The following is a 72,089-nucleotide window of genomic DNA, read 5'->3' as shown; positions in this document are numbered from 1 at the left end:
CACCAGATTTGTATATGGTGTTAAAGAGTATAGTTATTGCACTTGAATTGTCTTCGTCTATAAGTTTAATCAGCTCGATATAAACTTCATCTGGCCCAGGGGTTCTGCCAGATTTTGAGTTGTTTATAGCATGTTGGACTTCAGATTTTAATATTATTGGAGCTTCCTCGTTATTAGTTTGTGTTGGTTCCGTTCTTATGTCCATGAAAAGATCTTCAATATATTTAGTCCATACTTGTTTTATTTCAATTGGGTTCAATTTATGTAAATTATAATGATCATGCTTTTTTTGCAATACTTCCACTTCGATGCATGTTTCCATCATCCACTTTTCCTTAGCCTCTTTTATTTTGTTCTTTGATTTTGCTTCACATTATGTTCACATTCACAAGCTATTTATGCTAAATATTTATTTTAAGCGTTATACAAAGGTTCCCATTTATTCCTGGCAACTTTCTTTATGAGTAGCAAGAAAAAATTATTCCTTTAAATCGTTGCTTCTATTCGAGTGTCAGAAGCACTTTTGGCTGCCATATCTACTTCTTCATTGCTAGTAATACCTGCATGCCCTTTAACCCAAACAAATTTAATATTTTTTTTGTTTCTGCATTAAAGACCATAGTTTAGATTTAATTTTTAGTATTATATCGTTTTTAAACTGTTTAATTGGAGATTCAATGAGTGCTTGAACCATCCAATGAGTGCAAAATCTATTTGGAATCAGAATTACAGTTCTCTTTATTGGATTTTTTTCACACCAATTAAGTAATTAATTTACTGCTAAAGCTTCTGCTACAATGCTACAAAAATTGTATATTTATATATTTGCAAATGCAAAATGCAAAACCTACACTTTTTTCACATTTAGAGCCATCTGTGTAAATGTACACATCACTGCTAGCGCATTCCCTTGAGATGGACTTTACAATAATATTATTTATACATTGATGATTAGATTAGATAGAAAATATAACAATGCGGTTTATATAGCATTGCGTTAAGCCCATACTGATAGAATGGGTATTTTTTACATTGTATAATATAAATTGGTATCAATAAAGGCATCGACCAATGGGAGACAATTCTTTTTTTTAATAATGATTTATTAGGTTCGCGAGATTAATCATTGCTTTTCCGTTTAACATAAATGCATTATATATCCTGTATTTTATTATTTATATGTAATTAAATATATTATTTTATTAAGAAGGTATGGGCAGGTTATATGGAAAAATACTGAAAGAAAAACTGGAAAAATCTATCTCAAATAAAATCGGAGAAGATCAGGCGGGATTCACGACAGGAAGATCTTGCATAGACCACATATATACACTCCAACAATTAATTGAAAAAAAAATGGCAAAAAATAGACCAGTACACATGGCATTCATAGATTTAAAAAAGGCGTATGACACGGTCCCCAGAAAACAACTATGGAACGCGATGAAGGAACTCGGAATAACTCAGAGGTTAATAGAAGCCGTAAAAAACCTTTACAACAACAACAAGGTAAGAGTTAAAACCGGCAATAAATACTCCAACGAATTTAAGACCACAAAAGGCTTATTGCAGGGATGCTCTACATCTCCGACACTGTTCAAGATATTCCTCGAACAAATATTAAAACCATGGAAAAGGAAATGTGAAGGGATGGGAATATCAATCCGGGACAACTATCTGTAAACATTAAGCTAAAAATGAACTGGAAATAAATCTAGAAAAGATCGAATATTTAACAACAGAGCAAGAACCAGTGAGAAACTTGGAAATGGACGTTACTAGGGAAATCAATGGCAGTGACAAATTCAAATATTTAGGATTCATACTCTCAAAAAATGGAACCACCGAGCAAGAGATAACCAGCAGATTATCACAGACAAGAACATGTATTAAACAAATGAACGGGGTACTGTGGGATAGACAGATTACCATAAATACAAAAAAGAGAATTTATAACACCTTGGTACGCAATATACTGACCTATGGAGCAGAGAATTGGGTAATAAATAAACGAAACAGGTCCAAAATCACAGCAACTTAAATGGAGTTCATAAGAAAAAGCTGCAGAGTGACAAAAATGGATCGCATCAGAAATGAGGAGATAAAACGAAGAATGGCAGCAGAACAAGACATACTTAGCTACATCGAAGAAAAACATTTAATTCGGTATGGACATGTGAGAAGAACAGATCATACAAGGTGGATAGCAAAGATTTCGGATTGGAGCCCAATAGGAAGGAGGAAAAGAGGTGGACCCCGAAGATCATGGAGGGATGAAGTGGACGAGGCCATGGAAATACGAGACCTCAGAGATGGAGAATGGCAGAACAGAAAGGACTGGAGACGTTGGCTGCAAGAAGGAAGACGGCGACAGCTGTAAAAATCCTTATAAAGATAGAGATTTTATCAACCTTTTATTTGCTAAATATTGTTTTCATACAGATAAATGCTCTTGTGCTTCGGTCAAAATTGCATGATTTGGTGATGATTTCATTGCCCCTAAACATATTTTGATATATTTAAGTTGTATTCTGTCTAGCTTACATAAGTTACTCTTAGAGGATGAACCCTCTATTGTACACTCATAATCTATTAAAGAGCGAATATAAACTTTGTAAAACAAAAGCGAGGTGTTTACGTCAGATCCCCATTTTTGTTTAGATATAACTTTAGGTGCGTTCACCCCTTTCTCACATCTTTTTTGTAGGTAGTGGGTATATACCCACCATTGGTAATATTATCAGGTGAGCTTAATCTGTGTCTAGTAAAACACAGGGTAGCTAATTTTTCTGGTGCTACACTTAAGCCTAAGTCGACCAACCAAAGTTTAATACAGTACATAATCCATCATAATTCTTTTAAGCATTTTTCAAATGACTTCGGTTAGATAAAAACAAATATGATTAGCATATTGAATAACATAAAGCCGGAGATACACATGTCTGTTACTAGCACAATGGCATACCAGTACCTAGCAAGCACCAGCTACTGTCCCCAAACTGGCAAGTGTGCACGTTAACTAGTATGCTAGTTCCTAGCAGAGAATTGTCAGATTTGTTGTGTTGCTGATTAAAATTAATCGTCTTATTTTTAAACTTGTTAATTTAAAAAATGTTTCGTTGGCCTGATGACAAAACCATCAAAATTATTGCTATACCTATTATATATAATTGGAGTGTCTTTTGAATTCTAAATCATGTCTATATAAAAATAAAATACCCGTAACAATGCAAGAGGAAATAGGTGAAGGTACTACTATAAAGGAGATAAAGGCCAAAATAAAAAAATGCTCCAAGATTTTCTCGCCTACCAATCCAATTTTTCACCCAAATTTTTTTCTTTTTTGAGTTCAACTTCAGATTCATTATTAAATTTCTAACAATATCTGTGGTCATCAGGAATATTTGCTTGTTGAATTCATTCCGAATACCTTCCATGGATCCCCTTTTTTTATTGAAAACTCAAAACCTTTTAATTACAAAGCAAGTACTTTAGTTTCAGATAAAAACCACTCGATTGTTTACTAGTACTGGCATGTGTAAAAATCTACCCCGCTTTTTCGCCTTGCCAGTATAGGCAAGCGAGCTACTGGCATTACTAGCCAATGTGTTTTGTGCTTGCCAGTTACTGGCCTATGCCAGCAACTGGCATGCCAGCTATTCTCCCAATTTACTGGCATGTGTGTACCCGGCTTTAAGTTTGTTTCAGCAGTGATTTGCTTACCGTTTGTAAACTATGCACTCTGCGCAAATATGAAATTAGACTGTTTTCTGATTGTAGTCAAAATTTATGCTGTACGAACGATTTGATGATTATCAAAATGAAATTAATGCCGCAATAAAACTTAGAAAACCGTCACTGGATGGTACCTAACTCACGTTAATTGACTTACAGACTATTTATTTATTACTCTGTGTATAGAGTAGATAGTAAACGTGCAATGTAACAATAAAAAAAATAATCTAACCTAACCTAACATTTTTGGTTAATATCGAGATTCATAATTTTTTAATCAAATATACATATTTTTAATCTGGAAGGTAAGTATTACTTACTGTTCTTCAAAACAATACCTTCGTCTAAAGTGAAAGTTTAACAAAATAATAATGAAACACATTTGTCTTAACCGCATTTAAAGGTTACATTTGTTTCAGATTTACAGAAGTTTATAATTGTAAACCAAAGTCCGTCGACAAGTGTTTCAGTCAGTATATCTTGGACCCACAACCAGACACTCTCATTGATAGATTTTTGTAAAAAATACTAAGATAGGGTAGGGAGTTTCCAAATGAAATCCATGAAAATATTGTGGGCAAAGGTAGCAAAACAATTTAATGACTTACATAATGGTAATTTGAATGCATGTCACTGCGAAAATAGATGGCGAATAATTAAAAGGAATTATAAGAAATATATAGATGGGAGTAAAAAAACAGGAAGAGGCTTCAAAACATTTAAATATAGTAATGAACTGAATGAGATATTTGGGCAAAAAAGAAATGTCAATCCTGAATTTCTGTTATCTAATGAAAGAGTTGCACATCAGATAGATGAAACATTTGCAGATGTAGCAACAGGTAAAGCCAATGTTTTTAGTTCTACATCATAACCATTTAAAAGAAAAAGAGAGAAACTGATGAAAGAAAAAAACAAAACAAAGAAGCTATTTGAAGCAGAAAGACTTTTAGAAATAAGAAAACAAAATAAACTGAGAGAGAAGACAAAATACTTAGCAAATATTTAGTATCAAAAGAATCTTTACCTACTGAAATACTTTAATTTTTAGCAAAATAAATTTAAGGTATTAAAGCATGAATTCCCAGATCTTTGGTCTAAAGCAATTATCATTCCCATTATTAAGCCTAACAAACCAAAAGACAACCCTACCTCTTACCGACCCATCTCTCTTACATGTTGCATGTGCAAAATCCTAGAAAAAATTTTAAACCTCCGCCTTATATGGTACTTAGAAAATAATAACTTTCTTACTCCCTTTCAAAGTGGTTTTCGAACCACATTAGATAATCACGTTGCATTACAGACTTCAATTAATGAAGCTTTTGCAAATAACCAAAAACTAATAGCAATATTTTTCGATATAACCCAAGCTTACGATAGAGCATGGAGACACTGTATTCTACAAACATTGAAAGATACTGGCATTCAAGGTAACATACTTGCATTTATAAATATTTTTTTTAAAATCGCTCGATCCAAGTTAGAATAAATGGTGTTAAAAGCTCATCTAAGATACTAGATAATGGAATTCCTCAAGGTTCGATTCTTAGTCCAACTTTATTCTTAATCGCTTTTAATAGTATTATGGATGTAATTAAAGCACCCATTAAAGCTAGTCTTTACGCAGATGACATTGTTATTTATACTAAATTGAATAATGTAATGACAGCAACTAAAATTATACAGAGTTTCCTAAATCAGCTTTGTAATTGGACGATAAAAACGGGATTTGTTTTTCTACTGAAAAGACACGATACATTATTTCTAATAAAAATAAAACCCACCTCACAACTAGTCTAACATTAAATAATTTACCTTAAAAACAGTCAAAAGAAATAAACTTTCTAGGTCTAACTTTTGAAAGAACTTTAAATTGGAATTCGCACATAAATAAACTACAGCTTTCCTGTCAAAAAAGATTAAATATACTCAAAATATTATCCATCAAAATTTGGGGTGCTTATCATAAAATATTAATTAGGCTTTACAAATCGCTAATTAGAACTAAAATCGACAATGGTTGCATATGTTACGATGCTGCATGTAAAACCACTCTAAAAAAACTAAACAATATTCAATCTACAGCTTTGAGATTAGCACTGGGAGCTTTTAAAACTAGTCCGGTTAGTAGTATGCAAGTTCTAACTGGAGAACCCCCCTTACACATAAGACGACAGCAACTATCCTTGAACTACATTGCAAAGATATCATCCCAGAAACAGCATCCTGTATTTTTCCACATCTGCAACCCTGGACTTCCTCCTAACCAAAAACTCTACACCCCTCATAGAAAAAATAAAGCTCACAACTTTGGATATGAATCATCTCAATGTATCGCTAAATATAAATGCAAACTATCCCCCATGGACAAGCCACCCATTAACTATTGACGTAACACTTACCAAGTATCCCAAATCAACTACAAATTCCACAATAATTAAATCTCTATTCATGGAAATTCTAGACCACTATCCTAATTATTTGCAAATCTTTACCGATGCCTCGAAAACTCCAAATGGTCACGCTGCTGCCTACTACTGTAAAGAAAATTCTTATAGCATATCGATACCAACCAACTGCAGTATACTAACAGGTGAGGCTACTGCTATTTTGGAAGCCCTAATCTTCTTCGAAAAGAGTAGAACGATGAAGTGCATTATCGTAACAGACTTATTAAATGCATTACTAGAACTGAAACAAATATATACCAACAACCCTATTATACAGAGTATAAAAAACTAACTAGAAAAATTTCGATCATTAGGAAAGGAAGCGGCTTTTATTTGGGTACCTTCACATATAGGTATTTACGGAAATGAAAAAGCAGACCAACTGGCTAACAAAAGTCGAATGAACTCAAAACATCCTGCAAAATTGAAGACATATCCGTACACCGATCTAAAAAACCTGGTTAAAATCCACTGTATTAATTTTTGACAAAATTATTGGGAAAAATTAGGTACTAAATTAAATGTAATTTGCCCAAAAATAACTGATATCCTGGAGACTCCTTTAAGCAGAAGAAACCAAGTCATTATTAATCGTTTAAGAATTGGCCATACTGCCGTAACACACAAATACCTAATAACAAAAGAACCACTACCTATCTGCTCCAGCTGCTCTAACCCACTGACTGTGAAACACATCCTGCTTGATTGTCCTTAATTCAAGGAAAAAAGAAGACCCCACGGATTTACAGATGATGATCTCAAGACAGTTCTTACCAAAAAAATTTCGACAGTGTTAAGCTATTTAAAAGACATCAAGTTATTCAATTTTATTTAATGTCATGTATTTGTTATATCCACTAATAACCCTGCGCGGTTGATGTGGTTTTGTGTTTCAATAAAAAAAAAATTTAAGGTTAAGTTTGTAATAGGCTTTTTTAATAAAAAAGTTCTATCAGTTATATTTTTATTTCCTACAAATTGAATGTATACCTAACAAATAAAATTAATATATTAACTTTAATACTTAAAAATATGTTTTAAATACAACACACTTTAAGTAATACATGTTTTACGATCTTTAGCCAAGATCTCTTCAGAAAATATAAAAAAATTTAAAAAAATTGTAATAGTGAATGTAATTTTTTGTGAACTTGTTATACAGATATTATATTACAATTTAAAAATTTGAATACCTACCATCAAACGTTTAGGGTGTATAATTTAATTTACTCTTAATCTTTACAAACCATCTTAAAATAGATATTGATTGAGACGTCCAAAAAATACAGATTATTCCAAAATATAGCAGAAGTATTATTTTACAAATCCATATCCAATTTTCATTGATAACGCTATAGATGTCGATAAAGTCAAATAAATTTCACAAAGCCAACATCTGTGGGCATATAAAAAGAAATTGAAAAGGGTTTTAAAATTGGTGGATTTATTTTTAAGGCATAAACCCTAGCTCTGGGGTGCTGTTTCCATAGGATAGAAAATAAGTGGAAACTCCTTTTTCAGTGGCGTAACATATAAGGTTTTTAACATAACAATATTGATATACTACATAAATACGTTTAATTTATTTTTGTATAGATGTTTGGTTACAAAAATGCACTCAGGACCAGAGAAGTTCTATTTGCGCTGATTGTCCTGTTGCAAAAGTGTCGTCAAGAAGGAAAGATGTTTTTGCGTGCTTCGTACATTTAAAAAAGGCATTTGACATAGTCCAACGTGTAGAATACCTACATATCTCCAATGTGTGGAGATACCTTCTAATAAATATAGAAATGGATAAATATATTCGCAATATTAAAATATTGCGCCAGAAATAAACCACTTAAGTAGAAATTGAAAAAAGTATAATTGACAAAATATTTATAAAACGAGGTTAAGAATAAGTTACACAGACTTATTATTTACATTAAGGTGCATGTAATATCTATAACATAAAAACATTTTGGCCAAATTATTAGGCCAAACCTTACAAATTTGCATTTTAAAATTAATAATTTTTATCAACAGGAATATTATAATTTTTTTGCAACATTAAATATAGTATGGTAACATAATTGTACTATTTTAACGTTGGCAACACCGTCCTGTCCGCCATTTCTAGACAGCATTGCGTCCTGTCAACCAGTGTGCATTTTATAACCTCAAATACTGTCTGTGAACATTTAAATTCTAAACGGTTTTGACCTGAAATTTTATTGCAGAGTTGAGTGATTTATCCTTTTTATAAATTATTTTTTAGATTATAAACATATGCAGTGAAGTTATTGGTATAATTACGGGTATTATACATTTTTAGATGGAGAAAAACGCTGATCTGTCACCAAAACGAGTAGGCCAGGTATTTGGACTCCTAAAAGCTGGACAGATGTCTCAAAATAAAATAGCAGCAATGGTAGGAGTATCAAGAAGTTGTTTAAGGAATATAAAACAGAAACTTGCGTCTGGAGTCAGTTTGGATCCAAAGCGTAAGAGTCACAGCGGAAGACATCGTGTGACTACTCCTAGGACTGATCACAAAATAAGAGATATTTGCATAGTAAACAGAAAGAAACCACTGCGAATGCTTACCCAGGAGACAAGAGATGAAGGAATTTGTGTTTTAGAAAGAACAGTTCGTCGGAAACTTATCGAAAACAAACTGGTAGCTAGGAGACCAGCTCGAAAGCCAAGGCTTACTCCGGCTATGATAAAGAAACGTTTCGAATGAATACAAAAATACAAAAACTGGACAGTGGAAGACTGGAAAAAGGTATATTTGTGAATATCAATATTTGCTTCTCGGACGAATCCGTTTTTTAAGTTGTGACATAAAAAACGAAGTTTGTTTGGAGACCTCTCAACGAGAAATACAAGCCCTACTGCATTGTGCCCACTATCAAACATCTACGGTCGCTCATGGTCTGGCCTGTGGTATCCGGCAAAGGTACAGGCCGTCTCTAGGTGGTGGAAAACACGATGAGACAAGACCAGTACCGGAAAGTACTCGAGACGAGACTTTTATCACAGCTGCAGGAATGATTTCCTGAAGAAGAGGAACCCATATTTATGCACGACGGTGCTCCTTGCCACAAGGCTAAGAGAAATTAAAAAAAAAACAAATTAAACTTCTTGACTGGCCAGACAGCTCGCCTGATATAAACGTTATTGAGAATGGGTGAAAACTACTGAAAAGGGAGATTGCAAAAAAACATTACTAATAAAAAAGAGTTCCTTGAAGCGTTCATATATGAGTGGAATTATAATCCTCACCTCCAGGAAACTATTTTTTAAGCCTGTATCGATAGAATGCCCCGACGTCTTCGAGCTCTTTTAGCAGACATACAAAATATTAAATTTCTCCCTACTTTGTAAAAATAATACTTTCTTAATAAATAAAAGTTTCTTGTTAACTTTTTTAGTACAGTTTAATAACCTAAGAGTTAATATTTACAAAAAAGAACAAAACAGTAGTTTTTTAAATATATTCATGATCATAAGAGAAATAACTTCATACAGTAAATTTTTTCTTGCTTGGACTAATAATTTGGCCAGGTACTAAATTTTTTAACAGTTGATTTTTCTCGAGGAATTTGATGGGATTTTTCATTTGGCCTTTGATCTTTTTAAAAATTTTGAATACAGATCTAATACCAAGCTATTGGCGTATTGTGTCTGATTTGAAGAGTACTATTAGAGTACTGACATTTTGGTTTTGAGATGATATTACCAGATAGCCATTTGTTAGACGGGTATGGCCTATACGCAATTTGCCATATTTTTCGGAAATAAACTAGTACAGCTAAATAGGTTCATTGAGGGTTTAACTTCATGCAGCGCTGAAGTAACATTTTAGATCGTTGCAGATTTGAATATTAATAATGACGTCCATGTATAAGTCAATTATTCACCCAGTTGTTACATATGGAAGCAAAACATGGACTCTACATGGAAGTAAATAAGCTGCTAGTATTTGAAAGGAAGGTTCTTAGAATGATATTTGGACCCCAAAGAGATGAATTGACAAGAGAGTATAGAAGACGCCGCAATTGTTATGTTTAAGTTTTTCGTTTTATGTCTGAAAAAGTTGGTAAAAATGGGAAATTTCTTTATTATCTAATAATTTCTTGAAAAAAAAAAAATTATTCTTCATTAAAGGTTATGCATCACATAGAAATCATTAATCAATAATCTAATAAAATATTAAGTGGTAGATAGGGAAAATCAAAATTATTAATTAATATTGAAGAGGAAAGTGATTTTAAATTTAGATTCATGGCCTTCTAATAATTAAATAATACATTTAAAGTAAAAAGTAAATTAAAAAATATTTTTGCATTTGTTAATTTTGTATATTGAATAAGGTAAATTAGAAATGAAATTAAAAATTTAAACAAATGAAACAAATTAATTAAACAAATTAAAATGGTATTTTGTTCTGTACCTAAATTTAAAAGCACTTCACTTTTAAGTATAAATCAATATTTTAGATTTTCGCTGTATACCACTTAAACTTTTATAAATTTGATTATTGATTTCTATGTAATGCAGAAATTTTTATGAAGAGTAGTTTTTTCATGAAATTAATAATAAAGACATTTCCCATTTGTTGCCAACTTTTTCAGACCTACTTTATACCTTACTAACAATTGAAAAACTTCTTCACTTACATGGAATATAAAATATAATGATATTCAGCTATATGTATATGTATATACCTACATTAATTCATTTTAATTTTAACTTCACTATTTTATTATTTTACTTGCAACATAACAAAAATTGTTTATTACTTTCAAAATTTGGATATATTTAATAAAGAATCGACACAGAAAAATATAATAATTAGTTAAATAAAATATAAAATTCGTTAAGCCGTCTCTTTGTACTATTTACCTGAAGAGGCAAATCCCTTTATGGCTTCGACTTTATCAGCGGGATAATTCTGCAGGTCAGTTCTTATAATTGTGAATAAACTTTACTCAAATCTCTGTTTGTATAAATTGATATATTTTATATTTTATACTTTTTACCTTTATAGTGAATTTCTTAATGGTTGACAGCACAGTACTTTCATTATATTTTCAAAAGAGTGATCCTCGTAATTTTATAAGTGATTACTAAAATTATAATCCCAAAACAAAGAGATGACGATACTTCCCTGTCTGAGGTAATAAAGTAATACAATAAGGTAATAAAGTTTAGATACTGTTTAAAATGATTAGGTACTAAAACATAAATGTGAACGGCTAAATTATGGAATATTATCATTATTTCGAGAACCGTCGAGTTTTGAGGGAAATCCCGAAACAGGTCGATTTTTGTTATAAAATACCCATGTTATAACGTACATGGAGTAGGGATGATGTCACCGATGTAGGTGTAGTGACGTAACCGTTAATTTTTTTAAATAGAAGTCGGTATAATGCGACACCTCATTTAAACGAGAATTTAATTCTCTATTTGACATTTACTTATAAGTAAAACACAGTTCGGTTTTAGATGCGGTTTTGGAACTCGAGAGCCGCTCTATGCAATACAAGTCTTGATTCAAAAATGTCTGGATCAACAGAAAGATGTTTACGCCTGTTTTATCGACTATGAGAAAGCATTCGATACTATCAAACATGACAAACTCATAGAACTATTACATCTTACAGGACTTGACACTAAGGACATCTAGACTATAAAAAATCTATATTGGAATCAAACAGCCCACATGAAGAATGGACATATGGTGAGTGAAAATGTAACCATTTCGAGAGGGGTTAGACAGGGCTGTATTCTTTCGCCACTGCTTTTCAACCTGTACACGGAACAAATATTTCTAGAGGCACTGGAAGAGTACAACGAGGGCATCAAGATTAATGGCGTACCAATAAGTAATTTTCGATATGGAGATGATACTGTTATACTGGCCGATAACATCGAAGATTTACGGATGATGCTAAATAGAGTAAATACAACTGGCAACCAATTTGGACTGCAGATCAATAGAAACAAAACTAAATTTATGGTGATCAGTAAAAAGAACATTCAACATATCGACCTGAATATTGAAGCGGAACGTATTAAAAGAGTACACCAATTTAAATATCTGGGATATACAGTAAATGATAAGTGGGACATAGACGTAGAGATTAAGATCCGAATTGAAATAGCAAGATCCAAATTCATGAAAATGAGAAAGCTCTTAAGCAACCGCCACCTAAGCGTTAACCTCCGATGGCGCGCCACGAAATGCTACGTACTTTCTACGCTACTTTACGGACTTGAAGGGTGGACGTTAACAGCAGAAACTATAAAGAAGTTAGCGGCACTAGAAATGTGGCTGTATCGACGCATACTGAGAATACCTTGGACAGACAGAGTGACCAACACAGAGGTATTAAGACGAATGGGTAAAGAGGTGGAATTGTTAACAACTGTTAAAAGGAGGAAAGCGTCATACCTGGGACATGTGTTCTGTAATGATAAGTACAGTCTGCTACAGCTTATCGTGGAAGGCAAGATTGAAGGTAGAAGAGGTTTGGGCAGAAAGAAGAAATCCTGGCTGAGAAACTTGAGAGAATGGTTTCAAATACCAGAAGCTGCGAACATAATACATGCGGCACAAAACAGAGAAACCTTTCGTTTGATGGTCGCCAACCTTCGATAGAAGACGGCACATAAAGAAGATTTGACGACATTACATTTTTAACTAAAATATTTTTTTATAAATAATAGTCTCCCGTTTTATACCGCGTTCGCGGCTTTGGGAGTATAGCAGGGTAGTCTGCTATATCTAGGGCCTACGGTATACAAGGAAGGTAACATGGCCAGTGCTACGCTTCAACCGCCTATTATTACCCCTGGTTTTACCCAAGGTACTCATTTTATTCAGGCTGAGTCGACCTGGGGCCTATAGACATTTTTAAAAATGTCTAGTTATTCTTGCCGGCGGTAGGATTCGAACTCCGGACCACCGGCATGCGAGGCAAGCATCCTACCGCTTGCGCTACGCAGGCCCTGATATGGTCATATGCAGGCCAAAATATTTTTTTAAGGGTACAAAAACAATTATTTTTAAATTTAAATTCAACTAAATTACAACTAATGATTTAATTAATAATGTACTTTAAAATAATGCATAATAATTATTTTAAATTAAATAGTCGAAATGCCATCCATCGGTTTCTTGACAATATGCGAATCTACGGACACATTCATCAAGTACATTGCGGATGACTTCTGGAGTAATTAGACTCATTTCATGCCTAATTCTATCTTTCAAGTCCTGTAAGTTTTGGGGTCTATTGACATAAACTTTTGATTTTATGTAACCCCACAGGAAAAAGAGGTGTTAGATCTGGCGACCTTGCTGGCACCTCTATAAAACCTTGTCTTCCGATCCACCTCCTGGAAAAGTAATGATTTAAAAATTGGCGTACTTCACGTGCGTAATGCTATGGGGCTCCATCTTGTTGAAACCAGGTATTTTCACTAGGTAAAATTGGATTATTGGCATTTGGATACATGTTAGCAAAGACAGGTATAAGTTGATTTCTCAAAAAAGTTAAATAACGGTTTCCTGTTAAATTTTCTTCAAAGAAAAAAGGGCCAATGATTGTGTCATTAATGATCTATCTATATTTACTTTCTGAAGATATTGCGTGTGTGACTCAGTCATCCAATGTGGGTTTTCTTGACTTCAATATCTGTAATTTTGACGAATCACGGTACAATGTATAAAAAATGTGGCTTCATCGGAAAAAATGATTTGATTGATGAAATGTGGATTGCGGATACATAAATCCTGCATAATTTCAGAAAATTTAAGCCGGCGATCGGGATCGTCGTATTTAAAAAAATTAAAGGTTATGTCACTACATTTACACCGGTGACATCATCCCTACTCCATGTACGTTATAAGATGCGAATTTTATAACAAAAATCGACCTGTTTCGGGATTTTCCTCAAAACTCGACGGTTCTCAAAATAATGATAATATTCCATAATTTAGCCGTTCACTATATATAATAAGTCAACTTACATGTTTATAGGAAACAGAAAATTCAGTACAAAGCATCATCTTCTTCGCTGGAATAACATAGGTCATCAGAAGAGTCTAGTGATATCACTATTGGTTCTATAGTCTCGTGAATGAGGTTGTCTAAAACCCACATCTTTTCTTCTTCTGCTTTAGGTACCATCTCCTCTAAGGAGGTTGGTAATCATCACACCTTTTTTTACTTTTGAGATTGCAGCTGTGAACAAGTCGACGGAACTGCAATTATACCACTTTCTCAGATTGTTGAGCCAGGAGATTCGTCTTCTTCCAATACTTCGTTCCCCCTGTATTTTTCCCTGCATTATGGTTTGTAGCAACACATATTTATCCCCTCTCATAACGTGGCCGAGATATTGTAACTTTCTTATCTTAATCGTATTCATGATTTCCATATCCTTTGTCATCTCTCTGAGGACCTCAACATTTGTTATTCGGTCTACCCAACTTATTTTTAATAGTCTTCGGTAGGTCCACATCTCGAATGCTTCAAGTCGATCGCTCACCTCTTTTTTTAAGGTCTAGGCCTCCACCCCATATAGCAGCACCGAAAACACCGAAAACCACATTTTTTGCTCTTCCTTAATTATGTACGTGATTAACAAAATTTGTTTATTTTGACCGGTTATTGTTGTGAATGATTGCTTTATAAGTTAACAAACATTGTTAATTTTAATTGTTTTATTATTTCCAGCAACATAACTCATAATCTATTTAACTTTAACTCTCTGCTGTACAATTCTTGGTTTCCTGCTTTTATCATAAAGTTTTTTATTGTTTGTTATAATGATTGTGTATTTCTTGCACAAGAAATTTTGGCTTTCTATGATACACAAGTTTTCTATTATTATTAAAACAAAATTAAATTAAAAACAATTGATGCCAATGGATCAACCTGTCTTACACTCGTTTAATGTCTGTATATACATATTTTTGACATTTTTATTATTTAGTTTTACATGATTCTAATTAGGTATGTATAAATAATAATATTCAGGAAATTTGTTATAAACTAAACTTTTTGCTCACTATAAGCGACGTCAATGTTTATCCGAGAAAAAAAGGAAGATAGCCGATTGAAAATAATTGTCACCCGTGTTTTGTTTTGGCTTCTGTTGTTTCAAATATACACAATCGCTCCCGGGTCGATCGTTTTGGAGATGCTTTCAATTTATACGGTTCGGTTTTGCACAAGCTGTGTTTTGGGAGGAATAAAATAAGGAACGATTTTGGTTTCGTTAGTTTTAAAAAGAAAGTTCCGTTTGGGGCTATGGAATGAAATATTATCACCGGAAGGATATTGTCTATTATGACAAAATAATATTGTGTTGCTGAATTTGTGACAAACATATTTTTTTCATTATTGTGTTGTTATTTTATATTTAGTTTTTTTATTTTTTTGTTATTTTGTTTATCCTATCTATACTCTCTCAAAATCTATTGCAAGACAGGAAAATAATATTCATAAAATGAAAAACAGATTCCATTAATATCAGTCTAGACACTTAGAAACATATGGATGTCTACTTCTTCTCTAAGTGACCTATCCCCTAAGACGATCGTCTGTCATAATAATAATTGCCTAATTTGCCTCTCGAGCCTGATGTTTAAATCATTTGAATGTCTCCAAACGACATTTTTCTTAGGCTTCTCAACCAAGACACCTTTTTTCTCTTAATTGGGTACGTTCTAGGAAACGTCCTTGTATAATCACAGCAATTGTTATTTATTTGTACTTGTACCAAATACTGTATTAAATGTCCAAAACACTGTAGTTTTCTTCTTCTTAAAGTGCCTATCCGTTCCGGATGTTGGCGATCATCACGGCTATCTTTACTTTATTTATTGCAGCGCGGAACAGTTCAGTGGTAGTCGTGTTATACCACTTTCGTAAATTTTGAAGCCAGGAAATGCGTCTTTTTCCCGGTCCTCTCTTACCATTTACTTTCCCCTGGAGAATCAGCTGGAGAAGGCCGTAACGTTCTTGATTTCTCATTACATGTCCTAGATATTCCAACTTTTTAGTTTTGACGGTCATGAGAATTTCACATTCTTTCCCCATTCTACGCAGGACCTCCACATTAGTACCTCTGTCAACCCAGGATATACGTAAGATGCGCCTATAACACCACATTTCGAAAGCTGTAGTTTTAACATTTTTATTGTTAATGTTAGTCCTATTTGTTTGTTCATCCTTTGAACTACTTTCTTATTATGCGGACAACCTGGTCATCTCGGCACATGGCAAATTTAATGACAGTCGGCGATATAATTTATTTTAAATAGGTTGCTAAATGTAAGGTCCCAGAGGTCCAGAATCATACATTTCATCAAAAGGAATTCAGTTTGAAAAACTCTAGCAGCAAGAAATCTGGTTATCCATTACTACAATAAAATATATTGGGTATACAGTATTTTTCTAGTAATCGATCCCTGACACAAATTGGAAGCTTTTCATTGAATCCTTGAAACAAGAAACAGAGACAAAACACAGAAAATTATATAAAAAATATGAAAAAAAGAGCCTCACTATAGAAGCAAAAACGAAGTTGGACCTTCTTCTTGGTCCTCTAGTGACGAGGACTGTCTCAAAATTTCGTTACTGTATACGAAAAGGGTGCAGCCTGACGACGAACTCGATCGATATCTAGCAGAAAAACGAGAAGACAGAAGCATGGACATCTTATTTTGAATTAAAGACAACCAGAATAAATTTCCTACCTTAGACCATTAAAACTTACCGAATCGTTGAAGCAAACACCTTCTGCACAAGTGACGTCACAATATGGCAAGAACTCTAATGTTAGATTGGATTTTTCGAAAAGCCCTAATAAAATTACCTTATTTTAAGATGAATTTTAATAAAACTGCAATATTTTGTAAAAGATATGGAAGACAAACCATTTAGTAAAGGAATTAATGAATATTTTTGAATTAAAGTAATTTTGTAAAAATAAATGTTTTATTTGAAAGTGTACCTACCTCTTCTTGTTTGATAATGAAAAATAAATTTAAAGGATAGAAATTTTACTTGTGGATGGAAGTTTCATTCATTTTAAAAAATTATGTATATAAATATATTTATTGACCACAAAATAAAATAGATTTGTTAACTTACTTTTAAGTTTATTGACATTATTATTGAAGTTCTATTTTATGGTAGTAAATTCACTCGTTGTTATATTTATATTTTCACTTTTAGAACCTGTTGTTTTGTCTGAGACAGTTTCTTTTTTTACTGAAAATTTTCTAGTTTTAACTTGCTTAATTAAACGGTTTGGAAAATGGAAAAGGCTGGGTACAGCATCTTTTTTGAGTTGTTTTTTTGAACTCCATCCGCGAATCTGCCGTGAAATGCTTGGAGATCAACAGAAATTTTCAGCACATAAAGAGGGAGAAACCTAATAACTTCTACAATTTTTTATCAAAATAAACTAATTCGACAAGATAGAGTAAGCATGTTTTATGTAAATTTGCAGTGTATTTCAAATAAAGTCGATATGATCAATGCTTTTCTTGCGGATCAAAATTTATATGACGTCATATGTTTTTCGGAGCACTGGCTAAGTGAATAAAATTTAAAATTAATTAGCCTCTCCGGCTTTTCATTAGATAATTTCTTTTGTATGGTAAAAAAGTAACAAGATGGAGTTGCAACTAATGTAAAAGAAAATCCTATATATTCTTCTCTTAATCTAAATGAATATAATGTAGAGCAAAATTCAGAGTTTTGTGCAATGTTTGTACCTTCAATAAATATCAATATTTTAACTGTATACAGATCAGGTTAGGGTGATTTCAACTTGTTTTTGGTGAATTTTGAGAATAACATAACGTCCTTGTTTAGTAAAGCAGACAAACTGATCATACTTGGTGATTTTATTATAAATTTTAAAATTAAATCTGAACCTTCTTTTGATATTCAAAATCTATTAATATCTTTTGGTCTAAAAGTAACTATAAACGATATTACTAAAATCACATCCCAGTCCAGTAGTTGCATCCACAACATTATGACAATTTTTTCTGAAAATATCTACAGAGTGGGCTTATTCGAACCTTGTTTTTCTGACCATCGAGATCAATTTTTATTTATTGACTCTAAGCATAAAGTTGTTGACACTAATCAAACATCTTCAATCAGTTTTTTTTACCGAAACTTATAACAACTTAATATTAAACCATTTTTACCAAAAACACTACGACAAACTGCTGAAAAAACACCCGTGCAATGGTTTAATAATAAATTAAGGTTTTACAGGCCACTAAGGACCCCCTTAGGATAAAGTAAAAAGTCAGCTTACTGTGATTTTATGACTAATTCCAATAATGAACCTAGAGACTGCTGGAGAAAAGTAAATTTCGAAAGAAATAATACAAGATCCAGTTCGGTATAACCTGATCTATCTCCAGACGAAATAAATCAATTTTTTATTACAATTGCAAAGAATACAATTACTTCTCTTCCCAGTATTAATATCGATGTCCTCTTCAATTACAGAAATTATCCTTCTTCGAGCAAGTCCTTTTTTTCATCCCGTTGTGGAAGAAGAGGTCTCTTAAATAATAAAGTCTCTTAGTAATTATAATTGTAGGGACGTTCACGAATTTAAAAGAAAACTTACCAAATAGTTTTAACAAATTTCAATTACCTTATTAATTTAATTCTATCAACTGGAGTACTAAAATACTCAAAACTACTACCTATCTACAAAAAAGGTGATTGCTCAAAAACTGAGAATTACACGGTCATAAGCATTGTTTCTACTTTTGGAAAAGTGATTGAAAACGTTATTTAACAACAATTTTATTCCTATTGTAAGTCCAATAATTACTATAGTAAATGAAAATATGGATTCAGAAGTGCTCGTTCTACTACGAACGCGGTATACAGAGTGTTTCAAAAAGGTATGTCAAAAATTAAATCACGCATTTCGGGGACAAAAATAAATTGATTGAATCTAACTTACCTTAGTACAAAAGTGTACACAAAAAAAGTTACAGCCCTTTGAAGTTACAAAATAAAAATTGTCTTTTTTTATTATCTCCTAAACTACTTGACATTTTGTAATAAAAATGACTACGTTACTTTCTTGTTAAATAAAAAAGAAACAACAAAATCTAAGCGCACAGAAAAAGTTTAAGGGGTGTGTGCAGCCCTAAATCCTCCCAAACTTTTGAGTACGTTCAAATCAAATAAATTTTTTGGCATCATTAGTTTAACACATTATTTTTAAAAAAAATTTTGCCTCCTATCACTTTTTCAAAAAACTAGTTCTTTCCTAGTTGGCCATAAAATTACAATTAGTTTCTACGGATACAATAATTACAAACAGGTCTATCAATAATAGTCAATAATTTGAAGCAATCATTTATTGTGTGAATAAGATTAATATTAAAAATTTTGATATTACAATGGCCTAAACATTTCAGGAAATGGCAGATATGCATTTAACTTTGGATAAGTTGGATCAGATTAAATTATGATTTCAATAAACTATAGGGAATATCGTACGTGAATGTCAAGGAAATAGTGCAGCAGCCGCAAGGCGTTATGCAGTAAAATACACCAATCGAAATACACCCGATAAACGATTATTTCTGATCATTGATCGTCGTTTACGGGAAACAGGTACATTCCAACCGCAAGTTACTGGCAATAGCGGTCGTCCAATAATGGATGTAATTGATGAAGACATTTTAGAAATCATTGAAGAAGTCCCTGGAACAAGTACAAGGGTAATAGCTGCTCAACTAAATGTTCCTCACGTAAGGGTTTGGAGGCGTTTGAAGGATCAGCTGCTTAAACCTTATCACTTAACAACGGTTCAAGAGTTATTGGTTGAAGATTATTATCCTAGAAGGATTGGATTTTGCGATTGGTTGTTAATGGAAAACACTCGAAATGTTAATTTTATTAGAAATATTTTGTTTACGAGGCTACCTTCAGTAGAAATTGAATAACAAACCATCATAACGAGCACATTTGGACCGACGAAAATCCTCACACCAAAAAAACGACAACTCACCAAAGGACTTTAAAAGTTAATGTTTGGGCAGGAATTGTGGATAACAATCTAATAGGCCCAGTATTTCTTGCCAACAATTTAAATGGTGATAATTATTTGCAGTTCTTGGCAAACGATTTACAAGAGTATTTGGAAGAAGTGAATATTGCAATAAGGCAAAATATGTGGTTTCTACAATATGGCGCCCCACCGCATTACAGTAATGAAGTTCGGGAATAGCTTTGCAGGCAGTATCCTGGTCGGTGAATTAGAAGGGGTCGTGACGCACCTATTTCTTGGCCACCCAGAAGGCCAGGTCTTAACCCCATGGACTTTTGCTTTTGGGGGTTTATGAACAATAGAGGACGAACAACAATTGAGGGTTAGAATAATTGAAGCTGCAAATCAATTTCGTCAGAAAAGTTTGATTTTTCAGCGCATTCGGTTTTCCTTATTAAAACGATACCGAATGTGTATTAAAGAAAATGGGGATCATTTTGAACATTTTTTGTAATATTATATTTATAGAGGTTATAGACATTTTTTGTACGTTAATTAATTTAAGCCATTTATTTACTTGCACCTATTTTTTTAAAGGTTAATGAAAAGGGCTGTAACTCAATAAAAACTGTTTTTTGAAAAAAGTGATAGGAGGCAAATTTTTTTTAAAAATAATGTGTTAAACTATTGATGCTACAAAATTCATTTGATTTGAACATACTCAAAAGTTTGGGGGGATTTAGGATTTAGGACTGCTTAAAATTTTTCTGTATGCTTAGATTTTGTTGTTTCTTTTTAATGAAAAAATGCTTTTAGAACAAGAAAGAAACGTGTCTATTTTTATTACAAAATGTCAAGTAGTTTAGGAGATAATGCAAAAAATCAAAAAAATTTTTTATTGTGTAACTTCAAAGGCCTTTAACTTTTTTTGTGTAAACTTTTGTACTAAGGTAAGTTGGATTCAATCAATTTATGTTTATCCCCGGAATGTGTGATTAAATTTATGACATACCTTTTTGAAACACCCTGTAAATGAGGTGATTGAGGGGCTTTAATGCGGAAATAGCATAGCAATTTTTCTTTGCTATTTATCGAAGGCTTTTGACTGCGTTTTACACGACATTTTGCTCTACAAATTATGTGACTATGAAATCAGAGATAACCTTCTTAAGCTTATACCTGATTACCTATGTGGCAGACACCAGGCGGTAGTGTCTAAATGTTTTTTCTCCGATTTTCAATCCCTCCCACAAGATTCGGTCTTAGGACCTCTTTTGTTTATTATTTATGTCAACGAATTGCCTTAATTCATATCTCTGTACAAATCCGTACAATTCGCAAATAATACGACATACGTAAGATCAGGAAAAAATAATGATGATTTAAAAATGTCTTATGAGGAAGTTTCTACTAAATCTAGCACATGGTCTGCTAAAAACAAACTAAAATTTAACTCCGATAAAACGCAAAATTTTAATATATCTGAAAGTAAGTTAGATAATGATAAAGATAATAAAGCGACTGTTAAACTATTGGGAATAACTATAATCGACTGAACTGGTCGGCTCATATCTCACAACTAAAGAAAAAGCTATCAAGTTCATTATTTGTTATTCGCCAACTATGGATTAATCATATCGGGCAATTCAACAAATACACTTCAAATTTTTAGAATGCAAAAGAAAGCTGTCAGGATTTTAGCAAAGGTTAGTTATCTACATCTCAGCCAACGAACAACATAGATAAAAATGGCAAAACGTAAAAATGGCGATAACAGGTCCTGCGAAGAAAATTCTGACTAAAGAAAAACTAAAAATAAAGCAAAGGTGGATGACTGATAGAATTCTTCTTCTCATGGACAATCGGAGAATAATGAAAGGAAAAAACGAACAAAGGTATAAACAAATACAGAAAGAAATCAAAATAGAAATCAGAATAGCAAAAGAAGATTTTTATAAAAGAAAATGTAAAGAAATAGAGCAATTGCAGGCAAAACATGATATTTTTAATGTACATAAAAAAGTGAAAGAACTTGCAGGTACACAAAAACGTAAGCAGCCAAATAGCCTGTATAATGTCAACGGAGACATAATAACAGAACTAGAAGAACAGTTGAAGACATGGAAAAACTATATTGAAGAACTCTTTGCAGATGATAGACAACAATCTGAGCTAAGTAACATACAAGGAGACGAAGGTCCAAAAATAACGGAAGAAGAAGTAATGTACGCACTAAAAAGAATGAAAAATGGTAAAGCCCCAGGTCCAGATGAAATACCAACGGAAATCCTTAAACTAATAGAAAAAGACTCGATTCAAATTTTAGTTGAACTTTTCAATAGCATTTATACATCAGGAAAAATACCACAAGAATGGCTTTTATCCACCTTTGTTATTATACCAAAAAAGATAAATGTCAAACAATGTAGTGATTACCGTACAATCAGTCTGATGAGCCATGTACTGAAAATATTCCTGAAAATTATACACTCTAGAGTACACAGAAAACTGGAAATAGACATCAATAATACCCAGTTTGGATTCCGAAATGGACTTGGAACAAGAGAGGCGTTGTTTGCACTGAACGTTATGTCTCAAAGATGTCTTGACATAAATCAAGATGTATTCATGTGTTTCATAGATTACAACAAGGCCTTTGATAAAGTGCGGCATGATCACCTAATCAGACTCCTGACAGAAAAGAATTTAGATAAACGAGACATCCGACTAATAGCAAATATGTACTACAATCAGAAAGCAGTAGTGAGAGTAGAGAATAATACCACTGAAGAAATTGAAGTAAAGCGAGGTGTGAGACAAGGGTGTATACTGTCACCAACCCTGTTTAATCTCTATTCCGAAGACGTAATGAATAGAACACTCTCTGAGCAATCCGTAGGTATTAAAATAAATGGTGTTAGATTAAACAATCTGAGATTTGCCGACGACACCGTTCTGATCGCAGAAACACTTGAAGAGCTACAGACATTGGTGAATAAGATAGCAGACTGCAGCGAAGAATATGGACTATTTTTAAACATAAAGAAAACTAAATTTATGGTAATATCGAAATCAACACAAAATGTCCAAAATTTATATTTACACAATGAAATTATCGATCGACTTAGCAAACACAAATATTTAGGCACTTTTATAAATGACAACGACAACGATAGCTCAGCAGAAATCAAAATAAGAATAGAAAAAGCCAGATCCATATTCACTAAAATGAAGAGAGTGTTCTGCGGAAGAGATTTGAGCCTTGAAATTAAACTTCGCCTGATGAGATGTTACGTACTTTCTGTGCTGTTCTACGGAATGGAGTCATGGACGTTGAAAAAGATTGATACCAAAAAATTAGAGGCATTTTTTGCCTCTAATTTTTTAAAAACTGCAATACTTGGGACACATTACAAAAGACGAAAAATATGAACTGCTTCGAATAATTATGTAAGGGAAAATAGCAGTAAAAAGGTCCATAGGAAGAAGACGAAACTCCTGGCTAAAGAATCTACGGGAATGGTATAGCTGTAGCAGCAACGAATTGTTTCGGTCAGCAGTTTCGAAAATACGTATAGCCCTAATGATCGCCAACCTTCGGAACGAAGATGGCACTTGAAGAAGAAGTTATCTAGAACACTGCTTACCTTTCTTTATCAAATTCAAAATTATGCCGCTACCTACTCTGTTGACATTTTAAAATCTGATTGAAATTCATAGAAAACGGACCCATTTAATAAAGCAGTCTGATGTCCATGTTCACAATACGCGAAACTGTCACTACTTAAGAACAAATCGCTGTAGATTATGTCTTTCAGATAAAAATTGCCTTAATTATAACTATTAAAATATTTTCCCAAAAAGTATTAAACAGCTAAGCCGTAATAGTTTCGAAAAAATTATAAAAAAATATCTTCTGAAACATTGTTTTTACTGTTCAGAAGAATATAATATAACTCATTGCAGAACATCCACTGAATTGCTTACCGTGACCTTGCCATAAATCATTTTCTGTTTAATATGTCTTCTTGTTTGTGATATATTTAAGTTACGTTTTATATTTCTTTTTTCCATACTATTTATTTTTGACTTGCTTCAAACAATATTTGTATTTGTTAAGTAGGTAAATAATCTTATATACTAAAAGGCTAAGCCCTTTTCTTGTGCGCAATACTCCTCCTAAACGGTGATAGATAGGAGAATAATTTTTTCGAATAATTAAACAGATTGTTGAGTAGATTCCTCCTAAGGTTTAAAATTTAAAAAATTCGAACCGGTTTAAAAATGGCGGCCATAAAATGAATGTTTCCTATAGTAAAGTATATTAATTCAATATTATACACAATGCAACAACGCGTCAATTCTCGAATGCTGGAATGCACCAACAAGTGTTTCCACTTAAGGAATAACGATAATGACCACTCAAAATTCGGGATCCTCCTGTCTCCGATTTTAATTTATGGGGTCTGTTTTACACTATCTGATGAGTTGATATTTTTTATTTTTATGTTTAGTTAGAAAGTATTCTGTTTCCAACAAGTGCAGCGTGTGTGAGCTGTTGTGATTGATATTTGGAGATTTAGACTACGTTTTGAGTTTAATACTTGAAGAATTAAATAATGAGGTAAGCACTACTTTGTTTTTAATTTATTAGTTAGAAATATATTATTAATTTTGTTGAGAATAAGCCACAATTTTACTTTAAATTGGGTTTATTTTAAATAAATAAATAAAAAATAAACTTATTATAAAGTAAAATTGTTTCGTATTCTCAAAAAAGTGGAACAGTAGGCGGTAGTGTAGACTAGCGCGGAGCATCATACTTTTTTTTGTGTATTTTTTAAATTTAAATAATATTTAAATATAAATTTAGTTAGTTAGTTAGAGTTCTCAAACCAACTTCTTTTTCTTAAAGGTGGCATTTTACAATCTAAAATATGCAAAAAAAGTTACTTCCGGTTTTACTTCCTTTTTTTATTTAAGAGGAGCGGAGTCTAACAATCATATTGTTTCCGTTTCCTAATGTAAATCTTCCTGAAAATCCTAAAAAACTGTTGTATCGATTTTCAATTTAAAAAAATTGGCGTCGATACAGTTTATTTTTAGGATTTTTGGAACATTTACACCAGGCGACGGAAACGATGGATCGTTAGACTACGCACCTCTTAAATATCAGCAAAACTTACATCAAAACTCGATGTCGAGTTGGTCCGCTAGTAAACTCTAAACCGTAAACTCTGCTTGAAACCATACTCCTTATTTCGATTTTATTCAAAAGCTCTTTTTCCTCTTTCATTACAGCTGTCTGATCTTGGGAATGTTCTGTTCTAGTAGAGTTCATATTTTATGATAGGCAGATAACACTGATGATGTGAACAAGGATAGAAGACCTACAACATCTAATCGAAAGCTTAGGTATGAACAGCGCTGAGATGGTAATTACTATAAACGCTAAAAAAACGAAATTACAAAAAGACCACAAAATATACACCAAATATTGACAATAAATGGTAACGTGATAGAGCAAGTAGAAAAATATTAGTATGGTAAAAATGATCATACTGCAGAAACAAACAGGCAAATAGAGATTGTAGGATCAGCATTTATACGAATGAAGCAACTCATAACGTTTAGAAATCAATCAGTCAATGTTATATATTTTCAATAATATAATGTGGAGCTGAGACTGTGACTTTAAAAAAATGCAATTTAAAAATAATCGAGGCTTTCGAACTCTAATTATACCGCAGAGAATTGATAGAATTACAAAAATAAAGAAGTACCGGAGAGGGTTGATTAAGAAACAGAACTAATCAAGACTATACAAAAAAACAAAACTGGAATACCTAGGCCACATGATGAGAAAACCGAAGTATGAAATTTTGAGACTCATAATACAGGGAAAGATTCAAGGAAAGAAAATCTTTTGGCAGGAGGCAGAATTATTGGTTGACAAATATACGTGACTGGTATCAATGCATATCGATTGATTTATTTGCAGCAACAATTCCCGACGCAGTTCACGAGATGTACATACAGTTGTGTATATTTTGTGCCGTAAAAACATATGACGATACGTAGCGTGCCGACGACACTATGCGATTTGTCTTCTTTATCCAAAATACATACGTAATGCAAATTTACACGCAAACATTGGTTTTATTTCGGCATTCGTCACTTAACTAATGAGTTATTAGCGAGAACTAAAATTTTTTATTGTTTACAAAAATTCACTTACTTTAAGCAAGTAATTAAGATAGTTATTGTCATACATTGGCTGTTACACTTTTTGATACCAAGTACATCTAGTTCAGTCAACACATGTTCGTGAAACAAAAGCAGCGTTTAACAAGAACGAAAGTGAAGATAGTCAGTTTTGATACACTCGAAAAGTATCTTTTTATGTAAATTAAACGGCGTTGTCTTCAACGACTCTCTGACATTCCGGGAAGGAATTTTTCGAATTTTTTTAAACAGGTAGAAACACTCGAACATCTGTTTTGGCCCTGTTAAGCTGACAATTTAATAAAATTGTCCACGGTTCTTTATTCGCGTTCTCAGTTTAATATTGTTTTAATTGGATGAGAGCCGACGCATTCTTTTATTATTTTTTTGTTAGCCGTTTTTTTGTTTCTTAATGATATTGGTGTTAATTAGTTAAGCTTACTTAATACACTTTGATGGTTTTGGTGATTTTGGTTAATTGGATTTAGGAGAATGACCATTTTAATATATGAGGACAGGTTTACAGTATTTTTGAAAAAGGCTTGGAAATATTTTAATATTTTATTAAAGTTGAAAGTGTTAATAATAGAGGAAAAAACTATCAAGAGAACAGTATCATCATATATTCTAAAAGAGAATTATCCCTTACATATGAAAGCTAATTTCACAAGTAAATGCTAAAATTTTTATTACAAAGCACGAAAAACCAAGTAGATGGATATCTGCGTTTTCTTTTATAACTCGCCATTTAGCCTGAAATACAATAGAATTATAAAGTTTAAAGTCTGTTTAACTTAGGTCGTTAAGATAATTTATTGGTGTTTATTAATTAAACTTTATTTATGTATTTTATATGTCAGTTATTCTTCTTCTTTAGGTGGTCTCCCAATCGGAGGTTGGATATCATCATTACTATCTTTACCCAATCAACCTTTTCAACCACGACATTCTTCTTTTTTCTATACTCCTTCCTCCTCTTATCTTTCCTTGTATTATCACTCAGAATTTATATCGTTGTTCCTCATTACGTGTCCCATATATTGTAACTTTCTTATTTTCATTCTATTTATTATTTCTGTTCTTCTCTAGCAGCATTTTTAGTCGATTGATCTGAATCCAGCTGGATCCAGCAAAATGTGGAATCAACGTAAAAACACGATTTTAATGTTTTTTTTTGTTGATTTATTATTTAGCTTTTTATTACAAACTAATAAAATAAAAACTCAAAATAAAAATTATTGTAGGTGTATATAATCCAATAATGACGTATATTCAGTCGAAATTCGCAATCAATCTTACTTCTCTTTAACTTAAAATGGCTAGAGAAATAATAATGATAAAATTATAAAAAAAACTGCTTCTCAGTAAGCCATGGAAGTGAAATGCTTGGCTTGTGTCGACTGAGAATTGTTACGAATGAAATTTTATCCAAATGAACTTACAATACATTTAACCAACTTACACCTCTAAACGATTAATGGAATTCGTAGAAAACATTTCGTTGTAGTAAAAGGTACGGTAAACTGCACTGGAGTTCTCCATAATCTTTTTAATTACTTACTTTGTTTAGAATAGTTTTGCCTGTATTATCAGTTAGAGTTAATTCGTATAAAATAAGTAGCAAAAATTTAAATAGAATTTTAAATATAATATTTTTTATTTGGCTAATAATGAATGTATAAATATAATGGTTAACCTGCTGTACAATTATTTTGTAAATAACTTTATATTTGTGTACTTACTGATTATTTAAATTTATAAATCATCATCATCGTCACTAAATTCACTACCGCTATTATTATGCAAATCTATAATCACTGATTCGCCACTCTTCTATTAATTTTTCACATTCATTTACAGTTTGGGCCCATATTTTTGAAGTTGCAGTTTTAAGAGCGTCTTGCCACATTTCCCTAACTGCACTGTCACTGTATCCACTACATCCAGCGTGATTATCATAATACGTTTTACATATACCCCAGATGTGTTCGATGGGATTAAACTGGCAGTGATACGGCGGTAACCGTAGTACTTGATGTCCATAACTTGATACAATTTGGTCAACTATATAAACTATTGGTTTTTCATTACGTTTTTCATAAAAAATCATGGATTACAGATGAGATCCTGAAACTAATAGACGAGAGAAGAGAAGCCAACAATGACCCAGAAAAATATAAAACCATAAATATACATATAGAACGAAAATCAGAGAAGCGAAAGAAAAAGAAGCAAGGGAAAGATGCGAAGAAATTGAGACTCTGCAGTCAAAGTACGATAGTCACAATGTACATAGGAAAGTTAAAGAACTCACAGGGGGACTGAGACGAAGGCAGAACGGAAATATAACTGATTCTGACGGAAATATCATCTTGGACAAACAGAGTACAACAAGAACGTAGAAGGAATATCTAGAAAAACTATTTAAACACCAAAAAAATAACACCTTTGAGCTAGAAGAAGAGGTAACTGTTGGACCAAGAATATTACAGCAGGAAGTTTACTCCGTAATAACACAGTTAAAGGATAGAAAAGCGGCAGGCCCTGATAATATATAAGCAGAACTACTCAAACTAATAGACAACGAATCAATAGCAATAATCACAAAGATATTTAACAACATATACAACTCTGGAGAAATACCAACAGAATGGCTAAAATCTGAAATTATTGCACTTCCAAAAAAAAAGCCAAAAAATGCGAAGATTACCGTACTATAAGCCTCATGAGTCATCTTCTAAAAGTGTTCTTACAGATAATTCATAGGAGAATCTATAAGCTCTGTAAAAGTCAAATTTCCCCCAACCAGTTCGGGTTCACAAATGCTGTTGGTACTAGAGATGCTTTGTTCTCAGTCCAAATCTTATTCCAGAGATGCAGAGACGTCAACTGCGACGTATACGCATGTCTGGTTGATTACGAGAAAGCGTTTAATCGAGTACAGCACGCCAAGATGATGCAAATACTAAAAGAAACAGGAATTAACAACCAAGATCTGAAAATAATTAGAAGTCTCTACTGGAATCAGACAGCAAATCTCAGAGTTGAAGGTGAACACACTGACTATGTGAAAATCATGCGTGAAGTAAGGCAAAGCTGTATTTTGTCTCCTCTAATCTTCAATCTGTACTCTGAAAGAATATTTATCGAAGCTTTGCACGAAACTGAAAAAGGTATTCTACTAAATGGTTACCGGCTAAACAACATCAAATATGCAGATGACACCATAGTATTTGCGGACAACTTCACGTATTACAGTCAACAATATGGACTCAATATAAACATTAAGAAGACAAAGCTTATGACAATTAGCAAGAAAAAATAACAGAAGGTCAACTCTACATCAACCAATCCCCTGTAGAAAGAGTGACGCACTACAACTACTTCGGCACCATAATAAATAAGGAATAGATCAACAACCAGGAGATTAGAGCACGCATCGGAAAAGCTAGATCCACCTTCAATCGAATGGGGGCCTCCTTCAAGAGCCACAACCTCTTTCTTGATATAAAAGTAAGAATGCTGCGATGCTACGCCTTCTCTGTTCTTTTTTATGGTGTTGAATCGTGGACCTTGAACGAAGATATGCGCAGAAAATTGGAAGCATTTGAGATGTGGCTATATCAGAGAATGCTTAAGATCCCGTGGACTGACCTCACTGACGTGAGGAGGTCCTTAGAAGAATGAATAAGAACCGAGAGGTACTGAGCACCATCAAATCTCGAAAGTTACAGTTCTTCGGACATATTATGCGAAATGAATCCAGATATGCTCTCCTTCAAGCCATCCTGCAAGGAAAAATATTTGGAAAACGAGGTCCAGGAAGAAGAAAAACATCTTGGTTAAAGAACCTCAGAATCTGGTTCAATACAACATTTGTGCAGCTTTTCCGCGCTCTTGCAGATCAGATAAAGATTGCCATGATGATCGCCAACATTCGTAACGGATAGACACATCAAGAAGAAGAATATTTTATTTTCTTTTTTGAATTTAAATCCTAAGTCTCTCAACACTTTCCAAAGGCTAGTCCTCTTAATTTCAGAAGCTTCTCTTTCTCTTTTAGGCAGGGTGCACAGATATCAGTACTTAGGTTGCGAACTAAATGAAGAATGGGATAGAAGTACGGAAATAAAACGGCGTATTGAGATAGCAAGAGGTGCCTTTAATAAGATGAAAGCAATATTACGCAATGGAACACTCAACATCGAAATTAGAACTAGAGTATTGTGATGCTACGTGTTCTCTGCCCTGTTGTATGGAGTTAAGGCCTGGACAATTACAAAAGCGACAACGAAAAAGCTCATTAACTTTGAAATGTGGTGTTATCGAAGAATGTAGAAAATATCTTGGACACAACACATAACAAATGCGGAAACGCTGCTAAGAATGAAAAAAAAAATAAAGAAATAGTCAACACTATAAAGAAAAGAAAAATAAGCTACTTTGGTCACATACTAAGAAACAATAAATACGAATTGATGTGGCTAGTCATACAAGGGAAGGTGGAAAGTAAAAGAGAACCGGGAAGAAGATGCACGAGTGGGAAAACGTCAATAGAACTTTTCAGAACGGCTGCAGATAGAGTCAAATGGGCCATGATGATCGCCAATGTCCTTAGGTATGGGGCACGTTAAGAAGAAGATGTTTTTCTCTTATTTTGGCCAGTAAAGTATCTAAACTGACTTGTTGATTGTTTTCACTTATTCGATACAAAATATTGCGAATTTAAAATTTTTCTTCATCAGGTAAGTCAATGCTCCTAGAATGTTTACGAGTTGTTTTCTTGTCTTCGTGATACTCAGTCACAGTAGTAGGAAATTGTGAATCTCTGACAGTCTTTATTACAGTTTTTAACTTACTTTCACTTCTCTTTTCATGATAAAGTATTTATGCACATTTGCAATTAATTCATTACTATCCAACTTACGTCTAGGCATGATGGTCACTTAAAAAACTACACGTTTGAATTACAATATACTGAGTTTAGATCAGTATGACCGAAACTTTCTAACTGAATGTACCGAAAAGAACAAAGTACTTCACTCTAATCAATATCGTTTTAGGAAAATATGCCACTATTCAGGAAGATGTGAGAAGCATAGTGAAAAAGATCACGTTGCAGCAGTTTCCAACTTTTTATAAATAGGAAAGAGAACATTAAATTAAATTTATTTCTACATCGTATTGACAACCTCATCTAATCGGGGGTAGTACTAATCATATTACGAGTAGCAGCGCTCATCACTCGTTGATTAAGGAAAGCCCTTTCTCCTATATTCCCGGGGTTATAGTCGCCCCACCGATATTTCCAGAATACAGTTGCTTTGGGCAAAAGCTAACCCTTTTGCTAACTTACTTTTATTCGTGGCCTACAGCGAGATGCACCGGGGTAGCACCCCGCTACTACCAGCGTCAACCGCACGTGGTAAAGTACCACTAATATAAACCATTACATTGTTGCTGATATATTCGAATACGTTTTCTCTATTTTATCTTATGTCGAGGTTTTTTAACCGTCAAATTTTTATTTTTCTATCGAAAATATAACTTCACTAATAGTGTATTTGTATCTGTATCGCTAGTTTATTGACTTGCTTGTATTATTAATTTCGTTGATTTCATTATTAATTGACGACATATTTCCTTGTATGAATATCACTATTGTTGCGTACAATTCACGTGCTGATTTTACTAAACTATATTTAGTGAATGTGTGTTTTATTGCTAATTCAAAAATGCATTTATTCATATTTACGAGTATATTAAGCTTAATATGAATTCATGACTTTTGTTTTCTATTGCATGTTGTGTGGCTTTATTAACAATATTCATTCATTTTAGCACAAATTATTTGTATTAATATAGCTATGTATGCATATTTGTTAACATTTAACGTGTATTTTATGCCATCATTTGCTGAATTCCCAAATTCCTTGGTCATTAATATGTTTTTTATACCACAGATCATAGGCACAAATGATCTACAATTTTGTGATATTTTAATCGTTTGTGATAGTGTCGCTCGTGTACCTTTTATAAACTTATTCTCGGCTATAAATGAATATTGGTTTTTATCTCTTTTTCACGTGCCAATTAATTTGTAGATTTAATTGATTTACATGTATGTTGATATTCTTGTTTATTTTACTTGTTTTAGTAGGAGCTTACTATAGTCTTCTTATACCACCGGATAATAAGTTTAATGAGTCATACGCTCAAAATATTTTTAAAAATTATACACCGGAGAATACACAACAAACTTGAGCAGGACATAAGTGACACACAATTTGGATTTAGAAATGCACTGGGAACGAGGAAAGCCCTGTTCACTGTGAATGTACTTGTGCATAGGTGCATGGATGTTAATCAGCCAGTATATATGTGTTTCTTGGATTACAACAAAGCCTTCGATAAGGTCAGATATAACCGTCTTATCGAATTACTTGAAAAAAAATTTTTAGATATGAGAGACATCAGGATCATTAGCGCTATCTATTATAATCAGATCGCTGTGGTAAAAGAGAACAACGTCTTTTCAAATGAAATACAGATTGAGAGGGGCGTCAGGCAGTGCTGTGTCCTGTCTCCTACTTTGTTTAATTTGTATTCAGAGGAAATAATCCAGGAAGCACTAGAAGAACTAACTATGGGAATAAAAGTAAATGGCCGACCAATCAATAATATACGGTTTGCCGACGACACTATTTTATTAGCGGAATGTCTTGAGGATTTACAACAAATGGTTGACAAAGTGGTAGAAGTCAGTGAAGAAAACGGACTGACCCTAAACACAAAAAAGATACAATTTATGGTAATTACAAAAGCCTAACAGCGCCAAGAAAACATAATAATACATGGATAACAAATTAAAAAAGTTGAAAAATATAAATATCTGGGTAAAATTGTTAACGAAAATAATGAGTACACAGAAGAGATTAAGGCAAGAATAGGACAGGCAAGAAATTCTTTCAGCAAACTGAAAAAAATACTCTGCAGCAGGGACATTTCAATTTCTTTAAAGATAAGACTTCTGAGATGCTACGTGTTCTCCATATTATTTTATGGGTTGGAGGCTTGGACTTTAAACAAAGATAGACAGAAGGATATTAAGAATAAGTTGGGTGGATAGAGTCACGAATGTCGAGGTATTGAGAAGAATGGGAAAAGATTTTAAATGTTTTAAATACAATTTAAGTCAGAAAACTGCAATATCTGGGACATGTCATGAGGAGCGAGCGTTATAACTTGTTGCAATTAATAATACAAGGAAGAATACAGGGTAGAAGGAGTCGCGGAAGAAGATGCATCTCCTGGTTGAATAATTTGAGAGCTTGGTTTAACTGCACTTCTGGTGACTTCTTTAGAGCAGCGGTGTCGAAAGTGCGAATTCCCATGATGGTTGCCAACCTTTTTAGAGTAGATGGCACGTGAAGAAGAAAAAGATAGTCTTCTTGATTATTATTTGTCTGTCGTTATATATGTACTTAAGGCGAAGGGGAGAAACCAGCGGGTTCTAGATTTGGATTAGATTCTAGGTTCTAGATTATGACTTAATAAAGATATTTAATGTCTTATACTCCAATATTTAATATTTACTCCGGTTAGCACATACTTAAACATGGAGTTCTTCAAGAGCCTAAAGTAAGACCCACTTTCTAAAGTATGTTTTACTATACATATCCCTTAAAATGGGTATGCTTGACAGATAGTTTATCGTACATTAAAAAATACATTCTGTTTTCTTTTTCTCAGCGCGAATTATTAAACCAAATAGTAGAAAAATAAATTTTACTTGAATGACAACGTAAATGTATTTAATATGTCTCTAGATTATAATTTGTGTAGTACAGAAAACTATTAATTAGCCGAAGTGAATGAACCAATACACCGAAACACAACTACAAGTTAAAATTCTTAAACAGCTCAAGGGTTTAGTTCTAACCAATATTTAACTACATACATGTCGTTTCCTAACTACAAACTAATATGTTTATAATTTCAGGTTTCTTAAAACAGAACCTAATTATTCCAGTCACTTACGGCTGCCTTGCGACTAATTACGAACACAAAAAGAAATAAAGCCCTAACTGTCTATCATTTTACCATAGAGATGGCCGGAATCGGATTATTCTGAAAGTACTCCGACTCTAATAATTTTTGTTTGACCCAAAGAATGATCAATTTCTAAAACTTGAGTAGCACAAATTGAGAAATAAAAAATAAAAAGAAATAATTCTTTTTGTCCCATAATTTTCATTTTAATTAAATTAATGTTTTGTTACGGTTATAAATACGCCTTGCCTGCCTCTGAAGTCTACAATTGGGGAGTCCGTAATAGCTGGAATTGAAAACGTCAAAGCTTCCCTTAAGCTACTGTCAATCAATCACAACTACTTTTTAAATGGGTAATTTTTTTATTAGTGCCATAGCATAAAGGAACTGTTAGTAACAATAGTCTTGCTAAAGACTGGCTACTTATCGCACCAGTAGCATTTAATGGTATTCCGAAAAGTTGCCTAAGGTAAGATATTATTACATTTTTCGGCTGGTTATGCAAAATGACTGTTAGAGCTTTAAAAAACTAAACTGAAGAAAAAAAGAGTTACCACAGATGTTCTCACTGGACATTGCTCACTAATATATTATATTTATATAAATACCCCAGTCAATGAAGAAAAAAGAGAATCAGATTCTCTCTCCTGTTGCCGACCAGAATGTAGCTTCGACTATTTTTAAATAATTTTAAACTGTTTGTCCTTGTTTAGTGTGGTGTTATGTGCAATTTTATGTTTAATGTTATGTTTATGACATTCTGCGATTGTTGGATAGCCCAAAATTGACGAAATGCTCCTGAAAATGCTCTAGGAAGCGAAAGTATTTGGGCAAGATTTAATTAATAAAACTGTGTTCTATATTTGCCTTTCATTTTATCAAATAAACATAAAAAAAGTAGTCAGATTTAACAAAATACCAACATTTTCCTAATTTTAATCAAAACATATTAGAAGCCAATAACTCAGTCATGGCCAACAACTGGTGCATTTACCCTATTTGAAGATTCTGGAAGGTATATGATGGGTAGCTGATAAAAAATCCGTAAAGACATACAGCTGATTTTGTTTTGTTTTTTTTTTTAAACAACCTTAAAGTAAAAAATCAGTTTTTTTGCCTATAAAAAGTTTTTTATTCTAAGAGTTGACAAAATAAAATAAGTAAACAATTGACCTGGATAATTATAAAAATCACTTATTTTTGTAGTAATTTTTTATTATTAATAAGTTTGTTTTTTGTATTACCACATGTAATATCTGTACCGTCTGTGAATAAGTCGATTAATCAAAAATACAAACTTTTCAGTATGGCCATTTTAAACATTTTATTAGTTTTGAAGAGTCAAAAATTTAAGTTCAGTTTCATTTTCATAGACATTGGTGGGTAATCATGCAACGAATGACGTACTTAATTATGAGCCTTGAATATGTCACGTACTTTAAAAAAAATCTAACTTACCCACTTATTGACGCCAAATTTCTGTGGTCTTATTGAGTTACCGACTTATTGTACTTAGTGTAAATTTCCAGGACAAAAAATTCAACATTTTTTTATACTTTATTTCTTTATAAAAAGTAACATCAACGTTATTTGGAAAAGGAAACTAAAAAACCTACTGATTATCTGCATCAAACTCTTCCAAATCAGGATCCAAGTCTTGCATATCTGTAGTGGGCAAATTTCGGTAAAAGTTATGAAAAACTTCATCGATGAGCGGCAAAAGATCAAGTAGGTCTTTCTTTTTCTCCTTACTAATTGGCAGAAGTTTATCTGTGATTTGAGGCAATGTGCTTGGTACAACGTGTTTTCCCCTTCTTCGGAAATTTACAGATTTAAAAGGATTGGAGACGTCTAAACTATGTTTATATTTCACTTTTCCAATTTCTCTATTATACTGGAACCACTGCACTGGCTGCCACAGGAACTTTTCTCCATCGGTATTAACTTTTTTAATGATTAGTGCTTGTTTTCCTAGACTGCTGAAATCCAAGAAATCTTCTTGTGTCATTACCACTACTTTGAACGGTTTCTTCCTTTTGCAGGATCTTACCATCTGATACCAGTTATTAGGGTGATTGATCTTCATGTATGTTCTCTTCTTTTCTTTCTCTATAAGAGCATGATCTGTATCACACTCCTTGTGAGTATGCCCACTTACTAAAAATTTGTGATTTATAATTTTGAGATTTGGGAGTTTTGTGAAAGCGAAAGTGAACATGAAAGCGACTTGCTGATTCTTTTTTTGGCCTCCGCAAGTATCTGAGTAGAACGTTACCTCTTCCACATCATTAAGTTCCAATAAAAGGCGATAAATACAAGAAGCTATCTGATTTCCACCTCTTCCAGCAGTTGATTCGTCCCACATGAAACATGTAACTTCATTTGTTGCTAAATCGTAAACGGTAAGGTTAAATGTCTACAGTTGACGCTTATAAAATGCTATGTTCGCTGTTAAAAAGGAGGTTGGAAGGCACTGTTGAAGATCAAAAGTGTAGCTCTTTTTTTAGTGTCTGAAGACGCAATCTCCTTATCCACCTGTTTCGCCTTGTAGGCATCATCTGCGAGCTGATGGTATTTGTCCCTCTCTTGTCTCAAATTCTCTTTCTCCTCTCCCTCCTTAAGAACTTTTAACTTTGTTTCGAAAATATCACACTTAGAACAAGTATCCTGTTTAGGCTTTTTAAATGCAAGTTTCAAACTGTAGAAGCAGTTCTTGTACAACGTTAATGAAACGGGTTTGTCTACTGTTTTCTTTGGATTCGGTCTCATATTTCTAGGTTTTACGACCTTTCCTTTTTCAGTAGTGTAACTTTTAACAGCATTTCTGAGTTCTTTTCTTTCTTGTCTTTGCTTTCGTGTCTTCCCTTTCCCTGTTTCTTCTTTTTTTCTGTGCTATTTGGCTCGTTTTCCACTGAAATATGGTTTTGATCTTTTTCCTTTGTCTTGTAGGAATCTTTTCCTGTTGTAAAATTGCTGTTTTTTCTGGAGCGTGGTTCAAGTTTTCATCGTTTATACTATTGGTTTTTTTTTCTGAGCACCTTTTTTTCCTTCGAGTAACTAAAAAAAGCATATTTTGAGATAAAACAAATTTAAAGTATTACCGATCTTACCTGTAACTTGATCATTACTTTCCTCGGAAGATGATCCTATGCTTGCAAAGAAATCGGGATCAATGATACTGTCGTCTGAATCGAAATCATAACTAATCTGGTTAAAATCACGGTCTGTTGAATTAAACGTAGTACTTAGCAGCAACACACTCTACTCCAACAAGATCTGTCTCAAAACGCTTGCGATCCTCGGCGCAAATATCTGTTTTATTATTTATCTCTGGAAATAAAAAAATATATTGATCTGAAGGTATTTCTTTGTGGCATTTATGTAATTTACTATTCTAACTGGGAAATAAGGCACAATTTAAGTTGAAACAAATTATTTTATTGACGTTTCCTCTTCCACTTCAGATGTCGTTTTCTAAATACAATATATTAATAAATTAAACAAATTTTTTTGCTTAGTAAAACAATTCTTCTAATAATTTAATTTAATTCGGCTCATTCATATCGGCAATTCAGACATATATTATACATTTTTGGCCTTACATTCAGTTTACTCTCAAACGTCAATAAAATCTTTTTTTAATAAGAATATCAATTAGATCAATCAATTAGAATAATATATTTAAAAAATGGCTATTATAGTTAAAATAGAAGAAATTACAGAAAACGCTTACCTGGTTCAATAACATCCGTAGAAACACTTTCGGATATCACATTCATACTGTTTTGAGTGTTTATTTCTTCCTGTTGTATTAAACTTTGTCTTTCACCGATATCTCTAGGAGTTTCTAACACATTGTCTTGTATAAACACTTCCAAAGCATTTTTCATAATTTGTTTAGCACGTTGCGACATTTTTTTTACAGTTAAAATACCTAATAACCTAATAGTCGTTAAAATACGGGCGCGAATGTTAGTTCTTAACCTTAAAACAAAAACTGACGGACTAGTCTTGACTTGAATATCTAGTTACTCCCGATTCAAATGTAAAACCCCCTACTATTTTGTTATGTTGATAAACAGGTAATTGAATATACCGAGAAAAATAAAGCAAAATGCAACATGCCCAAGTGGGTATTTCTACATACCTAGTTATTCACAGACTAAATATTATGTACACGGATGGTCAAGTTAAGATACATTATTTCAAACAAATATTTAAAGCTTCAATATTAGAAGTCGATATACCGGTTCTGATACCTAGTAAATCGTCAAATCCAAATATTCACGGGCTTCTACCAAGTAAACTATTGCATATTTGAATTACTCATTTATTCACCTGACGGAATTGAAAGAGAACTATTTCAAGATTGAGATATCTTGTTTTTACGAAAATTTGACTTATCGACTTATTCACGGATGGTACAGATATAACCATTTAAAATTGTGGCAGTTAATAAATTGTCAAAGTATCCCTTTCAAACAGAACCACTAAAGAGTTTACATTATTATCAATTTGTTTATCCCAGAGAACGATTATTTAAACAACTAAGCTTGCCCAAACAGTCACTATAGAGGTACTTTACATTGCAATCGTTTCTTTGAGGCTTTATTTATAGAGTATATTAACACGTTGAACGCCGTAATGTATGTAAAATCAATGATTTTTTGGGCCGGCGATTTTTTTACTTAAAACATATTTATATGGCATGAATATTCAATACACAAACATGTTACATCAATATATTTTTTAAATCGTTCTTTGTTCTTCGTTCAAATAAAAAACAACCTTAACTTGAAAACAAAATTTTGTCAGATGAAGAAACATTCGGATATTCATCAAAAAGTTTTGTAAATAGTGATAGTGATACCTCTTCTTCTGAATATTGCTTGCCTATAAAGAAGAAGAAAAAAGTACATCGAACCAAAAAAAGAAATTAGTTTGGCTTCGAAAGCAGCTGACCAACAGCGTTTGGTAAATGAAAGCAACAAGCAAGACGACGAGTTAGGTCCAAGTACAAGTCATTCTTCTCACATTCATAAAGTCATTGAAGATGTTATAAAGAAAATACAATGAAGCAGCGATTCTTCGTCAGACAAAATACTTGGACAATCGAGTTTAAGCAATTTACAGTGGAGTGCAATCACAGGTGACAGTTTGACAACATTCTCACTTCTTGCTAATAATTTAAAAATAAACATTAATATTACAGAAAATATGCGAGAGAAAAAACCAAGAGATTTCTTTTGTGACAGTCTTCTTACGATGATGGTCAACAAGACAAATATATATGCTTTCCAAAAAGTAGAGAAACAATTTTTATTTCAAGCTCGAATAAGAAAATGGAAAGATACAATTAAACATAAAATAAAAATATTTTTGGAATTACAAATTTGGATTGGAGTTGTTCAAATGCCAAAACTATCTTTTTATTGGACTTTTAATGTGCTATACTTCATTAGAATAAAACAAGTCATGTCAAGAAACAGATTTGAACTTTTTCTGAATAATTAGCATTTTACTGACGAAAATTCAGATCACATCAGATAAAAATACTAACTCTATAACGCCGTCCTAACATCGTGTACGCAAGCGAGATACCCCTAGGAATAATCAAAACGATCGAAAATATCTACCAACACAACACAATAAGAGTAAAAGTAGAAGAAGAACTAACCGATCCTATTGAAACTGACGATGGGATAAGACAGGTAGATTCCCTAAGTCCCCTATTGTTCAACCTAATTGTGGATAAATTAATAAAAAAAGTAAGAACTAAAAAAGGACACCAAATGGGAGAAAAACAACTAAAAATAATCTGCTATGTTGACGACGCAATACTACTCTCTCAAAATGAGAATGATTTACAACGTATGCTGCACCAATTTAATATAACCGCCAGAAAATTTAACATGTTAATTTCCCCAAAACAGACAAAATTATTATTATCATCATAAGCTCAAAGTCGTCCACTGCTGAAAATAGGCCTCCTCGAAAAAGCTCCATTCAGATCTATCTTGCGCTGCTGCAATCCAGTTGGTACAAATCCTCTTTATGTCGTCAGTCCATCTTGTGGGTGGTCTTCCCGGGTTTCGTCTATCCGCTCTCGGTCTCCACTCCAAGATTTTTTTGATCCACCTATTATCCTTCATTCTAGCGACGTGTCCTGCCCACCTCCATTTAATTTTGGCTATGTGTTTTATAATGTCTTCTACACCACTTTTTCTGTGGTGTAGAAGACATTATAATTTTATTTTGGCTATGTGTTTTATAATGTCTTCTACACCACTTTTTTCTACACCACAGAAAGAGTGGTGTAGAAAAAAGACAAAATGCATGGTTGCAACAGCAAATTTTCTAAGGTGTAAATTGAAGCTGGAAGGTCAGGTAATGGTACAAGTGATGGAGTTTAAATATCTAGGCATTACATTATCTAACTACGGAAAGCTCGAAACTGGAGTGGTAGATCAAGTGAAGAGAGCACACAGAGCCGCAGACTGCCTGAATGGAACAATATGGAGAAATAAAAATATCGGGAAAGAAATAAAAGGCAGAATTTACAAAACAGTCATTCTCCAATAATGACATACATCAAGAACTAGGTAAGAAATAGAAGAGTAGAATGGAATGATCATATAAGCCCAATGACAACAAATAGAGTAGTAAAGACGGCAAGAGACAGTTCCTCAATAAAAAATGATCAGTAGGAAGACCACGAAAACGATGGAACGACAACTTACTGGAGGCACATTGAAAAACAGACATGAGTCATGTCTATATAAAAAAAGAAGAAGATAACGCCATCTGGTAACATTTGTATAGACAAAACTTTAGTGCCCTTTCGTGGTTGGCTATCTTTCCTACAATTTCTCAAGAATATACGGCATAAGTTTGGTGTAAAATTCTTTAAATTATGTATAGAAGATGGGTACATTATGACTTTAAAATCTATTGTGGGACCGTGAAAACTAAGAGCGTACTTAGTGTTCTAAGTTCGGTTGTTTTAGAACGATGTGACGGGTTTCTTGATTACGGTGGTACTGTTTTTGTAGACTATTGATTAAAATTATTGATGAATATTTCAATAAGTTGCTATCAACAAGTCTTCGTAGACACTTTGTCTCAGGACCAGCAACCTCATGTAGAGTCGTACGTTGCCATGTTATCAATTCCACTGGTAACTTTAACATCTTAACATATAAGATCGAATAAAGTAATCTAAGTTTAAACTAATAACAAAATTCACAAGGAAAATAATTCCTGCAGCTGGCTGTATACCACGTATAACAAAAAGAGGTTAGTCTTTGTATGTGGGTATATTTTATTTTATAAAAACCCTTAAAAGGGCAACATTAAAAGCACGAACGTTTTCGGAACAACTGTTCCATCATCAGGTTAAAATACCTAAAATAAGTATAAACCATTTAATTACAGCAAACGTGGTTTAAAATTTTGACTAAGGTTAAAAAACAAAATGGTTATACTTACAGGTTACCATGCCTGAGCCACCAAAATATTTGGGTAAAAACCCTTTAAAATGTAATGTGTTACCAAAGATTGTACATGATGTTAATAATATTATATGATGTTTAATATTTTAATTAAATTTTACTTCAGGTAACATACACCCATGCTTAAGTGAGTTCCAGTGTCCGGAGAGTAAACCTCTTCAAACGGACTTCGGCTGGTAACTGATTGATAAGAAGATACCCATGAACGGTGTCAAAAACAAAATGTCAATGTACCATGAAACAATATTAGTTAAACATAGTATTACTACAGCCAAAAGATTGAAAACTTCGATGATGTTAAAATGATAACAGCAATCCAGGAGTTGGGATTTAAAAAAAAATTTCTATACTTATTTAATATTGGATATAAAAGATGTAAATTACTGGTGTTGTTGAAGGTCATGTTTAAGAGAATGACGTGTGCATTAGGCAGCTTATGTTACTCTTTATCGTATGGAGTGTGGTCTAAAAAGTGTAATTTGTGACGAATTAGCTTAAATATATGGAAATGTCCTTTTATGTTGCTTACATCTAGGACAAGGAAAAAAAAAAAAATAGTATGTATTTTTAGCTAATGTAAGACTTCGTATTTAAATGTAATAGTTTAATACTGCTCGTATCGTAAACATTTTTAATATAAGTGAGTTCAATAGATTGAGAAATGGGATTAAAAATCTTCCGGCTGAAGGAATTAGAGTTATAATATATGTGATTAAATTTAAAAAATTGAAAAGGCTGAGATCCTCAGAGACTTGGCAGGAATAAAAGTAAATGAAATGACTAAAGAATAAAGGAGAGTGGGATAAAGGAAAATAAATGAGTTAATCAACAAAATTAGAGATGAAAGAGGTCCTTCATGCTTAAAGCATCTAGCACCCTGAACAAAATATATTTTGATTATATTAAATTCGGTACATAAAAGCCTGAAATTTTATTTGTGAGTATGATGTACTAAGTTGTTGACTAAGAGAGGGGGGAGCAATGGTTAATTAAGGGTTTTGGCAAAGTAATAACATTTAACGGATTTACCCAAATATTAAATGGCTCAAAACATGTACATCTAGTAAGTATTAACCGCATCTTGGATTAACCTTGGTCAAAATTTAAATTTTCACGTTCTCTTTAATTAAAGTGGTTATATACTTTTAGGAAACACTGATGATGGAATACACATTTCGAAAACGTTTTGTGATATAGCCCAATTGGGTATTTTAATTATATACCTTTTATAAAAGATTTTAAATAAATTTTTTGATACATGGTATACAGACAGCTACAGGAACTTAGTTTCATTGTGAAATTGAATAACTTATAAGCTATTTGGTCGGTCCGTTTGAAATTTAGCACAATTTAATAACTCATCAACTGCCATAATCTTAGTACAACTAGAGTTTACCTAAAGATAAAATTAATATGCCAGCTAATGTCAAGATAAATTAGGGCTAAGTCAGTGAATATACCTCCATTACAGCAATTAGTGCTCCAACGTTTAAGTCGGGTTAGAATATAAAAAGATTTTATTGCTAAACATAAAATTTTCTTTTTAAAATTTTTAAATAATTTTCGTATAATTTCCTTTATGTTACTATTTAATTTTCTTAGAAATTGTTAGCTCTAAATCCATTGAAGATGAGACCTGCATCCAATAAAAATTGCTAAATTCTTGACAATCAATAATTTTGCAGTATAATTACGAGACAGTTCTAGATCTAGCATAACATCCGAGATGATTATTTTAACCACCCATTTTCAACATATCCATGCAACTGATTGCTTTTGTGATTCACTGTAAAGATCGGTTAGTTAGGTTCCATTATTCTTGAGCCACACATCTCTACTCCTTATAATTAAGACTCATTTGTATTAAAGAAATCAACCGCTTTTAAACGGTTGTGTGATTAAGCTCAATAATCCTTATTGGAATAGCGACTAAGTAGTAGCCAATTGTTAATCAACAATAGGTGAGTGTTCGTAACAATGATGAATCGGCTGGATCCTTTTTTACCAAGCCCGCTTGTTTAACAAGTTAATAAACTAACAATCAGTTAACGCATCAATCATGCGCTTACCGGAGAGACAGTCAAAAGAAAATGATATTATTAGTATAGTTTCACTATAGTGATAGTATTGAAATAATAATAAATACAATTATGTCATAAATAATAGGTATCTTTTGTGCAGAGGTGTTGATTTGCGCAAAGATTGTATTACAAGGATTGATATAGAGAAAATTATTTTAAGTAACAACCTTCAAAACATTGATTTAGCGGAATATACAACTAGTATTAAAAAAACTTAACAGTTACAAATTTTCCTGTTGTTTCGTAATCGTAGTAGAATCTATTTACTGACTGAGTAACAATATATCTTAAACTCTTTTTGTAAAAAAATATTATGCACATCATAAAACTATTGCTTTTAGGTATAACAGTCACATCAAGTGTCCAAGTCCTAATCACTGTTGTCGATATACACATAAGGTTCCAACCAATATCCACCAAAGCATCGAAAAATTATAGGATAATAACTAAAGCCCTAACATACAATAAAACACAATTTTAAACATATAAGATGAAAGAAAAACGTAGCTTCTGAGTAGTACTGAAAAATATGCCCCAGTCAGTCAACGTAAACAACATAAAAAAAACTATAGAAAAACATCACACTGTGTAGAAAACGTTTGGAATATTAAACACTACAGAAATAAAAATCCAGTGCCCATGCTTTATGTTGATCTTAAACCAGCACTAAAATACAAAACCATATATGATCTAGAGTCTAGAGCTTCTAGATCATCACAAGATTAAATTTGAACCATGCGACAGAGAAGAAGCATACCACAATGCACTAGGTGCCAAAGCTACGGGCATACAATGAAATGTTGCAATCAAAGGACACGCTAAGTGCACTGGAGACCACACGACAGACCCAAGAAAAGAAAGGTCAAATAATGTGAAATTCATACTATGCGAAGACAATCATCCAGATAGCTACAAGAGTTTTTCAAAATACAAAGAATCACAGGAAAAATATCCGGCACTTCCTCTAAAGCAAGTTAACTCCACCAATTTAAAATCTAAATAATATATACAACCCAGCATTACGTATGCTCAGATAACATCTAATAAACAAATGGAACGCCCTAACACAATTGCGTAGCAACACCAAAAAACCAAACATGACCAAGTTTCTCAAAGAGGCAATCTGGAATTCCAAGGGGCTAATCCAATATATTCAAGAGGTTAAATCCTTCATAATCAACTATTACATTGATATAATGCTGATATCTGAAACCCTCTTTATCAGCCGCAGTTATTTCAAATGTCCTAATTATGTAATATACAGCACCAATCATCTAGACGGTACGGCACACGGTGGATCTGCAGCCATAATCAAGAAATTAATTTAGCATCAAGAGCATAACAAAGCCACTAAAATTTGCAAGCCACCAGCATATTCATTAAATATTGGGAAGGGCCATTAACAATAACAGCCATCTATTGCCCACCAAAAATATAAACAAACGACAATTCACACAGTTCTTCAGATCTCTTAAAAACAGACTTTTGGCAGGCGGAGACTACAACGCTAAAGATACAGACTGGGGATCTAAAGTTATTTCTCCAAAAGGAAGACAACTTTATATGTGTATGCACTACAGAAGCTACCGAGCATTTACTCTGGAAAGCAATTAGATAAATAGAACGTCCTCAATTCTCCAACCCTCCAATCCGCACTAAAGATGGCACATAGGCAAAAAGCAATAAAGAGATAGCCGAAATTTTCGCTGAACATTTTAACAGTTTTTTAGCCTTTTCCTGGAGATAAACATAATATAGATAATGAAATCCAAATTCATCTAGAATCTCCCTATCAACGTGAAACTCATCAAAAAAAAATTAGATTGAACTAAATCAATATTATTATTCACAATAAAATAAACCTTAAAGAGTCTCCAGGGTATAACATAATTACCGTAAAAATCTTAAAGGAATTACTAAGAAAAGCCCTATTTTATCTTACACAACTGTATAACGCCGCACATAGATTTTAGATATTTAGGCGGACAAAAGTCATTTTAAAAAAGTCGAAATAACGATAAGCTATCAACCATTCCGGTGAGTGAACAGTTCCAGCTACAATATAACATCCCCACCACCAGCAACCGAAGCGCAGAAGTTGGCTTCCGGTCCGGTCATTCGAATTCGATAGTAAACGAGTGTGTATGTGTTAGTTTTCGATGCTCTCCTAAACTTATAACTTTCTAAGTGAATTATCCATTTCAAGCTAATTATTTCGATTTAATTGTGATGGATTACAATAATACAGGTAAGAACTATTGTTTTTGAAAACAAAATAACTCAGTTCTCGTTATCCATCATTAATTTTGAACACGACAAACATCATCCTATTCATAATGTATTTTTTACATCAATTTATATTCAATAACTGTTTTAAAGTACTTCTTAGTCCGTCCCTGTCATAATTTTTATTATAATATATACTTGACATATGTAACTAAGTAGTAATTCTATAGAAAACAGCCGCGCAAATTTGCTTATTTTTGAACTAAGCCCCTTTGAATTGCTCGATGTCAAATATAGCAAAATATTGAGTTTGCGTTATTTTGTGTTAAACTCATTTTTCACTTATTTCAGGTCTACCTACAGCATCGGGTACTAAAATAGTGACTCGTCAATACATATTTGACCAACTACAAAGTCAAATTTTACCAACAATAAATGAAACACTTGACTATTATGAGAATTTTCTCCTAATGTGTTATGGGCACAACCAAGAGGCTAAATATGTGTTCAAATAAAGATATTCTCATATAAAATCACAAATTAAGCAAAGATGGGCAACAGCAAATAAACACACAGATGTTTTCCTGAAAAAAACCAATCGTGGCTAGAGGGAATATTCGAGATTCCCATTGAAACAGCTTTTACTCAAGGTCGACCACCCAAGTTTTTGGAGAATTAAGTGAGCGTAGTAAACGAAGGAAAACGGAAGAAGTAAGGGCCTCCGCAGGTAATAAAGTTATTGTCCACGCTGCTAAATCTATGTTGCAGACAGAAGGACAGAGGACCGACTCAAAATTGGTTAACGATATTACGAACTCACCAACACGGGCCAGTAAATATAGAAAAGCCTACAGTAAAGTTTGCGACAAGAATGAGCTACCTCCATTGACGCCTCTGCAAGCACTGAAGATGTTAGTTGAAGCTGATCTATCGAGACGGCAGCATGAGATAATAAGAGCGACAAATTCAAAACATTTCCCTTGCTATGATCTTGTTTTGAAAGCTAAACAAAAGTGCTATCCGCCAAAAGAATCCCTAAAAGTTACATCTACCTGCGCAGAGAGTAACCTACAGTGCCTAATGGATCTTACTGTGACACGATTATCAAAATACCTAGAAGATGTGCTAATTCGACTTAACGAGCAAGAGAAGAAGTTTTAACGATAATTTGTAAATGGGATTGTGACGGTGCCCAACAATCCAAAAATAATGATACTGATTCAGATGACAACATTTTTATGAGTTTCTTTGTACCTTTGCGCATTGTTTGTGGAAAAAACGGTAGTAAAATTATATGGCAAAATCCAATCCCTTCTTCGTCAAAGTGTTGCCGGCCAAATTGATTTAGATTTGTAAAAGAAACAACAAATGTAACTAAAGAAGAGATAAAATATGTGCAGCAGTCCATTAAACAACTGAACTATACAATAGTTACAATAAATGAAGCGAAGTTTTCATTCGAACATCAACTCAAAATGAGTATGATTGACGGTAAGGTGTGCAACGCAGTCACATACACAAAGTCAACATCCCAGTACTACATTTGTGGAGCTGCCTCAAAGAACTTTAATGATTTGTCAATGAAAACTACTGTAAACCCTCAAGCTTTGGAATTCGGTTTGTCAATATTACACGCGCGGATCCGTATTTTTGAAAGTATTATATACCTTGCGTATAAACTACCCCTAAAAAAACACAGGGAAAGAAAAAGTGAAGAAGAAAAGGTATTAGAAGCTCAAAAGAAGTCGGAAATTCAGGAGAGGTTTGGGAATGAAACCGGACTACTCGTCTACATGCCAAAGGCCAACTTTGGCAACACCAATGATGGCAACACAAGCCGCAGATTTTTTGAAAATCCCGAATTGGCTTCAGACATTACAGGTATTAGCTTTGAATCATATCAAACATACAGTTTCAAGGTAATTTTAGAAACTATTTCAAGTGGCCACAAAATAGATGCTGAAAAATATGATACGTATGCGTACGACACAGCAAAATTGTACGTGGAACTATATGGTTGGCGTCATTGGATGCACAAGCTTCATTGATACATGGAAGCCAAATCATAGAAAGTTCGCTACTCCCATTAGGACAGCTATCAGAAGAAGCTCAGAAGACCGGAACAAGCATTTCCGGTCATACCGGTTAAATTTTGCTAGAAAGTTTTTTAGGCAGGAGTATAACTTATATGTATATTATAGGATTTTGTTAAGTTCTGATTCTTTCATTAGTTGCTTGAGACAAATAAAAAAACCACGCATGGTATCTGAAACGATTGAACTTTTATTACCTGCTGACCCAAACACAGAGTCAATGGAGACGTCTAAACCGGAAGATAATAATTATTATTATATTTTTTTTTATTGTTAATTCGAGTTTTCATTCATTTGTATGTTGTAACTATTACTGTCTTTTTTTATAATATGACAAATATATGTTTGTTGTAAAAAATATATACTTTTCCTTTAATTTAATTGAACGTAGAACCAAAATTACACCAAATATAATTTTGGCCGCCTAAATCTTTGAAATCTATGTATGTGGCGCCGTATTAAGAACAGGACATTTTTCTCTAGTTTGAAAATTAGTCCAAATAATATTTATTCCTCAATACGGAAAATCCTTGAAGAAAATAAAGTCCTACAGACCTCGTAGACTGCTCCCTATATTATTAAAATATTGGAAAACTGCTGTTATCCAGAATAGAGCTAATTTTAATTAAGAAACAAATAATACCTCATCACCAGTTTGGATTTAGTCGACAGCACGCTATCACTGAACAAACTCACCGAGTTTACCAACAAATATTGCTCCGGAATCTTTTTAGACATCTCCAAGGCATTTGACAAAGTATGGCATAATGGCCTTTTATAAAAAATAAAAAAATCCCTTTCCAACAATTACTTCCAAATCCTTAGGTCTTACCTGCAATATTACCTTTACCCTTTATTTTACCCAATTATGGATGGAGCCCCTCAAGGCAGTGTTCTTAGACCAGTACTGCACCTAATATTCACTGCACACTTACCTACATCACCAGAAGTCGCAACAGCAACTTATGCAAATGACACAGTGTTAAGCTCTTCTCATGAAGACCCAACCGTAGCACCAACCGCAAGAGAAACTGATCTCCAATATCATTAAACGGGTAATCTCTACAACAGAAAGACATAAAATACTTAAAATGTATTTGGATCGCAGGCTAACATGGAGAAAACACATATTTACCAAACGAAAATAGCTGTGCCTTAAACTCAGCAAATTATATTGATTAATAGGCCGGAAATCAAAACTGTCAGTCTACAATAAAATTTTAAAATATGAAATTATTTTAAAATACATTTGGAGCTATGGAATTCAGCTATAGAGAACAGCAGCTAGATCCAGTATTGACAATCTTGAAAGATTCCAATCAAAATCCGAATATGATTCTCAAATCATAATATAACTAATGTTCCATGGTACGTTCCAAACAAGACGATCGAAACGAGACGAGCTCGAAATAAATCAGTTGACGTTAGACCAGTCCACTTCCTAAAATTAGCCAGCCAGGATATACGCCTACGTCCAGGGCCTCTCTTACCCTTAATCTTGCCTTATTACGCATGATGTGGCCGAAGTAAGCCAATTTTCTGTTCTTTACGGTGTTGATAATTTCTTTGTCTTTTCGTAGCCTCTGGAGAATAGTTATATTACTTGTATATATGAGACCCTCAACATACGTCGGTAGCACCACATTTCAAATGCCTCTAATAGTTTTATGGCATCTTCTATAAGGCTCCAACTTTATACTCCATAGAGGACACTAAAGAAGTAACATCTAAGAATTCTTATGCGTATATTGATACATAAAGATAGGCTGCAGAGAATCTTCCTAAGACTCTTAAAAGAGCTTCTGGCTTTTTCAATGCGAGTTTTTATTTCGTAGCTGTGATTCCAAGTATCCTTAATATTGCAGCCCAAATAGTATACTTTTCCCACTCTTTCTAACGGTGTATCGCCTATTGTAATTTGGGCATTTATGTTGGTGTTCTTACTAAAGATCATTATTTTTGTCTTCTTGCAATTAAGTTTTAGGCCGTATTTGTTACATGTTTCTACAACGTTTTCCATCATTATTTGGGGCCCCTGCGCACTGCCAGCAACACTGTATCGTCTGCATATCTAATATTGTTTATAAGTTGGCCATTTACAACAATACCATCTTCTGATTCGCCCAAGGCCTCTCTAAAGATGTTTTTAGAGTATGTGTTAAATATTGCCGGTGATAATATGCAACCCTGTCTTACTCCTTTTTCGAGTGTGAAGATCTCGGACAGTTCATTATCTAATCGCACTGTTGCCTTTTGCTGGAGATATAAGTTTGAGATCAGTCTTATATCCTTACCATCGAGTCTTGATGTTTTTTGATATTGATTAGTTTTCCGTGTGGAACTTTATCAAATGCCTTCTTAAATTCAATGAAACATACATACACATCGCAGTTGACATCCCTGACTCTCTGTATTAGAACTTGCAAACTAAAATGTGCTTCCCTCGTTCCGGGTCCTGCTCTGAATCCAAATTGAACTTCACTGAGGCGTTCCTCTAATTTGGTGTATATGCGCAAGTGAATGATAGTAAGTAGTACTTTAAGTACATGGCTCATCAAACTAATTAATCTATGTTATTCACATTTTCTAGCGTTGGCTTTGTTAGGAGGTGGAATGAATATTGAAAGTAGCCAGTCTTTTGATTAATAACCAGTCTTGTAGATGTTGTTAAATAGCTTCATAAGAGCTGTAATTTGGTGTGCCTCGTATAGCTTTACAATGTCACCATGCACCTCACCAAGTCCTGTTGATTTGCCATCTTTAATCCGCTTAATGGCTATAGTTACTTCTTCGTTTGTTATTTCTGGGCCGTAGGGATTGTTTATTTCAGTCGGACTTGTGCTGCATCTTCGAATAGTTCTTGTATATATTCTTTCCATCTTTGTGATTTATCTTCAATGGTAGTCAAAATCTGGCCTTCAGTGTCTACAACTATGCCCGTATTGCGTTGTTTTCTGGTGTTCTGTATGTTGATATTTGCAACCAATAGACTATGATCTGAGAAGATATCTGCGTCTGGATTTGTTTTTCAATTTCTAAACCTTTTGTTTATGTTGATAAAATTAATTTGGTTTCTTACGATTTTTCTGGGGTATCACCGGGAGCTTTCCATGTATACCCCACAACATTCTCGACTGTACCTTGTTCTATTTTGGCATTGAAATCGCTCATGATAATAGTAAGTTCATGATTTTTGGTCAGTTTTAGAGAGTCTTCCAGAGTCTGATAGAAATTTTTTATTTCTTCTTCAGTAGATTGTGATGTCGGTGCGTAGACCTGAATGATATTTATACTAGAGGGACTTAAGTTAATTCTCAATAGCACAACTCTGTCTGATATAGGCGTAAATCCAATTACTGCTTTAGCTATTTCCCTTTTTACTATTATCTCTACGCCATTTCTGTTTCTTGTTGTGTCGTCTCCAGAATAATAGATATGATGTTCATCTATAATTCTTATTCCAGAATTTGGCCATCGAACTTCACTTCCTAAAATATCTATGTTCAGGCGAGTCATTTCTTGAATAATATTTGCTGCTTTGCTCGCTTGGTACATGCTTCGAATGTTTCACGCACCGATTCTTTTAACTTTTGGGACAATATTGGCTGACCGGGGTCAGCCGAAGAAGTCACCAAACTCTGCTATCAGTATGATCAGACCACCCCAATTATATTTAGCTTAAAATCTAATGACACAACCAATCGGACGAAGGCTCAAATAAAAGACCTGAGCCTGTATGCTATAGGTATAGTCAGACCTAATCGCAAAGGTTTACCCGATTTCATGAGGAAAAAGCAAACCAAAAATAAAAAACTTTGAAAAAATAATTTCTATTGTTTAAACAGTGGCCATATAACAGCAATAAAGTGGTTGGATACCAAAGAAGTCAAGATTATTACAACTGTCAATCAACCACATGAAGGAACCATGATGAAATGTACACAAAGAAATGACACAAAGAAAGATATAATGTGTCCAAAAGATATTGAAGATTATAATAGTAAACATGGGAAGTGTTAATCACTTTGACCACTTTAGAGCATCATATCTCATAAGTAGAAAGTCTAGAAAATCGTGGATGAGATTGTTCTTCTTTCTTTTAGATGCAAGTGTGATTAATGCATATATTATATACACAAGAATTCATGATCAAAAAATACTTCCCACAAGGATTTTAGGCTTTGCCTTGGAAGAGCTTTCATAGGTGACTTTACAGTAAAGGGATCTAGACCTGTGATAATTAAAACCGGAAACTTTAGTGTTTCAGACGAAATTCGGCTAAGAAATGTGGGAACATATTTACCAGATGTTCAAATAACTTATACAAGATGCAGATTTTGCTTAACAAAAAATAGAGAAAAACGAACATTATATGTAGGTAGTTATTATCAAGTAGCTTTATGCCCAAAAAAATGTTTTAAATTATTTCACACTGCTGTAGTTAAGGCCTAAATTAGTTTTGTCACCCATATATGCATTTTTGTATTTTTTTATTAAATAAATTGTTTCATAAACTGTACAAGCGTAATTAATTTCCCACCTATAAACATTTTTAAAATCAACGGGAAAATAGTTCCCACCACTTTTTTTTATCAAATTTTAACTTTTTCAAATTATTTTTTATTTTAACAAAAATATGTTTATTTTACCATCTTTAAATACCAAAAGTATATAAACAAAAAAATTCATTCTCCTTATATCCCATGTCATATTAAGGTTTAATGAATTAGACTATCAATATCCACGACTCGGGGTTTTTAGAGAATGGGTTGTTACCTCGGTTCAAATTTTAGAATAGAACAGTCAGTTGGAACACCTAGTTCTGCATAATATTGTAATAAGTATATATATAATAAAAATAACCTAATATTACCTCCTCATGAAGACCGAATAAGTACCATCATTTGAGCAGCGGTATTTAAGTCATAAGATCAAGCACACGTATCTCGCCTTATACCGTGCTGTTAAAAATAAATCGTAACATTTTTCAAGATGTTAACGGCTTTAAGCGATTTTATTAAGTTGTTTCGTTGTTTTGTGGACAACGTCGTCCTAAACGAACTGCTAAGATTTTTATCAAAATTGTTCACATTCTCGACATAAAGTGGCAGTTTCTGTAATAAAGCGAGAGTATTTAACTGTGGAATTTCGTAAATACGCACGTGCACAAAGTAACTAAAATACTGGTTTTGAACAATATTATCTTCATATGTAGACCAGTTCAAATTTAACGAGCCTTTATTAAAGAAGCACCATAAAATACTGTTGCATATTATGTCTCTTAAGTTGTTTTTTATGTTTCTAAAAGTAAGCTGTAGTCGTGCAAGCTAAAGAATATTTATTCAATACTAATCATAAATCATTACTCCTCTTTGCTCTTTGGCATCTTTTTTGTTCTCTGATCATAAACTGAATCATTCTCTTCGGCGAAGTAGCTGGTTTTTCCCAATTTTGTGGATCGAAGGCAGGGAGAACCAATATTTTAGAAATAATGTTATTACTGGAATATATCAGGGGTGGCCAAGATCCTTGATAGTTCCAGCCATGTTTCAAAATTCGAAATTGTATTGAAAACTGTACAAAAAGATATTGTGAAATAAAATGTTTCATATAAGTACTTTGTTCCGAATATAGAAATAATTTGACAAGCACTACTACTACTACTTGTCGGTTTATAACGTTCTCCGCCGTTTTCCGACTTCCAATCGCCACTTAGACCGGTTGTTCCATAGATCTTCTTCTATGGCCCTCTCTCTCAGTTCTTTATTTATTCCTTCGCTCCAACTTTTTCTCGGTCTACCTCGTTTTCTCTTTCCTTCTGGTTGCCACTTTAGTATTTCTTTTGGCATTCGTTGTTCGTCCATTCTTTGTATGTGTCCGAACCAGATAAGTTGTTTTGTTGATAGGTCATCTGTGATTGTTCGTTTGATTCCCATTATTTCTTTAATGCGTTCGCTGGTAATTCTTTCTCTTCTAGATCTTCCTGCGGATTTTCTCCAAAAATCCATTTCCATCGCTTTCAGCGTTGACATTGTTCTTTCTTTCAGTGGCCATACCTCACAGCTGTGTAAAGTGATACTTTTTACTATAGTCTCATATATCCTCTTTTTATTTTCTTTGCTGATGAATTGGTCCCATAAAATGGTGTTTAACATTGTGATGGCTTTTCTCCCTGACGTATTTCTCTCTCTTATGGCTTTGTCTAATGTTCCATCTTGTGAAATAGTGATACCTAGGTATTTGTAGTCACAGCAGTACTTTATCGTAGTGTTATCGTCTAATATGAGATCTTTTTGTACTGCTCCAATGCACAGGTATTCGGTTTTCTTTTTATTTACTTCTAGACCCCATATATCATACTCTTCAATTAATTTTTGTGCCATATAGTTTAAATCGTCATAATATTGAGCCATTATTACTTGATCGTCTGCAAAGGTAAGCGTATATACCATAGTATTGGTGAGCGATATCTCCATTGTCCTGCACAAGCATTCTTCTTTAAATTCAGGATACTTCAATTCTGGTACAACAAATCTCCAAAATTCAGTAATCGGCCCCTATAGTTTAATTTTAGAGCTTAATCTTTTTGCTTAGTATTAATTCTAATTTTACAGATATTTTTAACGATTTAAATTGTATAAAACGATTTAAATTGTTTTGAGTCCTAATAGCCCAGTCTGGTTAAAAAAAAAGGTCGAAAAATTTTTCGCAGATATCTGAAGCTTTTAAGACATAGGTGGGAGTTACTAGATGACGAATAGATGAAAAAGTGCTCGTATTTTTACCTTGCGTTTTTTTAAAGAATAATTTATGGTCACAAACTGATTTTTTTTCTATTAGTTTTTTTCTTTATATTTTTTATATACAATATTTATATTATTTTTTTATATCAAGAATATCTTTATTTTCCCATTTTTTAAATTAAAATTGATAAATAATGTACGGAGATATTTGCAAAAAAGCAGTTTTTTTGCACTAATTTATAAATTTTATTAAATTTTTATTAACAAAATAAAATGTTATTAATACATTTGAACATCGAGGAACTACCGTCTTTTAAATTTGTGCGAAATTTCCCTCCGATTGATCAAATAGTTTAAGTTATTTAATTTGTTTATCCCTGAGGATGAAATTAAAAGAAGAATAGTGCTTGCCAATAAGTGCTATTGTGGCTTGAGAAAAAAACACAAAAACCCCAAAACTACCCAGAAAAATTAAAGTTACCATATATAAAACAATAAGGCCAGTGTTAACATACGGGTCTGAAACGTGGTCACTTACTCAGAACGACCAAGAATTGCTTAAACGTTTCGAGAGAAAAATTCTAAGAAAAATATATGGAGGAATCCAAGAACAGGGTTTGTGGCGTAGGCGCTACAACTTTGAGTTATATAGAAGTTTTGGGAACCTGACGTTGTAAAATATATTAAATTAGCACGCCTTCGATGGGTAGGACATGTAATTAGGCGAGATGAAGATGTAACGATCAGAAAAATTTTCGACCGAAGAAGACCAGTGGAAAGACGAGCCAGAGGAAGACCAAAACTTAGGTATCAAGATAACATAGAGGATGATCTAAAACCCATCGGAGTAAAAGGATGAAGAAGAGTTGCCAGAGACAGGGGCGAATGGAAGATTGTTCTGAAGAACGCTTTGGCTCATAAGGAGCTGTAATGCCACTGATGATGATGATCCCTGAGGATAAATATTTAAACTATTGAACTTGCTCTAGTAATGATGCTAGACACATTTAGCAAATTTCATAGGATTCTTTAAGACTTATACTATCTCAGAAGTTAAATGCGTATTGCGTTTTCATCGAAATTATTTACAAAATAAAAGTTTAAATGGGTATGTTTTTTACTTATAAACAATTGTAATAAATTCTATATTTTTCAAGCTACAGAATTGTACGTACAACCATTGGATAGCTGGTAAAAGAACTCACATTAAAAAAAACCTTCTATGACCAATTGGAACGAAATTAGATACTATTTAAAAAAATATCATATCTCCATTGTTTATTTATAAACATTTAGAAGTAAAATTTGCACAAATTTTGAATGAAAATCTAAACTTTATATTGAAACTTCATTGATAAAATTCATTCCATTTTTCGAAACTTATAGCCCTTCAAAAGGTACTTTCGAAAGATCGACAGGGGAAAGTGGAGGGGATAACTGTTTCAGCTCCTTTTTTTTTTTCGAGATCGGAACTTCGAATTGAAACACGTAGGAAAAATTTACATTATCTCGGCTTCCATTGCAGCTAGAAGCCTCTTTTTTTTTTTAATCTGGGGTAGCTCGTCGAAATATGAATAACTACATAGTTTTCACTGGCCGGAAAATATGAGAAACCTCCGAAAATTGAGTCCATTTGAAATTCACCGTAAAAACTTTTTTTTTTTTTAATTTGGCTGAAATAGCCTGTCGCAGTATTAATAATGATGACATAATTTTTCTTTTCTTTAGTTAAAACAATCACTTTAGTTTCACCCTTAGTAACAAACAGGTTTTTATTAGTTGGCATAAACTAACAAAAAACCCTTTTTATTGGGACCCAAAATTATTGACAGTTCTCTTAATAAAATATTTTGACAGTCTTTCTGATGTTTGTTGATATACAGATTTTTCTTATTTAGTAAAGCAGAAAAAAAATTTTCGGTGGTGTACAAAACGTAAAACTGATGCAGATCCACAAGAAATAATGTAATCCGGTAAAATTATTCATGAACCAATAATGAGTCTAAAAAAATCCGGTTTATCCCGCTGAAAAGGATGTTAGCATTTTAACGGCTACGGCTTCGGCTACCAAAATCTCAATCTCCGCCAGTTATAACCTTATAATTTATCGTAGCGTTTATTACAATAAACAACTTGATATATTTCGAAAATATTCACAGCCGAAAGATAAATACCGACGATGTCTTTTTCTACCTTTTTCTCAGCCCCAAAACACCTATTGAGATCGAAAATTTATTTAATGAGGTAAAAAAACAATAATTCAACCAGCTGTATTGGTTAGAGATAATTTATAATATAGGCAAAACGAGACGGAGATACGTCTCGCAGTTAGTGGATAAGAGATGGAGAGATATAGGAATGCCAATGATTCATGAACGTCGAAAGGCGATGTTCGAATGGTTTAACGTGTTTTTTGTTTAGTTGTGTTTCGACTGGTACAAATGAAAGCTACACTTCTGGCACTTCTGCTCTTCGTTTGTTTATGGACCTGCTCTTAGGTATTTTCAAGTGGGAGATATTTGTATAATAGGCCCTCCTCGTTCGAATTAATAGATTGTAATTGGACTTTCAATTTGTTTACACCGGCAATAACAATAATGTTAATGTTGAAAACGAAACCTTCTTGATTTTTGTGGTGTTAGTAATGGCTTCATAAACTTTCTTTTTTGTTGAAAGAATTTTTATTTGACACTAAGGTGACTGAATATATTAGTACTAAAGTAATTCTAATTTTTTACGAAAAAATCATTTTTAGTATATGGCTTGAAATTTAATATACCTACCTTATTAGCTTATCGACCTCCTTCCCTTTAGAAATCGTTTCCAGTCTCCATAAAATTATGAATCGAGAACGATTTGAACCTTTAGCGAGGTTGGATGTATTTAATTACCAGTCTAATCGCACCTAGTTTTTGCGCTTTTATTTATATCCACTTCATAATTAAAGTGTTGTGTTATTATAAATAAAAATTAGTAAACTTATTGGAGAAAATCTGTAAGTAATTTTAATCTAATTAGATACTTACTTCAAAACAAGTTCATATTATTTATATTACCTGATGTCATTAAACAACGAAAATGGATGATGTTAATAGTCCAGGGGCGTCGAGGCCCCAAACGTTATTGACATCATATAAAACTTCTTCATATTCTGCAGCGTTAATCAATTCAACGCCAAAATTTCCATCCAAGAAACAAGCTATTTTATATAATGCTCTGGAAAACGCCAAACTTGAGGAATATCTACTTGCACTGGGATCACTATTTTTTCATCACGAATTTGAAATCACCGTATTTGTATTTACCTAGCTAGTGAAGAAGTAGAAACTGTTAGTAGAAACTGTCATGAATTCTGACAACGGAAGAATAACTATGAATCAACAAATAATTTACGCTCGACGCTTAATTACACCAAATAAAAGATTACTGAACTCTAATGTTTGTCCTAGTATTCCTCACACTTTCATAGAATCTGAACTTAAAAAGTTTGGCCTCAATTTATTAATTCCAATTAATTTTTTACAAATAGGTACAACAAACCCAGAATCGTATTTTCTTATCTTTAAAAAAACAGATGTGTTACTATTGTAAACAATCTGGCCATTTTGTAGCAAATTGTCCATCCTGTACAAATAAAATAAAAAATTAAAAAAAGTGCCAACTACTACTATAAATACAGTAGTTAATACTCTTCCACATGACGTCCCGATCACATCAGCATCTTCAGCGAATTCCTTTTCCTTACAATCCTCGGCTATACCTTCTTCATTAACTATACCAATATTAACTGCATCCCAAATATCACCCCCAACATCATTCCCAAGTTCTCAAACTACATGCACAGATACAAGTATAACAACTACCCAGTTATCAACAATATCTAATGTTTCACAACCCCATACATCAATTCCAAACTCTTCCTCAACACTTGCATGTCCTATCAATATCAATAGATATCACTGCAATACTTGAAATAACTAATACACCTAGTAAAGAAGTAAACACAGCTAAGCGCAGTCTTGATGAAATTTTAACCCCACCTTTACAAGAACCTAAAAAAATTTTACAAAACCAATACAAAAACTTAAAAAATCCAAAACTATTAATAATTCTGAGACTATTGCTAACAGTATGAAACCCGTAAAAGATTTTATTACTAATAAACTTATAACACCGATATTAAATTTCGAACAACTAACTGATTTTTTTGACAATGCTTTAGGATCTCCAGATAAATTGAGTTTATCTAAAACTTATACAGAAGATACATTAGGCTTACTTAATTTGTTAAAATAAATCTATTCCCACATTATATAAAAAAACATAAAATCACGATGTACTAAAATAATTAATTCAATTACTCGACTAAAAACTAAAATTAAAACTTCAGCTCGATAGCGACTCCTCCATAGAACCTTCTGCATAAGCCCACATTCAAGTATATTCTACAGAGGAATGTGAACGGTTATTATATCCGTTTAGAAATGTTACAATTAACAATTGCTCAAAATTCTCCTTCTATAATTTTTCTACAAGAAACTTCTAAAAATTACAAAATTCATAATTTGAGAAATTATACAAGCATATCTAAAATTAGGCAAAATCAAGAACATGCCAGTGGTGGAGTTTCAATTTTTATCGAAATTTCTATAAATATTGCAGTATTCTACTAATAACAAATCTAGAAGCTGCAGCTGTGTGCTTAATAGGTCCACTAAAAGTTAACATCTGCAGTCTTTACATCGCTCCTAATTCTGTTTCAATTATAGCAGACATTTCTAATTTTTTATGTTAGATTCCTACACCTCGAAGTATACTAGGAGATTTTAATTCAATTCATTATATGGCTCAAAAAAATTAACAAAAATGGGAAGAAAAATAGAAACTATCCTAAATATTCTCAATTTAAATCTACTTAATGACGGCAGGAATACTCGATATAACGCAGCAACAGGAAAGTTTTCAGCAATTGATTTGTCAATTTGTAAACCAAACTTGCAACCTAGTTTATCGTGGGACGCTTTACCTGATCTATATGGAAGTGATCACTTTCCCATCTTAGTTAACAATCTGTTGTACCATAAGCACAAAACACACATCACCAAATGGTCTCTAAATAAATAAGAGCAAAATGTAGATTTATTATTAAAAAAAGCAAGCAAGAGTCATGACAAAAGTTTGTTTCAGAAATCAATAGATTTACTCCAATTGGTCAAATCTGGAACATGATTAGAAGTATATCTGAAAAAAATTCACAACACTCTAGAAAGTACTTAAAAAAAGACAATTAGACATTTACGTCCGAATGCAATATATCTGAAATAATGGCAAATCAATATTGTACCTCTTCTAATTATGAAAGCTTTTCAATAGAATCCTTAAATAAGAAACGATTTGAAGAAAATAAAGGAATACCATTAATCAATGACACTTCACCAATAAACAATCCTATAAGCTTGACTGAACTTACTGGAACTCTTAACTTCGTTATAAATACTGGCCCGGGACCAGATAATATACCTTTGCTTTTTCTACAGAACCTACCACTAGTAGGCCAAGAACTATTATTGCAACTTTTCAATTTTATATGGATCAATAAGGTATTCCCTCACATATGGCAGTCGTCAATCATAGTTCCAATAAACAAACCAGGTAAACCTAAATTTGAAGCAGAATCCTATAGACCAATCTCTCTCACGAATGCAATGTGTAAGTTGCTAGAAAAGATCATTGCCAATCGATCCATGTGATGTATTGAACATAAACATCTTATTATGTCCGAACAAGTGGATTTAGGAAAAATGGATCAACATTAGATAACTTAATATCATTAGAATCAGAAATTCACAAAGCATTTATACGCAATCAAGAACGTTTAGCCATATTCTTTGATGTAAAAAAGGCTTTTGATACAGTATAGCGCTATGATATTTTAACTACACTCCACAATTGGAAGATTCACGGTAACATGTTTGCTTTTATTTCAAACTTTCTACGGCAACGATATTTCCAAATTCGAATCAATAAAAATTTGTCTGAATCTACATTACAGAAAAATGGAATTCCACAGGGCTCGAATCTAAGCGTAGAGCTATTTTTAATTGCTATTAACAATGTTGCGTACTGCAATGGCACAATTAAAACTTTTTTCTATGCTGATGATCTGGTAATTCTAGCAAGAAATAAAAACACATTATCTGCTCATAATCGTATTGTTGCAGCTCTTTAGTCGATAGAATCGTGGTTTAACAATATTGGGCTCCAGTTTTCAATCACAAAAACAAAAGCTATAAATTTTTCATGAAAATCAAATCCACAAAAGCTCCCAAATCTATTTTTATACAATTCTTCTATAGAATATACAAAAGAAATAAAATTCCTAGGGTTGCAACTGGACTCAAAATTAAATTGGAAAAGTCCTATACACTCGCTAAGACTATCGTGCTATGTGTTGTGTGTAACACCGCAAACCAAGCATTGCTCAAAACTTTGGATACTTTTCATAGTTCAGCCGTTAGACTTGCTCTAGGAGCATATTACACCAGTCCTGTTGACAGTCTACTCTGTGAAGCTAGAGAGCCACCCTTAAACCTAAGAAGAAAATACTTAACTCTATCGTATGTCTCGAATATAAAATCCAACCCAAAAAATCCAACTCTTCATCATGTTGTTGCTAACAGGTTCCAAGAGGTCTATCAAAAAAGAAATAGGAGTCCTGTACCTTTCTATGAACGAGCTAATAGATAATTATTAGATTTTAATATTGAACTACCTCCCATTTATCCTACCTGTGAAATAAATTTATGTTTTCCTTGGGTTGTTCCCTCTCCGCTTTGTAACCTTAAACTTACAGCATAACAAAAATAACGTAATACACAATTTTTTTAAACTCACTTTCTCCATGTTCTCACACACTACAAAAATTACCATTTTATATACACGGACGCATCTAAGACCATAAATGGAATAGAAGCATGCTTTGTGATATCACATGAACATTCCATCTATAAATTGTCTCCAAGACAAGTATTTTTGCAGCAGAACTATTTGCCATCATTAAGGCCCTAACCTCTATTCTAGAAAAAAACTTCCCAAATCTCTTATAATATCTGATTCACTTACTTATCAAACAATCTCCAACTTACGATGAATTCAAGAGTGGTAAACCAAATATATATCTTAGCTATTTTCCAATTTCCATTTTTTCTTCTCGTGTTGAGGGTTGATTCTTCTAATTATCTCTAGAATGTTAACTAGGTTAAATGATACAGAATCTCTCCGCCATAATCCATTTCTCACGTGGTTTGTGTCTGTCAGTTTTTTTTTAATTCGGATGTTACTATGAACTTGTGAGTGTTTTTTGTTAAGAGTGATAGGTCGATTTGGTAAATTGAATTCTTGTAATATTTGGATCAGTAGGTCAATCTACACGTGATGTGTATCTGTATCATATTATAGTTTTTTATTCTATGCTGCCCATTTTTCATAACTTTTTAACCCTAATAAAATTACCCTTTTAAAAATGATGTAATTTCTATATCATCCTATTCTTTGTTTTTTTATACATTGTAGTTCTAATATTTGCCTCTGTCTAGTCTAGCTTTAACGCATTTTATTCTTTACTAAAAGCTTTCAAAAATGTTTTGTCAAAGTTCTTATTTTATATTGATCCGAAAGCGAAAACCAACATTTAACGGAAGAAAATGAATATTCACTTTTATATTTTTGTATTTTTCATTCTAAATTTGTTGATATGTATTTCCAGACGCACAATGTCTTAGACTAAACTTTTTACTTGTCATTCCTAAAAGTCATTGAGAAATACCTGGAAAACAAAACATTTTTAAAATATTGTTACAATACCACTAAATTTTTTGGCTTGTTTATTAGACTGGTATCCATTGATTATTTAAATATTTAAAATAACTACCAAATTGACACATTTGACTGAAGAAAACCAAGAAAAACCATCAGAGATGCTCCAAATGTGGATTATTCGGAAGCTATTTTGATACCTTTTTTTCTTAGTCCATTATATAAAGAACATTTATTCAAGATTTGACAATATTCTGATTGTTAGAACAATGTCGAATTCTTTCTGTAAGATTCCATTCTGCGGTGACATTCAAAAAAAAGGAATTTTTGAGTAGGTTAGTACTAGATGGATAGAAAATATACTCATGTGGACGTAATTACTTAGTATGGAAGATAAATAACCAGTAGGTCAATCAATATTTAATTTTTTAACGGAATTATCCAGATACTTTTTTTTATCATTTTACATTTGGCTTCTATAACACTTTTCTTTTTTTCGTTGCACTAGAAACTTAAAGATACTCAAAAAACACTCCATTGAAGGTCGACGAGAAAACACGAGCGGAGATGTTCAAATTGCGCCAGACATGGAATGAAGTGTTTCCCCAAATGGAACTATACGCCATAGATGTACAGATCAGTCGGTAAAAATACGGTAAGTTTATTTTTTAAATGCAAATCTATGAATGCAAATAAATAGTAGCCAACACATATAAGTGTAATTTTATCATTAATACAGAAAAAATATTCCATGTTCAAATAAATGATATGTGATCTCTTATGCCTTCTTCTTCGACGCCAACAAAACAGAACCCAAGAGCGGCCTCTCCTGCTGTTAACAAAGAGACTCTTCTAATGCAAGAACAGTTGATGCAGAAGCAGAGGGAATTGTTGGAGTTGCAATAGAAAAAATTAGAGCTGGAAGTGCTACAAACACGGGTCAAGCTTGTGTGTGACTGTTTTTGTTCCTGTAATCAGAAACGAACCCCCGGTTTTTAAATTTTGCGAAACCTTGCTTGTGCCAAATGAAACTTTCAGCCTAATATTTTGGAATTTGGGAATACTGTTCTTATGAAGAAAAGCATAAGTTAATAATAAAAACATTTCCTTTCTTCCACCCGGTATAAGCCCAAAAGAGAAGTTTAGGTAAAAATTAAATTATAAAGATTATTCCTTCTTATAGGACGCTTTCAAAACTTCAGTCAGCTTAGGAGCGGCCGTTATAGATTCTAATCAACATCACAAATTTAAATTATCGCCATTAAATACTTTTCACACGGCCGAGATTTATGCTATCCTACAAGCATTAATAATTATAATATTAATAATAAGAAAAAACAACTATAATAGTGCAGTAGTTATCACTGACTCTTTAAGCTTCATTCTGACAATACAGCAGCTGTATACAAAACATTTAAAATAACACCGACATCTTAATACTTTGGGTCTCATCGCATGTAGGTATTCGAGGAAACGAAGCAGCAGATTTCTGTGTTAAGACGGGTCTTCACCAAAGGAAAATTGGCAACTTTCGTGTTGTCAACATGCGTTGGTGACAAAAGTTTCCGAAATATGTTAATGTTGCCAACAAAAATTGCAAACAAATGTTGAGAACCTTGTTTCTCTTTTTGGCGGTAACATCAAAGGAATGCGCGTGTTGTCGACATTTTAACGGCTTTGTGGGGACGGTCGCTCAGTTGGAAACATAAGTTGTAAACAGAAACATGTCTGTAGTAATAACGTGGACAAATGAACTTATTGATATCTTAATTGATTTATATCACACCCAAAGTGTACTATGGAATCCAAAAGACGTAAATTATAAAAATAAAACTAAGAAAAAGGATGCCTGGAAAACCATCAGTGATGTGATGGGGCTACACGAACTTGAAATACAAAGGAAAATAAAAAATTTGACGGCACAGTTTTTCAGAGAGAAGAAGAAATTAAAAGAAGAAAGTAAATCGGGTTCAGCTACTTCTGATACCACAAAGTGGTTTGCGTACCAACGACTTCTATTTTTATCAGACAAAAATGAACCTAAGTTATGCCTTGAAAAGGGATTAAATGAAAAACATGTAAGTATGCAACAATATTGTATTTATTTTACGATTTATAAGCTATGAATAACTACGATTGAAAGAGGATCATAAAGTATCATATTCTAGTAATTTAGCAGTTAGTAGAAAGTTAGTTAACTTCTAACTTAAAAAAAATAAAATAACTTCATAAAATTAATATTATTAATGCATTAATTAATTTTCTTGCTGTTTGTTTCGTTACTTTATATAATTTGTTAATAGTCATTTTGCCAAGGAATGTTCCCTTGTTCGGTCATAAAAAACTCTGCAAATTCTTGTCTCACATCTTTCGCAGCACTACTTGATTTCCGAGCTCTCTTATCGAAACTATGGAATGGCATATTGTTTTGCATTTTGTTCCTCCAAGCTCCAGAAATAATATTACCACTGTCTGTCTTCAGAATCAAAAGTTCCAGGTGGAGTGTAGGTGGTCCTTGATCTTTTTTTTCTTAAATAATTATGTAAACAAATACAAGCAGTCACAATTGTCTCCGCTTTCGTTGGTTCAAGTAACATTATTTTTCTGAAAACTCGAAATCGTGCAGATAATATTCCGAACACATTCTCTGATACCCTTCGCGCTCTTGATAGTCTATAATTAAATATTCATCTCTGTGATCCTTTTTCTTGGGTACCTGGATAAGGTTTCATCAAATTTGGTGACAATGGAAAAGCATCGTCACCCAGAAAAACATAAGGAACAGCCATGGCTCTACCAGGAAGCTTTTCATTATTAGGTAGATTAAGTTTACATTCGGACAACATTCTTTTGAACTGGGTATTTTCGTAAACACCACCATCCGATATGCTGGCAGCCAACATTCATATACAACACTTCGTAATTTGCATTAGCAACAATAAAAAGCACAATGCTAAAAAACGATTTGTAATTAAAATAATCGCTTCCACTGTGTTCTGGTGATTGAATCATAATAGGTTTTCCGTCCATAACTCCTGTACATTGTGGAAAATTCCATAGATTATTAAAGTGTGTTGCCACTACTTTCCACTCTTCAGTAGTTTCAGGCATCTATAAAAAAATATATTTTTAGGATTCTGGGTCGGAAGAAGTTGAGGCAGAAATCTCCCAAAATCAAAATCTGTTACCAAATGAGGGAAATACAAGTAATACAATAGTCCCACCATCATCGGATTCAGAACCACCGAATTCACAACCAGGTCCGTCGACAGCGCCTTGTATTGGGAAAAAAACTAAATGTTCAAAAAGGAAGGTTTCAACTGGTGACCAAAGGCAAGAGAAAGCTTACAACGTATTGAAAGAACTTCAAGCTAAGAAAAATCGCCATAAATACAGTGCCTTTGGGGAGCATGTTGCAATGAAAATGGAAGCTTTAAAATCAAGTTATGCTCAAAATGTGGTGGAGCATGAAATATCAAATATTTTGTATCAAGCAAGTATCGGAAAATATGACTATCCTGCTACTGGACATTCTGGATAAATGACTCCAATTTCAACACATTCATCAAGTTCCAGTTTTCCCATACATCCACCTCTTTCATCACCAGATGACACATCATCACTCACATCACACTACAATCAACTACTATCACCACAATATGTATCATCCCCTTCACCACAATACATACCACAATACATACCACAAGTGACAGAATCTCAAACAGTACCTGAACTACGCTCGCCACAATATGCATTACCATCCCATCCCATCATCACAATACATCCCACAACAAACACAGGATACACCACTCACAGATTCACAAACAGAACAGGAAACAAGTTTGGCTGCATCTAGTATTCTGCTGGAAGCTATAAATACTACTAATATATTAGACTAATATATGCGTTTTCAGTTATTTTTGGAAACGAATCGAACCTAACCCCAGGGAACAAAAATTGAATATTTTACCAAACTTGCTCTGCTAAAGAAACCGTCAAAAATATTTATAATAATAGAATACACTTACTTTTATTTGATCGCCAAGAACTTCACATATTGCTATACATACTTCTGGTACAATTTTTGAAATCGCTTGCTTTGAAATCCTAAATAAATGCATTAATGAAGTGTAGGAATCTCCGGTAGCCAAAAATCTTAAAGTAATTAGTAGGCGTTCGGTAGGTGTGATGGCTTTTCTAAAATTAGTGTCATTTTTTGTAATTTTTGGTCCAACAAGATTGAGTAACCACTCAAAATCGGAATCAGTCATACGGAGAAAGTTTCTTATTTGTCCGTCTTCAATACGTCCTGCTAACAAATCATCTTTTCTCAAAGCATTTATTAACTCAATTCCTCCATGTGTGTTTCTTCCTATGAGGCTTGGTCGTACCCAATATTTATGTTTTCGTTTCTTTTTTTTACTCAAAATAATAAATGATGCAGCTGCTAAGATAATATCGTCATCAATCGACCCCATTTTGTCAACACAATAGTCTTGATGGAGACTGCCAGTTGCCAACTAACATGTTTTCTAAATTATTGTTGACAACTTTATGTTTAGATGTGGACAACGATAAAAAACAAAAGTTGGTGACTTCGGAAGAGTTGCAAACACAAAAGTTGCCAACTTTTCAGTGGATACGCGCCTTTAGAGATGTAGCAAACAACGAAAACAATAGCGAGTAAAGTGGTTACTAGTGATATTAAAACAGTTATTAAATCCAAAATCGTGGAGGAAGAAAAAAACTAGTAGAAAAACACTCGATTACGTTTAGGTCATACACGAATAACACATGCATATATATTTGACGGAAAGAATTAACATTGATGTGATAGTTGTAAGGCAACTCTAAATGTAAAACATTTATTAAACTGTGCACAATTTATGCAATAAAAATCCAACAATATTCTTTCCAACGATCTAAAGACATTATTAGACGAAAAATGTTCTGTAAGACATTATTAAACAATATTGTAAATTTCCTTAAAGAAACTCGCTTTTTTCATCTATTGTAAATTAAGTAAGTAACTGTACCTTAATGTAACATGTCGCTAATAACCACTAGCAGTTAATGCGACTGATATTAAATAAAAATAAAATAAAAAAAATTAAAAAAATATGTAGAAATACTGAACTAAACACTTTACTTGCGAGGATGTTATTCTAAAAGTGTCTCTAATCCAAACAAAAAACCTAACGAAACGTCTGACCTAGAAAATAACCAAATAGTAACACATTAATCAAAAATAATAATATAAATTAATTAATTTTTTTAATTCATTATTCAAAAAAATATCTAAAATATTACGTAGCTGAGACTGGAGGCAATTATTGATAATAACAAAATTTTAGTAAATAAAGATTGTTAAGTGGCAGAAAGTAATGATTATAATATGATAAATCACAAAACAAAAGAAAATTGATAATGATGATATATTTAGCTTAATATTATCTGAGCACAACTGAAATATTGAAATATACAAAAAAATATGAAAGTCAGAATGATAGTGCAGTATAGTCCCTATTCTCTCACTAATATTGTTAATTTATTCATTATAACCATACACCCAATTTAATAATTAATTAATTTACCCATTCATTTTTTGCTGAACGTTGTATCAATAATGAACAGTGTCAGAACTTAATATATTTCTTAAGGGTTTATACATTCTGCAATAATATTTGTTAATTAAAAATTTTAAACAGTAAAAAATAATTCATAATTTCTTTTACAGTAATTTTTGTAAAATTTTTAAAACGTGTATAAACATTATTAGTACCAACATTTGATAGATTAATATTCCTTTCATTCTTGCAACTTTCCATTTTCTTGTAGATTATCCTTGTTATCTTTTCCATGGTATCTATAAAGTTTAACATTGTTTTTGAAAATAATATATAGAGAACTATACATATGTACAACTATAATCTATATAACTTTTGCAAACACAAAATATAAGTATTAAAATAAGTGTTTTATTATAAATCAAAAACAAAAGAATTAAAAAGACCATTCTATATTGCACTCAAAAGATGTATTACACCGTAAATCTATGTTTTTGGCTTTTGGATAAGTTTTAGCGCATGCTCTCGAATTTCTTTTGCGGATATGTTTTATTTAGCAGGACCTTAAATCTCCTCTCTGAGCCGCCCATACTGCTCGCTAGATGTCTTCAGCTACTTGTTGAGTTTGATCGTGGTTTTGCTGACCACTTTTGAGTAGTTTTGTTTTATCTTGGATTCCAGTTCCATAGTTTCCGAACGAGAAAAGATCATTTGTCTGTTGCTTCGTGGTCTATACTTGTCTTAATTGCTTTTATTTTGCAAAAAGGCAAATGACATCTGGATGTCTCTTTAACCTGGAGATCAGCCGTCTCTAACCTCCTTCAAGTGATACGCGATCACGAATAAAAATATGATATTGATCATATTATAATGCTAATCATTAAAATGCTAAACCGGTCTGGTAGACCCATCTAGAGGTTTAGTCGTACAGATGTGCATTTTTTTTACTTAAAAAAGTGGTTGAAAATAATGAGCTCAGTACATTTGCATATTGCTTGATGGCACATTCTTTCACGTACTAATCCTATACAATATGCTGTTGATGCAATCGCTGTTGTAAGAATTATAACAGCGATATACAGCCTTATGTGAACATTATAACAGCCTTAGTGAAATGTTATACTGTAAGTAAAATAGTATGGGACTTCTTATTTTTCTTCTTCTTCTTCTTCTTCGTCTTTTCTTCCCCTTTATAAGCAATTCTGCTTATTCATTGGCGGATTAAATAAAAGGAAGGTTGTCACTCCATCTTTTGGTCGTCTGATACTTATGCCGATTGGTGACTTATCTCTTGCTATTTTGATGACACGGGTCTCGTCCATTCTGCTTATGTGGTTATTCCATTCTTTTTTTCTATTTTGTGTCTATTCATTTATACACTGTACGATATATTTTTTTTTCTAATGTCTTCACTTCTCTTTCGATCTCTCAGCGTACTTCCTATAATTCTTCTCTGTACTCTCATCTCTTCCGTTTCCAGTAGCCTTTGCGTCGTGGCTGTGTCGGGTCTTGTTTCTGATACATATATGTCATTATTGGTCTTACACTGGCTTTATAAATTCTTGACTTCATATCAGTGTTAATGTGTTTGTTTCGCCATATAGTGTTATAAAGGCATCCTGCCAGTCTATTTGCTGTTTGTACTTGATCTCTTACTTCTTTGTCCAGGTCTCCATAGCCAGATAGTATAATTTCTAGGTATTTTATTTCCATTACTTGTTCAATACTGATGCCATCAATTTCTATTTTACATCTGGTTGGTTCTTTGCTGACTACTATTGTTTTAGTTTTCTGAGATGAGATTGTCATATTAAATTCGTTTACTCTTATGTTAAATCTGTGGACCAGTCTTTGTAGACCATCTTCATATTGGGCTATCAATATTGCGTCGTCTGCGTAACAGAGTATTTTTATTGCTTTGTTTCCCATTCTGTATCCTCTTCCTTTGATAACGCTTTTGATGATTTCATCCATTATCAAATTAAAGAGCATGGGGCTCAATGAATTCCCTTGTCATATTTCGCTGCCTATTTCTATAGGCTTTGTGAGTTGTTCATCTATTCTGACTTCCATTTTGTTCTTGTTTTGTAGGCGAACTTCTCTATTATACAGAAGATGGATTACGTCTTTAAGTCTTACTGTGTCAAACGCTTTCTGTAGATCACTCAGACACAGAAATGCTGGCAGTAAATAGTATGGGACTGAAGATAAAAATTAATAACACCAAATACCTAGAAATGTGTCATAATAGAAACCATTTTGTGGTAAAAAAGGTGATTTGGATCATATTTTTGAAACAGATCACTTCATTCAGCAATTAGATGATCATAAGATATAGTCTTGATTTAATATACTTAGTCTCTTAGCTAATAAAAATGAGAGAATTTACAATGCATTAGTAAAATTTCTGTCAAGTACCAAAATAGTCCTGTAGCGTTCAAGTAGATTAGGTTTATATTGCTACCTTTGTATTTTAACTATATATGTATTGGTATCTTCTGTGATTGTTGAATATGTCTTGACAAGTATCTTAACTCAAAAGTGTGTATCCCTGTCTGTTTCTTTTTGTTTTAGATACAATTATAAAGGGTGTTTTTTAGAGGTATAGAAATGTAAGTTGGTAACACTTTTTTAACTGTCGCCCATTTTGACAGCTGTCAAGTAATTTATTTGATGCATGAATAGACTTGTTGCATAGACAACGCTTCTAAAATGTACAAATTTATTTTGAAAACTGTGGTTCTGTTCGAAATACGTATCTCACATTACGTCCATTTTATGATCAACATAATAGTCTATCAGAACAAGTAATTCGATTAACCATGGAACGTTTTTGCAACACGTTTACACTAAATAATAATATACACCCGTAGACACGTCTTACAGTGCGTACAGAAGAAGTTGTTGCTGCTGTAGAGCGTAGCATACAGGAAGACCGAATCAGTTTATCTGGCATCGTGCACAGCAGTTGGATACGTGTCCATCCACTTTATGGCAGATTTTGCAGAAAGATCATGCTTTGCGTGCTTACAAAATCCAACTCATGCAAGAGTTGAAGGCACATCATCACATCATCACCTAGCAAGGCGTAGATTCGTAGATTCCGCGAGAAGATTTAAAACGGGATTACTGTTGATTCCGATTTTCATAAGCGAATTTTGTTTACCGATGAAACTCACTTTTGGATAATTAACTACTTCATCAAACAAAACTGCCCTAGTTGGAGTTAATTTTGAAGATAATCCTCAAATATAAGTTGAGAAACCAATGCATCCAGAAAAACTGACTGTTTGTTGTGCTTTAGAGTCTGGTGAAATCATTGCACCGTACTTCTTCAAAAACGATGTTGGCCAGAACGTTACAGTCAATGGTGACCACTATAGAGCTATAATTACTACCTTTTTCATTCCCCAATTAGTACAAGTATTATGTACAGGAGCTGTTGTTTCAATAAGACCGCGCAAAATGTCACACAGCTCGTGCCACGAAACGCTTGACTACTTGGAGGACAACATTTGCCGCGTTATTGCCGATATAAG

The sequence above is a fragment of the Diabrotica undecimpunctata genome, chromosome 2 (assembly GCF_040954645.1).
Source record: "Diabrotica undecimpunctata isolate CICGRU chromosome 2, icDiaUnde3, whole genome shotgun sequence".
Lineage (NCBI taxonomy): Eukaryota > Metazoa > Arthropoda > Insecta > Coleoptera > Chrysomelidae > Diabrotica > Diabrotica undecimpunctata.
This window is presented reverse-complemented; position numbering follows the sequence as displayed.